Here is a 64,882-nt window from a genome sequence, read left to right as displayed (position 1 = left end):
TTCCTTCAGCTGTCTCTAAACTTCCACGGCTGAACACCTTTCCTGCAAAACATGATAAAAGTACATAAAAACCAATACAAAAAGGCCCTAGACACACACAACTTGTAAGTGAAATGTATTAGAAATACCGTAAACTCACGGTATATCAGACACTATAAAAAGCAATGCCCTTACTTTCAGGCTAAGATGAAAAACAAAGGTAACTCTTTTTTAAATGTAGTTGAAACCTGATTAGCGGCTGTTTCTACCCAATTATGGGCTGTAGATTCGGGAGCTACTGATCATATCTGCACTTCTTTGCAGGGGTTTCAGGAAACGCGGCGGCTAAATAAGGATGAAGTTAGTGTTTTTCAAGCGAATGGGCAGCCAGCACCAGACTTAGCTGTTGGAATAATTTCGTTTTCATTTAGTAGTTCCAGACATTTAGTTTTGAATAATGTTTTATATGTTCCTTCTATAAGAAGGAATTTATTGTCTGTTTCTAAACTAATGGATGATGGTTATGATATTCACTTTGCGAATAACTCTGCTGTTATTAAGTATAATAACTTTTTTATCCTTAGTGCCCCAAAATAAATGATTTATTTGTGTTTAAAATTTTCCACAACATACTTCAACAAACTACACTAAATAACATTGTTGTTTCGAATAAAAGAAAACATATTTCTCAATTGAGTCCAACTTATTTATGGCACTTACGTCTATGTCATATTAATATAAATAGGATTTCATGGTTGGTTACAGATGGACCTTTGAGTTCATTGAAAGTGGAGGCACTACCAACCTGTGAATCCTGTTTAGAAGGATAAAATGACAAAGAGACCTTTCCCTTCTAAAGGAAACAGAGCCAATAATAAGTTAGAATTAATTCATTCTGATTTGTGCGGCCCAATCAATATACAAGCAAGAGGTGATTTTGAGTATTTTGTGACTTTCACAGATGATTACTCCAAATATGGATACATTTATTTGTTGCATCATAAATTTGAAGGCTTTGAAAAATTCAAAGAATTTAAGATTGAAATGGAAAAGCGACATGATAAACATATCCAAATATTACGATCTGATAGTGGTAATGAATACCTTTCTGCAGGATTCATTAAGTACTTATCAGAATCAGGAATTACTTCTCAATATTCTGCCATAGGAACACCTCAACAAAATGGTGTGGCAGAACATAGAAATAGAACTCTTTTGAAAATGGTTAGATCAATGTTAAGTTATTCTGATTTGCCTTTTAGCTTTTGGGGATATGCCTTAGAAACTGCGAATTATATTCTGAATTTGGTTCCTTCAAAATCTGTACCTTTAACCCCATCCGAATTGTGGAATGGGCGAAAGCCTAGCCTACGGCATATTCGAGTTTGGGGTTGTCCAGCTCATGTACTAAAAGGAAAAACATATAAGTTGGAATCTAGAACAGAAGTAAGCATTTTTACTGGATATCCAAAAGGCACTAAATGAGGTTTATTTTACTATCCTAAGGATCAAAAGGTAATTGTCTCAACAAATGCCAAGTTTCTGGAACATGACTATTTAATGAACCATGTTCCTAGAAGTAAACTTGTATTACAAGAACTGTCCAAAAGAATAACGAGTAATGAATCGACAGAACAAATTCCACACACAGTTGTTGACATTCATTTACGACCACGTAGTGGGAGTCCATAGGCAAGCAATTGCACCTGAGGCTGCGCAGGAGGTTGCCCTAGAGCAAACTCAAGATATTTCACTACCTCAAAGTAGTGGGAGCAATGTCTAACACCCTGCGGCTGTGGAGGAAAATGTTCAGGATGTTCAGGATATTCAGAATTTAGTTCAAGAAGTAGCACATCATGTAGTGGCTATTCGTCATAGTGGGAGAGTTATTAGAAAGCATGAAAAGTTTACGCTCTTGGGAGAGTCATATCATAGAATCCCTGAAGAGCTTAATACAGAACCATTGAATTATGCCGAAGCAATACATGATAAAGATGTTGAAATGTGGATTGTTGCTATGAAATCTGAAATGGAGTCTATGTACAATAATCAAGTCTGGGATCTTGTAGAACCCCCTGTTGATGTCAAACCTATTGGTTGTAAGTGGATCTTCAAGAAAAAGAGAGGTATGGATGGAAGAGTGAAACCTTTTAAGGTTAGGCTTGTTGCGAAAGGGTTTACTCAAAAAGAAGGAATTGATTATGAGGAAACTTTTTCGCCGGTAGCTATGCTTAAATCCATTAGGATTCTCTTGTCCATTGCTGCTCATTACAATTATGAGATTTGGCAAATGGATGTCAAGACGGCTTTTCTAAACGAAAGTCTTGATGAATGCATCTATATGGCACAACCAGAAGGTTTCATAGAAAGTGGCAATGAACACATGTTGTGTAAACTTAAGAGATCCATTTATGGATTAAGCAAGCATCTAGAGCATGGAATATTTGTTTTGACAAGTCGATTAAGACTTTTGGTTTTGATCAATTTGGAAATGAATCATGCATCTATAAAAAAATGGGAAGGAAACAAAGTAGCAATTTTAATTCTGTATGTTGATGACATTTTGCTCATAGGAAATAATGTGAGCATGCTGAATTCAGTTAAGGAATGGTTGTCATCGCGTTTTGATATGAAAGACTTGGGAGAAGCGGCTCATATCCTTGGGATCAAGCTTATGCGAGATCGTAAACAAAGGATATTAGGCTTGTCTCAAGCACTTTACATTGATACTATTCTTGCAAGGTTTAACATGCAAAATTCCAAAACGGGATTTCTTCCTTTTAGACATGGAATTACTTTGTCAAAAGATCAGTCACCCAAAACGACTGATGAGATAGAGAGAATGAAGGCGGTCCCTTATGCATCTGTTGTAGGGAGTCTCATGTATGCTATGTTATGTACTAGACCGGATATCTGCTTTGCTGTTGGCATGGTTAGTAGATTCCAGTCTAATCCTGGGCAAGAACATTGGACAGCAGTTAAGCATATAATCAAGTACCTGAAAAGGACTAGCGATTGCATGCCTATTTTCCATCCTGGAAATCTTGTACCTATTGGGTATACCGATTCAGATTTCCAGTCAGATAGAGATTCAAGAAAGTCAACCTCTGGATATGTATTTACTCTGGGAGGTGGAGCCGTAATATGGAGGAGTATCAAGCAATCTTGTGTTGCTGATTCCACCATGAAAGCTGAATATGTAGCTGCCTCTGAAGCGGCTAAGGAGGTTGTTTGGCTCGGAAACTTCCTAAAAGAGCTTGGAGTGGTTCCTTCGGTTGAAGCACCAATCACACTTTATTGTGATAACAGTGGTGCAGTTGCTAACTCGAAAGAACCGTGAAGCCATAAAAGGAGAAAGCACATCCAAAGGAAATATCATTTGATTCGTGATATAACTCAAAGGGGTGATGTGAGAGTTTTGAAGATTGAATTTGGCGGACCCATTTACAAAAGGCTTACCTCAGAAGGCTTTTGATAAGCATGTGGAAGAAATGGGTGTTAAAATTGTGAATGCATGGTTCTAAGTCTAAGTGGGAGATTGTTGGGATATACTATTAACCATGTAATTGTGTTATAGTAATTTTTATGTAATCCCTTGTAAAGATTTTTATGTTATTTATTTAACATAATAATTTTTTTGTTTAAATAGATCATTGTGTATATATTTGTGTCCATTGCTTATATAATAGATAATTTTGTGTATGGAGTATTTTAACTCATACACGGAAGATTAAAATTGTTGGTGCATATAAGTTATAAATTTATGTTCACGATCAAAGATGAAGTACGACGAACATCTTGATGATCGTAGCACAAGATTAAATATAATTTGATCTTAATTATAAGAATGGTTTAATTCAACTTCTTGTGCTAGTACATTTTGTATGTATTGAACGGACCAATTAGAGACATTTGTTTATGTTCTGAATATTTATAAATAAATTCTCTAGTCCACTACATGTACTTATACTCTTAATCTTGATATAATTATTATGATCTACGTAATTTATTTTATTGTTTTAATCTATTAAAAGGTAAGACTTTTTGATGAGTCAATAAATTCCTAATAGATTAGATAATGACAAATTACATTAGTGAAATAATAATTAGTTGATAGAACCGTGTCTCGGACCCGAGTTGAAGACACCCCTTTATGGTTACTTATAAGTTTTCACGTGAAAAACCTGCAGGTGGATTTTAGATCCATCACGTGAAATAAGTTAAGTAAATATAATAAAGGATTAATTTATTCAATGAATTAAATTTTCAGAAAATTTTGATTTAATTGATTGGTGTCGGTAATTCTAACATCGGGGGTTAAATAAGTTGTAGTGGTAGATTTTGAAATTAAATCTAGGAGTGCACTTACAGAATTTTAGTGGAATAATTTGTAATTTCTTGCGATATGGTTAATTCGTTCATTTAAGAATTATTATCGTAATTGGAAGGCTCTATTAAATATATCTACGGTCCCTATTATGCCTGATTAATTGACCAAGTTTGAAAAGAAGGACAAATTAATTGTATTGTTGATCTTCTTTAAAGGATGAATTATTTGAGAGTTAAATATTGAGTTAGTGACAAAAACGTTTGGCCTTAAATGGATGACAACATTTTTTTTATACAAAAACGTTTGGCCTTAAATGGATGAAACGTTTTTTTTATTACAAAATGTTTGGCCTTAAATGGATGAAAACGTTTTTGTATTAATCTCAATTTATTTTCATGATCCTCTTGATTGCTCATTAAGCCTGAAATTTATTTGGACGTTTTCCTATTCATTCTTGAGTTGGAAAACTAGTATAAATAGGCTGGATGTGGCATGATAGAGATTATCCTTTTAAAACAAGTAATACTTGCCCACACAAGTAACTTGGTAGTAACAGTCAATCAGGAAATAGGAGAAGATCGTAGTTCTGGATCCTTGGCATTTGGACGACTTTTGTAGAAGTTTCAACAGGTTAGTCTTCTTCTAAATTAGTTTATGTTATATTGTTTAGTCTATATGTAAGATTTGTGATCCTGAATATAGCTTCCGTTGTGCATATTCTAACATGTTGGCCCATGAATATTTTGGTGATATGGCTTCTGAACGATTTCCTTGTGAAACCTTTACGGGACCCTCCGTAAGGAGTTGGACGAGCAGTAAGTATCAATAAGGATTGCCGAGTCCACTTGGCGAGTCGCTGAAGGGTCTTACTTCGCCTTTTGTTCCAGTGTGCTGAGCCCTAAAGGAAAGGATCAGGTCGGCAGAAAAAGGGAGCAGTTGGTGCATCGCCGAGAAGTTCCGCGAAGCAGTACTATGTCGCCCAATGACCCAGAGCACGACGATGCTGAAGGTTGGTGCAAGATGGCGATGAACTATACCAAAGGGTGAATCGCCGAGTTGATCAGCGATTCCGACTAACGACGCCGAATGATCCGCTCCAGCACAAATATGTGAAAAACTATAAATACTAGTTAGAGTTGTAGTTTTAAGAGTCGAACAATTATTATAATTTTCATATAGAATAGTACTTTTTGTTATTTTTGCTCTAAGTTTGAGAGGGTTTTGAAGACTTGAAGTTCCAAAGGGTTTCATCTGCAAGATTTGGGTTTGGGTCTCTTGGATTCTTCAATTTTGGCATGTATCAAGACTTAAATCTTCATACCCAGTTGAATGCAAGCTCCATTTGGTATAAATTTCTATCTCTTATACATGTGTTGTTAAAAACCCAATTCTTGGGGTGTGATCTAGCGAATATGGGTTAAGATAATTGTTGGGTCTTGCTTGGTGATAGTCTATTCGTAGTTTAAATGTGATTTCGTTTTGTGGTTGTGGATGAATTTAATGAATTTGTAGTTGCAAATACAAGTTATTTATGTGTTTTCGCCTTGCACAAGAGAGAGGTCGTAAAACTAAAACCACTAGATTAATGGCCATGTGAGTGGGTCAAGCTGAGGTTTAGCTCGAGAGAGTGAACCCTAGTCCCATGTCCACACATTTAGCTCGAGAGAGTTAGTGGGTTAAAGCGTAGGCTGGTCTTCATGCGGCAAGTGGGTGTCCGAAAGGAACACATTTGAAACATGGTAAGTTGCTCGAGAGAGAGTTTATCCCCCTTAAAGTTTAGCCTAGTCACAATTATTTTATGAATCTTCTATCGAAAGCATGTACCCAATAATCTAGCTTAACCTGTATTCCCGTCACATCCCAAGTATCCCCTCTCATTACTTAGAAATCCTTGTTTATTTTGCTATTTTTTTACTTACCAATGACAAAACCCCTCATTGTTAATTGACACTCTTGTGTCCCCCTTTAATTTACAATGTTTTTAATCGTTAATGTCTTTAGCTACGACTTGTTAGAACTGAATTTCATTTTTCTATTAATTCTCAAAACCACTCTCTTGGGAACGATCCCAACCCTTGGTTGGGTTACTAAACTATTGTACAATCGTAGACACTTGAATCTTGTCTTGAATACGCAAACATCAGCTTACACACTGCATCAAAAACATTGATGCAATATCCAGTAACTATCGTTGTTATAGAGATAAGACTCTTGTAACTTCCACAAACTCGGTGAAATTATCCTTCACCGGAACTCCAATTCTCAGTTTCTTTCCATTTATTGGTATCACCCAACCTTTAGGAACAGAAGTAGTGTCACCAGGCCATATAATAGATCCAAAGTTCTCCTTAGAAACAAAATATCCACGTCTCGAATGTAGTTTTCTAACAATGCCATTTCCTCTTGTCCAAAATCCAATTTATTTAGCACCATTACCAATAACATTGATGATCTGATAAGGTGGAGATTGCAATGTCCATCCACAATTTGAAAGTTTCCACTAAGGTCTTTGAAAATAGTGTTTAGTATAGCTTGAAGAAGCTTTGGACCATCCCTGGAAACTCCAAAAGCTTCAAGATCTGTTGCATTTCCTGAAAATTTTAGAGGTGTAAAAATTAAACGTATTTCACTACTGAGTTTCTGAGAGTCTCCAAAAATGTTGCCGCACTCATGTTGGAACCTTAAAAAATGCACTACTTTTGAAAGAGTTGACACGCATTTTGTGACATATTTTAAGAGTTCGAGCAACAAAACCCATGAGCTGAATTTTCCCTAGTTTAAACTGTTTGATTTACAGCATATTGACATTAATTATATATAAACATGACAGCCTTTCATCTTTGAGTGTGCACAAGTAGACACTTAAACTTGTATAAAATTGAACAAGTAGACACATTTGTCATACATGGCATAATACATGTAGAATGTCATGTAGGATACACAATTGTCATGTAGGACACAAAATTGTCATGTAGGGTCATAATTGTCAGCTGACGCCAAGTTAAGGGTCATATTTATGTATTATGTCCATCCTATCTGTTGACTTGATCAAGTTTCTTAAACTATTGGGTCAAAACAGGTCAAATAGTGCAACTAAACGAGTCAAATACAAACCAAACCCACATATACATAAATCAATTTTAAACATTTAGGTAGTAAAGTGAAATACACTTCCAAGATATTTTATAAAAAAATGCAAAATAGAAAAGGAGGTGACGTTGATAGTTTGTTTGGCCAAACTTTTAAAGTCAACTAATGTTGTACTAAACTTGTTTGTGTTTAATCTACTAATTTAAAAAGCACAATAATTAGTTTTTGGCCAATTCTTTTTCATGACTGTGGTGTCTGGATCAATTTTAGCACATCTAGATTAACAAGATATCTATTATCTCCCACCAGCAACAGATACCAGATTTTTAAAACATAGTAATTAGTATTCGACCAAGTTTCTAAGTATATTTTTTCAAAAGTTTATTAAAAAATATATTGAGGAAGAAGTTATTTATTTTAGTGTCATGACCCGAGCCTACACTCTGGACGTAGCCAGAATTCGGGAACCATTGCTGGTCCCCAAGCGAACCCTCATCTGGCCGGCTACAAGCGGAAGACTAACTCAAGCATACAAAAGCTTAAAACTGAAATAAATTCAATAAACTCAAATAATCAACCTTTTTAAAAGTCTATACAATACTCAAAATAAAAGTAAATACATAAACTCCTCAACTATGTTTATCTATGAGGCATCTACTATTACAGAAGGATATCGGGACAAGACTCACGACATATCAAAACTACTAACGGTAAGATAAAGGTGAAGTCCTCTGGAATATAAGATGACTCACCAAAGCTGACTGGAATATCACATGGCCTCAACGAAACACCTGTTAATGATCCTGAATACATGTATTTGCATCATGAAACAATGCAGGCCAAATGACTCAGTACATGGACCATACGAGCATGTAAGGGGAATTCTAAAGCATAAACATAAGCTTGAACTGATGGAAATGAAACATACTTACCTCTTCTCAACTCACTCAACTTAACTCAATGAAGTTCAACTCAACTCAGAGAAAAAAGGGCTCAACTCAATAGTAAGATACTCAACTTAGAGAAATATAATTCAACTAAACTCAAAGAAATATGACTCAACTCAACAATAAGATACTCAACTCTGTGAAACATAGTTCAACTCAACTCAGAGAAATAGGGCTCAACTCAACAATAAGATACTCAACTTTGGGAAACATAGTTCAACTCTGGATACTCAAGCAGCAATAAAAGATGCAATATCTAAAAAACTTTTTAAAAAGTAGATAATAACTCAATTTTATGCAAAAATACAATAGTAACTCAATTGTATGAAAACACAATAATTACTCCTATTTGTATGTAAAGATACAAAATAATTTTGTTGGGGAGATTCTCTAACTGACAACTATCATTATGAGCTATGTGATGATACAACGTCTAACCCACGCTGCCAGAAATGTCCTTTACTTTGTCAGGGTATAGAACCTACTACTAAGTGGATCCACTAGTCTATGCTAAAAAGCAATACGGAATCATCTAAAAAGTATGACCCTTTTTACCCACGTTGGCTACAATATGGTTTATAGGGGCTGTGAGTTGTATGAACTCTCCCCCATCAGTGCTCAATACTACTCCAAAAATATACTAGCTCATATGTTCTTAAGAAAACATAACACTTTCTGTGGTTTGAGATTATTACTCAAAAATCATTCTCTTAAAAGGAGATGGTACTAAGAACTGCTCATGAAAACTCTTTTGGAAATCGGTTTTTTCTCTCTGCTTAAATATATAAATATTTACTCTTGGGAATACTTAGTTCCCATATATCATTTTAAAGAAAATGAACTCAGCTCTACTCTTCCTCAAACTCATATGCTCAAGTCTTAAAACAAATTTTTAAAAGGTTTGCAGAAGAATTCTAAAAATAGGGTTCATGCAGAATTATGGAGATTAACTACTCAACTCAAGGACTCAATGATACTTCTTATCTCAAGACTGCTCGACTCATAGGGTTCATGTGGAATTAAGGTCATGAACCACTCAACTCAAATACATTCATGGATAACATCCCATGACTAGGAATATCATCTCAAAAGGCTTAGGAACTCAATACTCGAGGCATAGAACATGAAAATACTCCTCCTCTCAAAAGTACTCAATTTATGGAGTTCATGCGGAATTTATGGGCATGAACGACTCGACTCAAATATATCAATGATAATGTAGACTCATGAATATATTCTCCTCATTCTCATACTCACTTACTTGAGTCTTGAAACAATTTATAAGTAATTGTAGTCGAAAAGACTCAAACGGACTTTCTCAAAAGACTCGAAAGAACTCTCAAGACTTGACTCTTAGCTCTACCTTGAATTTAAATTATGAATTCAAGGTTATGATTCATGTTATTAATGATTTATAAACGTTTAGAAGTAGTTTAGAGTGTTTAGAATCAATAAGGATTGAAGGAACCCTTTTAAAGAACTCAGACGGGTAAAACGACGGAGAAAGGGTGGGGACAGGTGACCCTGGCACACTGTGTGGCACAGGGCGCCAGCCCTCTACCTACAGACACTCTTTGCTAGGGCAATGGTGGGGCGGCGCGCGATCCCATTCCCAAAAAATCCCGATGAATTTCTTTGCTCATTTTCTCACCCTAGTTCGCCTAAATTCGAATGGTTTCTTCCCCACTCACTTAGATTCAAATACCCAACCTAAGTATACACTACTCTACTCAAAACAACCCTCAAATCACTACTTTCATATCAAAAATTCCTCAAAACTTCAACAAAACAAGATTTAGAATGAAACTTCAAGATCACTTATCAAGAACTTAAATTGCTCAATATTTATGGATAGATTCACAAAAGAAACTCATGATTGGCGTGTGGATTAACGAACCCAACACTATGGAAGCTTACATACCTCAAAGAACTAGGTTCTTGATGATATCTTGAATTTCTTGAACGAACACTTGAAACTTTAAACTTTATCTCCTCTTGAATCTTCTCTCTAAAACCCTAAATGCTTTGGGGATGAATGAAATTAATTCTTATCAGTTTAGACCCTTAATTTGGTGTAATTTCTGTTTAGAATAAGTGGGGGTAAGGAAAAGACTAAAATACCCCTCCAATTTTAGGATAACTTTCCTTAAATGGACAGCCTAACTTCAAAAGGGCATATCTCCCTCATACGAGCTCAAAAATTATCAAAATTGGTGGCGTTGGAAAGAGGACTCAAAGATCTTTCATTTGATATCTTATAGGTCTCCTAACTCATCCTGAAAGTTATGGTTGTTTGAAGTTCACCCAGAACTTAAAAGAACTAAGGAATGACTTGAATGAATTCTCTTTAATTCTTTTTGGAACTCAAGGTGCTATATCTAGTGACCTGACCTTAAGACTTAAGAAATTTTAAATTCCTTGGTAAAATCCTACTCATACCTAAAAAGGTTCAAGTCTCAGTTCAAAAAAATTTCGGGGTGTTACATTATCTCCCCCTTAGGATCATTCGTCCTCGAATGACGCCTGGACTGGTTATGGAATGGGGTTAGTCTCACTATCTCTTCTGACTCATGAACTTGCCTACTAACACAGGCTAGACTGATTCGTACCAAGAGTTGGGACCTTTCTATAGCACCTAAGTCAAGAACGATACTATTGTGAACATAGTCACACTCTCTCTGAAGTTACCTTATCTCAAACAAAGGAAATCTGGGCATGCAGTAAGAATTGGAATACCATTCCTGGGGTAATATGACGGCTAAATATTTAAGCTTAGCAACACTCCTCAACTACGCTATTATTTCCTTATACCATACCTCATTGGCTACAACTCATAGTTCCCTCAAGGGTGCATGACTTCTCTTATTAAGGCCTGAGTCTAACGACACGCTCTTACTATATTCAAGCTTAACCCAAATCCTAAGGTTCGAGTTCTATACCTCTCTATAGGAAGTCTCATCCCAAGAACATTACTCTTTACCACCTCATTTACTCAACATTGGGCTCATATTAAGAACTACCTCGTGTTTAACAACACCACATTCAAGCCTAGTACTCTAACAACTCCAAGGACTCCTACTAACTAGCTCCTTAAGAATTTCTCATTCTCTCATCATCTCTGCCATACCAACTAGAATTTGTCGCATCACTACTCGGAACCAACTAAGTGTTCTCATTTAACTGTTTCTCACAGTAAAACCTCATCCTCCTCTTCCTCCACATTTATAACAGTAGGTGGAATTATCACACCATCATTATCACAATGAGAACATTAATCTTCTTCTTCAAACATCACTCCCCTACTAAAAGGACTTCTGAAAATATACCTCACATACTCTTTTGAACTCATTACTATCTTATTCTCAACACTTGACTTGATTTCTCATCACATCATCTCCCCATAAGGTCTAAAGCTGACACTTGAAAGCCATGGACCTATTCCCTCATCTCTAAAATGGTTTATATCCGCTTTACTCTAATACTCGGGAAAAGTTTACCTCATGACTAAGAACTCTCCCTAAGCAAGTACTAAGGCCTCATTTGTTAATCAGCTCCATAACCTTCTGAATATCATGACCCTCTCTAAATAAATCATATGCCTAGTTTTAGATCTATCACCTCATGAATACGTTGTGCTTCTATTCAACACATTTATTTAGCCTCCTCTAACACGATGGCACATCAACATCAACTCTATTTTGGTTAAAAGTATACTCTATCTCATGCGGACTAGTAACTATTCCTCTTCCTTCTATCAAGAACTCTCTACAACATTATTATTCCTTATTTCACTCATAAAAGAACTCAACACGTATAACTGACTGGTGCATGATTGCAATAACATAATCTGCCCCATCACTATCTCTTTTCCTTAGATTACTGAACCTCTGCATACCTTCCTCTAACTCTAGGCACTTTCACTACTACTGCTCATAATTTCGTAACTCATGCTACCTTATTGGGATGAAAATACTGCCCAAGCTCTAAACATACTTCCTCATAAGGATCTCAGTTGAAACAGGTCTTAGAGAAGACAGTGCAACTCGCTTTTATTTGAATGCACGATTCATATGAACATGAGCACATTCCTTTAAAACTCAATACTTAACTCACTCACAGGCTTCTCTCAATCCCCTCTGCAGTCTAATGACTTCCTCAAGATTTTTGCTAAGAGTAAATCATCAATAAAAGACTAACTTTTCTTTTCAACCACCAGTAGTATGGAGAGTATTCGAATGGATCTGATAACACACGAGTTATAATATGTCTATATGACATATCTCTATTGCATGATTAAGAGTACGAAAGAAGGAAAACTATTCCTAAATGTTTGTAGTCACTTATTTAGAGAAGTGGGTCCCTCAAAACCATAAATAACATCCTACTTGACAAGGCTTCATAAACACCCTAGGACACTTGAACACTGTGCTTTGATACCAAGTTTGTCACAGCCCGAGCCTACACCTAAGACGTGGTCGGCACTCGGGAACCATTGTTGTTCCCAAGTGAACCCTCATCTTGGCTGGCAACAAGCGGAAGACTAACTCAAGCATACAAAAGCTAAAAACTGAAATACATTCAATAAACTCAAATACTCAACATTTTTAAATATCTGTACAATACTCAAAATAAAAGTAAATACAAAAAGTCCTCAACTATGTCTATCTATGAAGCCTCTACTAGTAAAGAAGGATATAGGGACAAGACCCACGACATCTCAAAACTACTAACTATAAGATAAAGGTGAAGTCCGCCGTAAAATAAGATGGCTCACCAAAGCTGACTGGAATATCACATGACATCAACGAAACGCCTGTTGATGATCCTTAATACCTGTATCTGCATCATGAAACGATGCCGGCCAAATGGCTCAGTACATGGAATGTACGAGAATATAAGGGGAATTCTAAAGCATAAACATAAGCTTGAATTAATGGAAAAGAAACATACTTACCTCTTCTAAACTCACTCAACTCAACTCAATGAATCATAGTTCAACTCAACTCAGAGAAAATAGGGCTCAACTCAATAGTAAGATACTCAACTCAGAGAAATAGGGCTGAACTCAATAATAAGATACTCAATTTTGTGAAATATAGTTCAACTCAACTCAGAGAAATAGGGCTCCACCCAACAATAAGATATTCAACTGTGTGAAACTAGTACAATAAAAGATGCAATATCTGGAAAGCTTTTAAAACAATATATAATAACTCAGTTGTATGCAAAATTACTATAATAACTCAATCGTATGAAAATACAATAATAACTCTTATTTGAATGTAAAGATACAAAATCATTCTGTTTGGGAGATTCTCTAATCGACAACCATCACTATGAGCTATGTTATGATACAACATCTAGCCCATGCTGGCAGAACTGTCCTGTACTTTTCCAAGGTATAGAACCTACTACTAAGTGGATCCACTAATCTATGCTAAAAAGCAAGAAGGAATCATCTAAAAAGTATGACCATTTCCACCCACGTTGGCTACATGGTTTATGGGAGCTGTGAGTTGTATGAACTCTCCCCCATATCGGTGCTCAATATTACTCCCAAAATATACTAGCACATATGTTTTAAAGAAAACATAACTCTTTCCGTGGTTTGAGATTATTACTCAAAAATCTTTCTCTTAAAAGAGATAGTACTCAGAATTGCTCATGAAAACTCTTTTGGAAATCGGTGTAATATGTAGTAGTCCCATGACTAGGAATATAATCTCAAAAGGATTAGAAACTCAATACTCAAGACTTAGAACTTGAAGATACTACTACTTTCAAAAGTAACGAATTTATGGAGTTCATGCGGAATTTATGGGCATGAAAGACTAGACTCAAGGATATCAATGATAATCTAGACTCATGAATATATTCTCCTCATTCTCATACTCACATTCTTGAGTCTTGAATCAATTTATAAGTACTTGTAGAAGACTCTTTGAAAACACTCAAAGGGACTTTCTCGAAAGAACTGACTATTAACTTTACCTTGAATTTGAATTATGAATTCAAGGTTATGATTCATGTTATGAATGATTTCTATATGTTTAGAAGTAGTTTAGAGTGTTTAGAATCAATAGGGATTGAAGGAACCTTTTTAAGAACTCAGACGGGCAAAACGAAGAAGAAGGGGTGGGGGAAAGCGACCCTGGCTCACTAAGTGGCACACGGCGCCATCCCTCTACCTACATACAATCTCTACTGGCACAATGGTGGGGCGGCGTGCCAGCCCATTCCCAAAAATGCCCCGACGAATTTCTTTGCTCATTTTCTCACCCTAGTTCACCTATATTCGAATGGTTTCTTCCCCACTCACTTAGGTTCGAATACCCAACCTAAGTAACCACTAATCTACTCAAATCAGCCCTCAAATCACTACTTTCATCACAAGAATTCCTCAAAACCTCAACAAAACAAGATTTAGAATGAACCTTAAAGAACAGCTATCAAGAACTCATCAAGAACTTAAATTGCTCAATATTTATGGGTAGATTCGCAAAAGAAACTCATAATTGGCGTGTGGGTGAACCAACCCAAAACTTTGGAAGCTTACATACCTCAAAGAACTAGGTTCTTGGCGAAATCTTGAATTTCTTGAACGAACGCTAGAAACTTTGAACTTTTTCTCCTCTTGAATCTTCTCTCTAAAACCCTAAATGCTTTGGGGATGACTGAAACTGATTCTAATCAGTTTAGACCCTTAATTGGGTGTACTTTGTGTTTAGAATAATTGGAGGTAAGGAAAATACTAAAATACCCCTCCTATTTTTGGGTAACTTTCCTTAAATGGATAGCCTGACTTCAAAAAGGCATATCTCCCTCATACGCGATCGAAAATTAGCAAACTCAGTGGCGTTATAAAGAGGACTTAGAGATCTTTCATTTGATATCTTATATGTCTCCTATTGCATCATATACTGAAAGTTATGGTTGTTTGAAGTTGACACAAAACTTAAAAGAACTAAGGAATGACTTGAATGAATTCTCTTTGATTCTTTTTGGAACTCAAGGTGCTATATCTAGTGACCTGACCTTAACACTTAAGAAATTTTAAATTCCTTGGTAAAATCCTACTCAAAACGAAGCAGGGTTCGAGTCTTAGTTCAATTTTTTTTTTGGGGTGTTACATTTAGCTTATAAAAAATAATTTCGGTTATTTTCCATAAACACTTACTTTCTCCAAAAACTTGATCAAACACCTCACATTTTAAAATACACACTTTTTTCTTAGGCATAATACACAAACATGATCCTTAACTTGGCTTCAGTGGACAACTATGCCCTCCAATTTTGAGTGTGCACTAATAGACACTCAAACTTCTATAAAATTGAACAACTAGACACCTGTGTCCTACATGGAATAATATACAGAGGATGCAACGTAGGACACAAAATTACCATGCAGGACGAATTAGGTGTCAATTTTATGCAAATTTAAGTGTCTACTTGTGCACACCAATAGTTGTCATCTAAAGCCAATTTAAGGATCATGTTTATATATTATGCCGTTTTCTTAAGAAAATAAATTGTCTTGCAAAAACTTAGTCAAACATGCTACGAGTCATGTTAATATATAACCGGTTGTTTGATATATTTTGACCCAATTCAGACTGACCAAACCACACTTAGCATGAATGAATCATATGATCCTATTTTAACGTTCAAATTTAATCCAATCTATCTATTTGCCACTCTTACCTAAAACATTTGGTTTTCGAAAAGAGGCCCCACTGATTCTCGATTTCTCAACAGCCATGGCTAACGCAGTAGTAGAATCATAAGACGATAATCCATAGACATCCAATTCCACATCAACAATCCTCGAATTTTCTTCTCGAAACTTCATCTTCCATCTTCGAATAAAATCCTCAACTTTTTTAGTCTTTGTTACATAAGGTTTCACCCCAATAACACCTTCCATAGATTTAATAACCGAAACAGCCATCAAAATCAGTTGATTCGCCATTGCATCTGTAACAATCTAAACAAAACCTTCACTCATCATACCAATTTCTTTCGCCATTGCAAAAAGCTTCGAACCCAGTGAAGTCGGCATATGCACAATAAAAACCCTAGACTGCATATTCATCAATTTCAATAGCTCAGATTTGATCTCATATAAAGTGGAAAATTCAGAAATTACACTTCGATAAGGTATACGAGTGTTGATTTTGCCAATGCGTCTGCTAAAAAAAGGATTAATCCTTCTCCAAATTGATTGTCGATGTAAATTGGTACAATTTGACGCCATCCGAATGATTGGATAATTGAACTGATTGGTTTTACTTGAGATGAATCGTTATGAGTGGTACGAACAAAATATTGATTGCTGAATGATGAAAGAGATGGACTCGTTGCAGAGAAGGAGATGATCGGTACTTGTGTTTTTTGGCCTAAATTAATGAAAAAATTAGCTTGCATTGATAAAATTGGACCTATTATGGCTTCCACTTCAAGATTCTTCAGTAGGACAAGTGCTGCATGAGTAAATTACCATAGACACATGAGACAACATTTAAACAAAGGTTGGTTTGGTACCAGAGATAAAGAGATAATTAATATTAATCTTAGTTATATTAATTTTGGAATAGATTATTCCTGGTGTGGATGAAAATGATTCTGGACTCGGTAGGTTGAAGGTTCTAAGTCTCTTAGAAAGTAAATTAGAACACTATTGATCCTTTGATTAAAGTGGAGTAGGGGTAAAATGTAGTTGGTTAGTTAGAGTTATGAATGTATTATAGAGTAGTTGGAACTAGTTTGGAAGTGAATTATGTAGATATTAAATTCTGCATAAGTAATACCATGTTTGATAGCTGGTTAGGAGATAAATTTATTCATATACAAAAATAATATGGTATATGGTTTGAAATTTAAAAATTCACATAACTAGTACATGTATAAATTATCAGGGAAGGTATATATAAATTATTTTATGCAAGATAGAAGGTGGAATAATTAATACATGAATGATTAAATGTTACATAATTAATCTCTGCATAAAATAATTAATACATAGATTTTCTCATATAACCAATCCCTAATTACTAGAGCATGCGTAACTCTAATCTACTACCATACAACCCCTAATAATACATGAATTAGTTATTACAAAATCTATGAATTATTTTATGCATGAATAAATTATGTAAAGTTTAATAATTCGTATTAGTTATTACTTTCTATATATTCTATATAAAATAATGCATAGATTCTTTCGTAACTTATATACCAATCAGTTATACCTAGCAAAAAAATATTACAAAATATGGTACTATTACTTTAACTATTAATTGTAAATTATACGAAAAAGTTAGTTAACAAATAACAATAGAAAGTTGTAAACCTTATCTTATACTTTTTTTTTGTTTTAATAAATCTATAGGCTCAATTAACCTTAACACTAAAAAATATTAAGACGTGTTAATTTGTTTTAAATTTTTTAAATTACCTAATCTTATATTTTTACATCTTTGAAGAAGAAATCAAGATTAGAATACAAGTCAGATGAGTGAGTGCCATAAGTTCCCCAAGCATGCACCTATAATTAATTATGTTAATTTGCGATTATATTAATATATAAAAGGTTATATCAACATAATAAACTATATTAATCACAACTGTTAATTACTTGTTGTTTAAGTTAGGCATAATACATAAATGTGCCCTTCAACTTCACCTCATTTTATATTTATGTGCAATGACCCGAACCGTCGTTAATTAGGAAAGGAAAAACGTCGAGAAGACTGGACCCATCATCTCGACAGAGCAGGACAGGTCCCGCTAGGGCGGCGGGGCTCCTGCGGGTTAGGGATCCCCAGAGCGGGACATGTTCCACTACGGCGGCAGGGCTCCAGCGGGATAGGGAGCGCCAGAGCGGCAATGTCGGAGACAACTTAAATGACGCGAAGCCTTATTTTAATTTCTCCTTTTTCCCAAAACACCAAAAAGAGGTGAGGATCACCCCAGAAACCCTCAAAAGGCTGCTCTAGGCTTGGGAAAGAAGGAGGAAGAGATTTCTAGTGCAAGGGTGACGATAACTTGCGGATTCTCGGCCAAATCCACCGTCTCGAGGTCCGGAACCCAGGATCGGAGATATAATCCCATGCAGCTGCTTGGCACCCAGGTAGGGTGAACAGTATCCATAGTCTTACCATCTTTAGAGTCCATTTTGGGCATAGATGGTCCAATTTAAAGGAATTAAGCTAAAAAAAATTTAACTCTTTTGTGTGTTATCCCATGAATTTTTTTGGTGATACGACCTCCGGATGAATTATTTGCGAAACTTTTACAGAACCCTCCATAGGGAGTTGGGTAAGAAGTATGCATAGTCTTACCATTTTCAGAGTTCATTTTGGGCATTTAGGGGTCAATTTACAAGAAGTAGGCAATTTTTTTAGTTTTTTGTGTGTGTTGGCCCATGAATATTTTGGTGATACGGCTTCTGGACGGTTTCCTTGTGAAACCTTTACGGGACCCTCCGTAAGGAGTTGGACAAGCAGTAAGTATAGCCTCACCATTTTCATAGTCCATTTTGGGCATTTAGGGGCCAATTTACATGAATTAGGCGATTTTCTCTTCTTCTTTTTTCCGTGTGTGTTAGCCCATGAGTATTTTAGCTATACGACATCCAAATGATTTCTTTGCGAAACATTTATGGAACCCTCCGTAGGGAGTTGGGGGAGTAGGAAATACAGTCTTACCATTTTCAAAGTCTATTTTGGGCATTTAGGGGTCAATTTACAAGAATCAGGTGGTTTTCTATGTTTTTCGTATGTGTTAGCCCATAAATACTGTGGTGATACAACTTCCACTTAGAGTCTATTTGGGGAATTTAGGGGTGATTTCACAAGAATTAAGCGATTTTTTCAGTTTTTCGTGTGTTAGATAATGAATTTTTTTGGTTATACGACTTCCGGATGATTTCTTTCCGAAATCTATATTTCATGATTTAGCGTAAATACGGGTAAAAATAATTATTCAAGCTCAATTAGTTACTTACAAATTATTTTAATCTTCGGTAAAAAAGTTTCCTTCAAACCAATAAGAAACTATAAAATGACATAGTATAATTTTATGTTGAATGAAAATGTTCTTTTGGGGGAACTTCCGACTCACCATTTTTCTAGAGTTAGTTTCATTACATAATATTTATCTTGGAGGAGTTACATGCTGAAATATTAATTATAACTCAATGGACTTGAATTTTTTTTAGTGAAAATGAGATATACATGTCTCAATTTAAATATTTATTTATTCATTTTATTTTTCAACCGTAATTGATAATGTTTTCACCGAATACTTTTTATATATCCAAGTTGAGGTGCCTAGTTAGTTTGAAATCCATGATTATAAGAGGCAGCTAATACAATTTATTTACTCACCTTGTTAAGAGGAAATAGCTTATATATTCAATAATATTCTTTCCATCTATCTACAATTACGCTATAGTTGACAACTTGACACTTCTGTTCAAATTTATTTACACATCTTGTTTTATATGTTTCATTAGAATTTAAAATTTCAAAGACATTTTGTAGATTTACTTTTTAGGAAAATAATTTAATAATTTAGCAATATTGTTATGCTAATTCATCAAGCGTCTACAAATCTTTGACTAGGGCAAAATGATCTCTGAAAGGCCTTTTTATATTGTTTTTCATGTATTTACTTTTAAAAAAATAATTTGTCATTTTTGGAGAAGAGAAAAGAAAAATTATAATATAAAATACAATTAGTAAGAAATTCTATTCAAAGTGACCAGATTAATTGTATTTTTTTAAACAATAAGACTAAATTAAGTAGAATATATATATAAGATAAATAAAATAAATTGCATTGACTAGATTTTTTTAGAAAAATAATCTATGTTATCTTGAAGAAAGAAAAGGAAAATTATAAAATAAAAAGATTTTTTAGTAAGAAATTGACCAGATTCATTGTATTTTCTAGACCATAAGAATAAATTAAGTAGAATATATTAATAATGGAAAGAAAATTAATTGCATTGACCAGATTTCTTTAATTCAGATGATACTTGACTAGCTATAAATAGGACCTTCTAAGTAAATAGGGTACACCCAAATGAAGGAAGTGATAGGTGAATAGATCGGTAGGGTGAATGTAGAGAAGCTGAGTTGCTTTTCAAAGAATTGAAACTTTGAAATGAAAATTCACACTTCTAGAGCCACTGTCGGAATTATCGATAAAGCACCTCATTCTTTGAAGGAAAAGTTTTCCTCGGGGAACGGTTCATAATAATATTTATCAATATTTCCTATAGTGGCTCCAGTGGTGCGAAGTTTCATTTTGAAGTTCCAATTCTTTGGCAACCAGTTCGGCCTCTCTACATTCATATCTTTGCCTATTTATTCATCTGTCGCATATGCATAAAGATATTGACATTAATAGAAGGTGCTAAGTATCTTCAAAACTATCTGTTTGCTAAAGTAAAAAAGGAGTACTAACTTTCTTTATTTTTGAATTGCTCATTTTATTATATTGTCAATTTTTATTTATGCTCGTTAAGTAAAATTTTATACATAAATCAATGAGCTATTTTATATATGCTAGCCTTTTAACTTGTATTATGAACTAGACACCTCATCCCAAACAAAAAATAATTTTTAAATGTGTTTGATGCTGATTATGCCATCAAGAGTCATGACGTTTGTCTGAAATATACAATATTCATGTTCTTGCAATTATTAGAATCATTAATTAGGTGAAATAATCTCTCCAACAACTAAACAAAGTAACAATTAAATTTTTTTCATCGAACGTTAAAATAAGTGCATGCAATAACCATAAAGAGATTTGATTATACACAATGATTTGTTTCTATCTTTGGTGAGTTTATTATGTACTAATTATTGTCACCTATATATGATCGAAGCAACATCCAATGTTAGCTTGACAATGACAATAATATTGATGTTCATGAACATTTCACAATAAAAAGGGAGCTAGAATTTGAACTTTATAGATTCTTCCTGGCCAAGATTCTGCTTCTTTCGCGCAATGAAAGATTAAATCGTCTTATGATGTGCCAATGCTCATGTATGAATTTCGTTAGAAAGATGATGAGAGCCAAAACTGCAGCAATTACAGCCATGACAAAGAGTCCCCAGAAGCTATCTAGGCCAAGACTGTTGGAGGAGAGTGATGTACTAGAATCGGAACAAGTAGATTCTCCAAACCATGCTCTCTCTATTTGTACCATCTTTTCACCTTCTGTCACATTCAAAACTGCTCTCGAAACATCAGGTACTAGAGGAGATCCTATCGGGAAGGCCTGGATGAAAATCACAAGAACGGTGAATATAATTCATAACTTTACTGTTACCAAAAGAAACTTTCTTGATCGAAAAAGGTGAGGTGATAGAGTATAAAGCTAATACGTTCTACTGAATCTAACATTTTCAACATCGTACATATATATATGTGGAGTACTATACATTGACATTTTAAATTTGCCTCTGCTTGTGATTCTTGTACTAAAAAAAGGAAAGAATATCGAGAAAAAAGAAGAGTTACTTACAAATCCAAAGCCATGAGTCTTATACGTAGGTCCAATCGTGGCAAATTTCAAGCAATAATTTGCAAGGAAAAGCTTCACATAAGGAATCTCATCGAAAACAGCAGCAATACCACCATTTGAACTTCCTTTAGCGAGTAAATCAACGCATTCCTCTGGAGTGTTATATGCCTTAAGCCTGTCCTCATCAAAGTTCATTTTTCTTAATAGTCCTACTACAAAAAGAACCTGGTCGGTAGCCCACATAGTCCTTGCTCTTTAGAAGTTCTTTTACATCTTTAACAGTTGGCTGGAGTTTTTCAACTGTTAACATTGATGTAAGATTTGCTGTGTAGCTTGAAGTCAATATGAGTACTACTAGGAACCAGACGATCAACACAAACCTCGCCAAATTGCTTACTATCCCCTCCTCTGGCGATATCAAGAATCAAAACAAAGCATACGTTATATATAACAAAAGGTAATTCAAATTGAAGAGTGTGTGTATGTGTGTGTGAGTGTATGTGTATACTCCGTGTAACGACTCATTTGGTCGTTTTGAGTACTAGAGCTTTTTATTTCATGAAATACTTTCTCATAGATTCTAAATGGGTATTTTGGACTATTCGTAACGACAATTATGAAATTAGTGGGGTAGTTTTAATAATTAATCTAGTTGGTGCTTAAAGAAGATACCATTTAAAATTAATAGTGGGTCGCTTTTACACTTTCATAATTAGTCATATAATAATTAGGGTAATAATTAATCTGTAGAACAAAAGAAAAGAGGAGAAGAGGGGAATAACGGAAAGTGGTGTTGAACGAAGGAAAATTACGGGGGACTTCAGGTGAGAATTCTCTTCATTTTTTTCTAGTTACACGTATTAATTATATGTAGGTGATTGAATTGTGATTAGTTTTCTGATTGGTGATGTAAGGAAATTATGTAGTGCAAGTGTAGGGATAGAGGTGTGAATTATTATTCATAGGTTAGTGGGGGAGGTTTTTGGAGAACAAAGTAGAAGTGTTAATCAATTTGAGTTCATTATATTAAATAGAAGTGTGTTCACGGTTTGGTTTCGTAACCAAGTGCTTGGAAATTCTCATATTACTAAATTGTTATTAGAGAATTGAATTTTCCTAAATTCTATTTGTAATCTGTACTGCTAATGATGGGAAATTAATTCAAGGATGGGGTTGAGATTAGTAGTCTTGTGAAGTTGTAGCGATGGGTAGAGTAGGTGTTGGGTTGACATATGTGTATTAATTAATATATGTAATGCTTATTTTTTCCATATATGAAAATAAATTGCAATTTGAAAGATGCTCCTGGGTAGCGTGATTTATACAATATGATGGGTTAGGTAACTAAATAAGGGTGTTGTATTATATAAAATGCACTAGAGTTATGTTATTTTGAGGAATTAAGACTTAACCCTAGACTTGAAATTTAGGAAATACGAAGTTGACATATTAGTTGACATAAAAATTTAAGAAAGTGATTATAGTAATATGGATACCTATAGACTTGTTTACTTATGAATTATGCATGTTTAATAGATTGTAAACGTTCGGAGGCATTGAGGAAAGGGAACGCTTTGGAAAATTAGTTTGCTCGACTTTGATTCCTTGGTGGAGGTAGGTTATGGTTTATTCTATGTGATAGATAGACTCTTAATAGTGATTGATAGTCATGGACTGATAATGAGAATTTTTCTATGTATTTGGTTGTTGTGATTGGTCTGCAATCCCAAGACCGTGAATCCATAATCTTGAACCTTCTCTATCGAAGTGATGCCTTGAATAAAGAAGCCTTGATGAAATATTGTTAATGAAGTGAAAAGTGGTGATAATAAATGATAAATTAACAATATTATTGGATCGGGTGTCATGTTTCGACATGGTATTATTAGATTAGGTGTCACGTTCCGAAACGGTAGTATTGGATCGGGTGTCACGTTCCGACACAGTATTATTGGATAGGGTGTCACATTCCAACACGGTAACATTAAAGAGGAAAACATATTGAATTAACTGAATGTACTCAATCTCAAAGAACCCATTTCCCAAATGAGCATGGTGTGGAGGCATGAGTCCTCGTCTGTGTGCTTGATATTGTGATTGATTACGTACTTGCTTCAGTTGTCACTTGTTCATGTTGTTTGTTGCTTATCACCTACTAAGTTCTATAGTTGATTTTATACTATTACTTTATGCATATTAGTTACTATTTTGAGTCGGCCGATGATATCTACTCAGTACATATTCCCCTGTACTGAGCCCTACTTGTGTTTTTCTTTGTTTTCATTTTGTGGAGTGTAGAGAGTGTACCAATGACTTCGACTCGCCCTCATCTCTAGCCAGTCTCCAGCACATCAGGTTTCAGGGTAAGCTATTCATTCGAGCTCATGTTGGATTCTCTCGTTCATGGCATGATATCCTTAGTTTTCAGACAAAAACTATTTTATTCATTTATTTTGGTGTCTTTGATACTCTTAGACTTAGTATTGGAAGATTAGATATCCTTGATGTGATGACTTTCAGGTTTTGGGGATAATATGTAATAGACTTTAGAGGTTTATTTTATTGGTTACTTTAATAAGTTTTGAGCTTCCGCATTATGGTTGTTATCTATGGTTGAAGAATCGATATAAGTTGGGGTTGAATTGGTTGGTTCGCCCACCTAGGAGGTTAAGTGCGGGTTCCATTCATGACTCGTTTTGGGTCGTGACACTCCCTCTGTCTCATTTTAAATGGCTATGCTTGACTAGACATGAAGTTTAAGAAAGAAAGACTTCTGGTACATACCAAAAGTGATAAATTATGCTCTTAGAAGCATATCATGACATTTCTTATGTCGATGAGAACATTGTCATTAAAGGCAATATGGGAAGTACCAATGAGTGTTATCAAAAGCAAAAAGCTCTAAGGTGCGTAGGGCTTTAAGTTTGAGCCTCACTTCAGGGCTTAAGCGTGCCTTTGATAAGATTGATACTAATTCAAGAGGAGGAAAGGGAAATTACTCTGTGCAAAGACCATAGTTGAGAAGGAGAACCAAAAGATCATTCCAACTTGATGCCAAAAAGGTCCTCTAAAGTTTTCATTTACTCTATGTTCGAGTAGACAAATGACGAAGCCTATGAAAACAAAAGAACAAAAGTTTGTTAACCAAAGCTCTCAAGTCAATGGCTTCAAAAATACCCATGCACTATCTCTATTATCATCTTTGATTGGCACCATCATCGTAACTCCAGACTCTGTGTATGGTAATGTAAAGTCAACAAATTGTGACCTATTCGAGACAATGGTAGTATCCCCTACAATAACATCAAAGTTATGTTCATCTGTTAATCTTTGTAACATGTAAGAATCATCGAAGTATACAAGTGCAATAGATATTTCCCTATAAGATTCGTCCAATTTTTTTTAGTTCAGTATATGGAGCTCAATCGTTTTTCCTTCTATAGGCGTGTTGCTATGTAGTATAACATTTACATTATCAAGTCACCTAAATAGTAATAACCTGAAAAATAAGGTGAGTTACCTTTACAACATGTTTAAAAGACACTGTTAACGGTAACATCTCTTCGTATTGTCAGTATATATAACTTAAAAGTCGATATTAGAGGCGTCAGAGAAATTTACCCCAACAAATACTTGATAAACTAGTTCATTATAATCACCGAAACTTTTTCCATCAGGAGCAGCAAAAGGAACATATTCATAAGGAACAAAATATGCTAATGCTTCCATCACTGCATCAAAAACATTGATGCAATATCCAGTAACTATCGTTGTGTTAGTTGTAAGACTCTTGTAACTTTCCCAAACTTGGTGAAACCATCCTTCACCGGAACTCCAATTCTCTATTTCTTTCCATTTGTTGGTAACACCCAACCTTTAGGAACAGAAGTGGTGTCACCAGTGCTGGAATTGATACATTCACACCTTGATGTTTAGTCTTTCAATATTGTCTCTTAGTTTTTCAAGAAGTTTTTTAGGATTTTATAATACATGTATCTAGTAAGTTGTGATACATGTATCTAGTTAATTGGGCAAGAATTTTTATTTTCTATTTTGAGTAGTATAAATAGTGATGTAGTTGATGATTGTAATCATCTCAAGTGGCCTTAAGTAGCCTATATAAAACTTGAGCATTCTCTAAAGATAGTATTCTCCTTCTATATTTCCTACAAATTGGTATCAAGAGCAGGTTTTCGTTCTTAATCTGGGGTTAGGTGAAGAAACAAAATATGGCATCCAAAACAAATGAAGGTGTTAATTCTTCAGTTGTTCTTACTCCATTTTTTTATGGAACTGATTTTGAATACTGGAAGATAAGAATGAGAACATATCTAAAAGCTGAATGTTTGTGGACTATTGTTGTAAATGGCTATGAAGAGCCAAAAAACGATGGTGAGCTTTCAGTAACAGAGATGAAAAATCTTGAGGCTAAGTATCGTCAAGATACAAAAGCCTTGAGCAAAATCCAAATGGGAGTCTCAAGAGCATATTTTGCGAAAATTGCTACTTGTGAGACTACAAAGGAAGCTTGGGAGTCTCTAGAAATGGAGGTGTATGGTGATGAAAAGGTACGCACTATAAATCTTCAAACTCTTAGAAGAGAGTTTCAAAACATGAAGATGATAGAATTTGAAAAAATAGATGAATATTGCACAAGAGTCATGAATATTGTTAATGAAATGAGAAATCACGGTGATACAATTTCTGACCAACAAGTTGTGGAAAAGATTCTAATTAGTATCACAGAAAAGTATGAGTACATTGTTCCTATCACTGAGGAGACAAAAAATCTTTCTAAGCTTTCCATCAAAGAGCCTAGTTGGATCATTTCGTGCACACGAGAAGCAAAGATTTTTTCGTGAAGATCAACCCAAAGAGATAGCTTTCCAGTCCAGAACGAATGAGAATTCTCAAAATTTCTCAAAAAATCAACAAAAGAAGAAATACAATCCAAAAAACAAGCAGGATCATGATGATTCTTCTAAGAAGATTGAAGAAAAAGGTGAGAAAAGTACTAGTCTTTTTTGTAAAATTTGCAAAAGGACTAATCACAATGCAGAAAAATATTGGTACAAAGGAAAGCCCCAATGTAACTTTTGTAAAAAAATTGGCCACATTGAGAATGATTGTTGGCACAAGCAACAGGAGCAAACAAATTTATGTGAAGAACATGAGGGAGAAATGGAAGAAAATCTTTTCTTTGCTTCTCAATGTGATGTTTCAGCAAAAACCAATGAATGGTATATTGATAGTGGTTGTAGCAATCACATGACTGGAGATGAAAACGTTTTCCTCTCAATTAATAGTAGCATCACTACTAAAGTGAGAATGGGGAATGGAGCCTTAGTTGATGCAAAAGGTAAAGGTACCATTTCGATTAGCATAAAAGGGAGCGGTAAACAAATTTATGATGTACTTTATGTTCCTGACTTGGAAGAAAATTTGCTTAGTATTGGTCAATTCATGGAAAATGGTTAATCTCTTTTGTTTAGAGATAATTATTGCAAGATTTATGATATAATTGAGCCAAATCAAGTCATCGTTGAAGTAGAGATGACAAAAAGAAAATTTCATTTACAAGTTCAGTACATTGCATTCAAAAATGAAGTTGTAGATGATTCATGGTTTTGGCACAAAAGATTTTGTTACTTAAATTTTCATGATTTGAAGCTTCTTAAGAAAAAAGACATGGTGCAAGGCCTTCCTGAGATACATACTGAGATTAAGGTAGAGAATACTTCTATCATATCTTTAGATGTGTCAAATCAAGAAGAGGATGAGAAAGAGGAAGATATCCCTCAAGGGGGAGAAATCTTAGATTCAGATGATGAAGAACCACCTCCAAGAGGAAAACAATGTTGAGTGACATTTATCAAAGATGCAACTTTACTGGTGTTGAGAAATAAAATTATTAGGAGGCAATAAAGCATGATGATTGGAAGAAAGCCTTGGCAGAAAAAATTCGGAAGATTGAGAAAAATAATACTTGGGAGTGTGTGACTATACCCAAAGAAAGAGAAGTTGTAAGTCTAAAGTGGATTTACAAAACCAAACTCAATCAAGGAGGAGATATTCAAAAGCACAAGAGAAAGGCGAAATTCAGTTGTAATTATTGTCGAACAGGAGAACAACTTGCTGACATCTTCACCACAACACTTCCAAGTGAAAAGTTTTGCCATCTTCGAGAAGACATTAGAGTTCTCAAGCAGACGCATTAAGGGGGTGTGTTGGAATTTATGCATTCACACCTTGATGTTTAGTCTTTCAATATTATTTCTTAGTTTTTGAAGAAGTCTTTTAGGATTTTGTAATACATGTATCTAGTAATTTGTGATACATGTATCTAGTTAATTGTGCAAGACTTTTTATTTTCTATTTTGAGTAGTATAAATAGTGATGTAGTTGATGATTGTAATCATCTCAAGTGGCCTTAAGTAGCCTATATAAAACTTGAGCATTCTCTAAAGATAGTATTCTCCTTCTATATTTCCTACAACTAGTCCATATAATAGATCTAAAATTCTCCTTAGAAACAGAATATCCACGTCTCGAATTCGGTTTTCTAACAATGACATTTTGTCTTGTCCAAAATCCAATTTCTTTAGCACCATTAGAAATAACTCTGATGATCTGATAAGGTGGAGATTGCGATTGTCCATCCACAATTTGAAAGTTTCCACTAAGGCCTTTGAAAGTAATGTTTAGTATAGCTTGAAGAAGGTTTGGACAATCCGTGGAAACTCCAAAATCTTCAAGATCTGTTTCAGTTCTTGAAATTTTTAGAGGTGTCAAAAATAAACTTATTTCACTACTGAGTTGCTCAGAGTCTCCAAAAATGTTGCTACACTCATGTTGAATTCTTAAAAAATGCACTACTTTTGAAGGAGCTGACACGCATTTTTTGACATTTTTTAAGAGTCCGAGCAACATCGCCCACGAGCTAAATTTTCCCAAGTTAAAACTACTTGCATTACAACCTATTGACATTAATTATATATAAGCATGACCCTTATCTTGGCTTTAGAGGATAACTTTGCCGTCCAACTTTGAGTGTGCACAAGTAGACACTTAAACTTGTATAAAATTGAACAAGTAGACACATTTGTCATACATGGCATAATACACAGATGTAATAACCTGTACTTTCCAAACACGTATATGACTAAGTTAACTTCGTATAAAGTGTTTACACTCGAGCTTGTAAGGTAGTATTTTAGCTTAAATATCTAATTGACCAAGTGTATATAAGTGTAAAGTAACGGAATTAAGATTTGGAAATGAAATAAAATAAGTGAGATACTTGCTTCACTTTATTATACTACCAGGTGCATCACCTACTTAGAATGTATGGATCAAATTAGAAGACCAAGCAGGTGCATCACCTACTTAGAATGTATGATCAAATTAGAAGACCAAACAGGTGCATCACCTACTTAGAATATATGGATCAAATTAGAAGATCAAGTAGGTGCATCACCTACCTAAAATACATGGATCAAATTAAAATACCAAGCAGGTGCATCACCTACTTGGACTTTTTGACCAACTTAAAATGGCCAAGTAAGTGCATCACCTGCTTGACCAAATTGTGGTCCAAATGATCAGCAAGAGTCTGCCAAATAGGAACCTTGTAAGATCAAGTTTAGCTGATATTCTTCTTTATTTTAACTTACAAAATAAATATTCTAGCAATTCTATCTCTCAAGCTCTCTCTTAACCTTCAAAAAGCCACCCTTATATCCATCTAGGGTTCTTAAAGTTGTCTTTTTAATAAGCCAAGGTAAGTAAAATAATTTATGTGTTGAACTTTATTTTGCCATGGAAGGTTCTGAAAATCATGTTCTTTATATTTGAAGTGGAGGACAGCCCCATCCAAGCTTGGAAATCCCACTTTCCTAGTATAAGAATTTTCGCCAACAAGGTAAGGTCACTTCCCCAGTTTTGTCGGTTGGGATGGAGAATTATTTAGGTATAAAAGTAAAGAATTCACGGGACAAGGATCAGAAGGTATAAGTTCAATAATTTTCTGTTGCGTTGAAGGATTTTGTGACAGTTTAACGGCTGTTTTATATGTATATTACTTTGGAGCAGTTGGGTGACCTTATATGATGATTGTATGCAATGTATTTAGGTGGAAATGTAGGGTGTGGTGATACACCATCTGTTTAAGAACTATATGAGCTTACTGCCCATTACGTATTTCACTACTGTTTCACAAGGACCACATTCTTATTAGTTGTTACTATTAGCTTCATTATGCACTTATATTGTGATTAAGACCTTCATTAAAAGGCTGAGTTGTTGTAGTCATATTGGCCCAAAAAGTATGTATGGCTAAAAGAATCTTTTTACGCCTCTAAGGTACAGATCTCTGTCACCTGTCTCTTTTATATGAGTCAACAAGATCCTAGGTTACACATGTTAAAAGTGTTCAATTATTGGATACACAATTTGTTCATAAACTGCCAAATGGCTTCATTTGTTTATTTAATCATATACTTCATTTGCTCACATGTTCTTTTCATTGGATATCACTCCCATTGTTTTAGTGTATAATGTTACTCTACATAATCCTTACTTGTTCTACTTAGTATAAAATTTATATGTTCTAACTTGAAATGTGCACTTGTCCCTATCTTGAATTTTTCCACGTGTCTAATTAGTTTCCATGTTCATGACCCCTATTATTTGATATCGTTTACTGAATATGATTTAGCCCACAATAAGATTAATTGTGTCATATAAGTACCACAGTTAATATTACTACATTAAGGTTACAACTGTTTCTTATGTCATTGTTGCTGCCTCAAATATTTTATTCACATGTCTACATCACTATTATATAGTCCCAAAGTTCAAAAGAGTTATGAACAATCTCAAATATTAAGGGAATGACATAAATTGAATCTTTATAATTATAGGTGGCAGCTCATGGGGGTTGAAATCCTAGCATGGGTCTATCCCGAAAGCAAAGTTGCATAATTATGGGTGGCAGCCCAGGAGTTGAAAGCCTAGCATGGGTCGATCCCAAAAGCAAAGCTGTATAATTATGGGTGGCAGCCCATGGGCTGAAAGCCTAGCATGGGTCGATCCCAAAAACAAAGCTATAAATTTATGGGTGGCAGCTCAGGGATAAGATACCTAGCATGGGCCGATCCAAATAGATGTATTTGCGGGTGACAGCTCAGGGGTTATAATACCTAGCATGGGACGATCCTAATTTGTATATGTATGAGGAAACCATCCCAGGGGTTAAAATGCCTAGCATGGGTCATCTTCTTCTACCACAGATCAGTTGGTCATTTGTATGCCTTAAAAAGATTATAAATCAAAGAATAGTAAAGAAAAGAATGCAATGTATAGGATTCCACAAGTGTAAGCAAAGATGCTCTTTTGTCCTTATTATTCATCTGTTCCCGGTAAATGATGTAAAGAACAAAATCCCAAGTGTATAATGTGTTACGTTACCACACGATAATGAACAACCATAAGACACTTGGAAAATAATTATATGGTGCTAATGCATGACTTGTAGTTCTATAAGATACTTACTTCTCAATACAGGTGTATATGTTAAGTACCTTATTAATTCCTTATCTTCTGTTATCAATTGGCCATTTGTTATTTTGCTTTCTTTACATACCAATATATGTCGTATATGTATTGACGTCCCCATGAATGAGGGCACTGCATTTCTATAAATGCAGGAGATGTGTGATCATCTAAGGCATCTTTTTGTGTATCCAACCGAGGAATTGGTGAGCTCCACTCTTAACTGGACCTATCATGTGTCTAGTGCTCTTTTGGTTATATTTACAACTATAATTTGGGTATGTCGGGACCCTCTCCCGGCCACTTGATAGTTGTACGGGCATAGATCCTCTACTAGAGGCTTCATAGACATGGTATAGTAGTTATATGTATTTATAATTTCATTTTTCATTTGTATGAGTTTGGCTAGTTGGAGCTTTAGTATACTAGTTTCTTAGAAACAGTTCTATTTTGCATAGTGATTCATCTTCTCATTGTAGGTCAGTTGTATAGATAGTTCATATGCTACTTGTCTACCTCACCCTAGCTTGGGGCATGACAAAATGTGGTATCATAGCACTAGGTTCAAGTGTCCGAAGGAGTATATGATGCCGTGTCTAGTAGAACTCTACTTATGAATGTGTTGCGCACCACATTTATAATTAGGGGGCTGCTTGGAGATTTAGGAAATGTGACCTTTCGTAATTCAAATCATTCAATAGATCTATGTTATAAGAAGTTCATTCCTACTAATACTCTATTTTATGCCATCCAGAGTATGCCTACCATAGGTAATGCCCGAGGAAAATGGTAGCAACCTTTAAGGAAAGGTGTTACAGATTAGGGCTTAGTAGAGCTCGTTTAGGCTTACCCTTTGGGTGTGCTGTTAGCCACAAATAAGGGGGCTTGTAAAGGTTTATGTGTTACTTGCATCTACAGCTGGGTTTGCACCACTTGTATCATCACCTGGTTCGCGTAAATTGGATATGAAGGGAGATATTTATATTCTTACATGAAGATTGGTTTCCCAATTCAACTAATATGGCTGCAACAATTTCTAGTGCAACATTTTTGAAGGATACAATTGGTTATGGAATTTCAAATGTCCTCCATATGACTCATGCAATGGTTATAGGATCTAATCTTATAAATGACATTCAGTACCTCCTCGGTAATATGCCTATAACCTTCAAGGTTACATAGATTAGAGATAAAAGTTGAGGAATGACCTAGTTTTTATCAGTAACAAGATGTGGCAGTAGCATGATATGATATGAAAATATACCACAATAGTATTGATTAGAGATACCTCTAGTTAGCCGATACGGCCTAATTCTTCTATATATCCTTCCGAGTATGTTGGTAGTTGGGTTTACAAGATATGTACATATGAGTATGACCACCTAGAATAGGAAAACATATAGATCCCTTTTATGGTTAGAAAACTTTGTGGTAAGTTTTTCAATTGTTTTTTATAAAATTATACGCATAACATCTTCTCATTGTGATCTATCTTTTGGTTATATAGGCTTACTATGTGATCAATTATTAAGGCTGAAAATGTTGAATAACTAACATAAGTTATGATCGGATAGAATATTCAAAGTAGAAGAAATCATAGGATCGGTTAATCAGTAGCAGGAGAGTGATCAGTTACATATGAATAAAGGAGAACAACATTTGAATACCATCGAACAAGTGTTTGTATAAACCAGGGGTCCTAGCTACGGAGAGATGACTAGAGTAAGTTTTGTGATAGTAAGAAATAAAGATGACATATATGTATGAGAAGATGTTACGGAAGGAGACATAGGTTGTACCCTTACTATAAGAAATGCATGCTAAAAATGTGACAAAAGAAATCGTCAACCTTAACCAGTTGTAAAGATATACCCAAAAATATTCCCCCAAGAACATTTTGAACTTTTGTCAGATAGAGAAAACATTTTAGTATTAAATTGAATTCCAGACAAGAGGGAAATTGAAGGATTAGTTTGATAGAAAATACATTGATCCTAATGTGCTAAACTAGGATGCACCAGTATCATGTGTACAAAAGAACGATCGTTCATTATGCATATGTATAGACTCTCAAGATTTTAATAAAGCGACTACCAAATCAATTTTATTTATGCCCACAGTATTGATCAAATCCTGACTAAGAGAGAGGATGATTAATCATGTGACACTTGTTCTTATTTGGTCACTTGAATGGGAAATGGGTCAGAGCACCCTCATTTATTATGTCATTATGGAAAATCTATCAGCATGACTGTACCTGTCTAGCTAAGCCCAGAGTGGCTAACCCTCAGAATCTATAAAATCACAAATTTACATATACTTGACATGTATGTGTGCCTGCCCGTAGGTAAGAGTTTATATACCATAGTGCCTTCAAGTTCAACTATTCATTTGCTTATTACCTTCATAAGGTTACCATACATCGAGAAAAAGTTGACCTTTACCTCTTACTCCTACACACAAATTGTAAAGAATTTCTCCTCTATTGTGGCCTCAGTGTTTAGACTGACACTGAAGATGACCAAGTTCCAATAGTTGGAATACTTAAATGAAGAATTCTCAGGATCTAAAAAGGAGAACATGAAGGAATCAATTGTGTGAGCTTTGATGTGAGTATAGAAACACGAGCAAAACTATCTCAGCCACGATTTAGAATCAGCAGCAGTATGCTTGCACTTAAGGTATGGCTAAGAGGTTCTATGTCTTGTAGCTTACAAAGGCTTAAGCTGCTTATATAATCATGCATGCTACATGTCCTATAACTCATTTATCTATATGTCATAAGCCCTTTATGGATTGTTTTCTAACATATTACATAAGTCATTTACCAATTACCTTTGGGTGTTATACACTTCATAGAGCCCTCACTTATTGCTATATGTTTCATAGTGCCTTGGCATGTATGATATATTTCACCGATTACTTGCAACAAATCATTTGTCTATATTTTATGTGCATAGTACATTAGTTTCGCATATGCTATAGTCATCTTAAATTACTTCCTCTTGGGTTATATGTATAATAGATCACTTGTCTGGATGTTATATGCTTCATAGACCATTTGTCTATATGTTACATGCCTCATGGCTTACATTCTTAATAGGCCCCACTTATCATTTGCACATGTGTCATATGCTCACTTCTCCTATTTCATATGTATACTTGTTCACGTGTACCACATGTCCATGTGATATAGTTAGCCTAATTCATGTTTCATGGCACTTTCTTTTATGAATGTGTCTTATAGTATGCTTGTTTATATGTTACATGTTCTCATAGCTTTAGTACTCACGCTTTATGTGTTCATCTAGTCCATTTTCTCAAACGTGTCTCATGCTTTATAATTCATCAACCCATATAGTACATATCTATGTTCTCATTGTCCATATGTCATATGTCTATTAGGTTCACTTGTAGCGCCTTTTCGTGCTGATTTTCTTACATGTCATAGACTTTGTGAATTTTTTTCATATGTCTATGCCTTTTTGTTTATTATTTACATAAGTATTAAACATGTTAGGGTAAAGTTTCACTATATTATGGTGAGGTAGGGATCAAACTTAAAGGGCGGGGCATATGAATTTTAGCACAACATTTACCCATGGATAGATGGCTAAGCAAAGTTCCCTACTCAGATAAAATCATAGAAAATTTAGAGTTTACATTAACTGTGTGTTCTTACAAAATTCACATGTGAAAGACATCATTAGATTCGAAAAGAAAAGGATAGTGGAGCCCTCGATATGTTGCACATTAATAATTTTGGTGCAGAATTGGCTAAGTTGCTTATGAAGTGGACTTACATCAATAATTAGATTCAGTACACCTAGTATTTCATGTGTACATGCTATCAAAATGTGTGAGAGATGTATCCTTTGTTGTGCCATTTGGAGATATTGAAGTCAAAGAGGATCTATCATCTGAAGAGGTACCCATATCCATTCTAGACCATAATGTTAGGAAGTCAAGGACTGAGAGATGTAGACTCTGTTAGAATAATATGTAGGAGTCATAGGGTTGAAAAAGTCACTTAGAATCAAGGACTTTTTTAAGTCCAGGTATCCATAATTGTTACAAGAACCGAATATCATCTTTTATCATATTTGTCTCCTCACTTGTTCATTGGCTTATTTATTATTGGCTCACTTGTTATTTTTCTTACGTGTCATATGCCCTGATGGGTAATTAATATATACGATTCCCGAATTCCAAGTGTTTCACTTCAAGTTGGTGGAAAAAAAAGGGAAAAGGTATTTCACATTGTACATAATTGTTTCACTTGATTATATTTGACCAACAGGAGCCTTACTTACAATTTTATTGTTTCATGTGTTATACTTGATGAACCGCCTTGTGACGCTTGCATATATTCTGGTCAGTCAATAGAATTGGAATAGTCTTGCCTTCAAAGGAAACATAGGCAATACTTTTGAAAATTTTTATGGTCAACATTTCCTCGAGCTACACCTCTCATTCGAGGACGAATGATCCTAAAGGGAGGATGATGTAATAACCTGTACTTTCCAAACATGTATATGACTAAGTGATGCTTATCGTGACCAATGACACTAATCTATGGTACGAGTGTCTACGATTGTCGATAATATAGTAACCCAACCAAGGGTTGGGGTCGTGTCTCAAGGGAGTGGTTTTGAGAACTAATAGAAAAAATAAAATTAAGTTCTAATTAGTCATAGCTAAAGACATTAACGAGTAAAAACATAGTAAATTAAAGGGGTGACACAAAAGTGTCAAATACCAAATGGGGGTTTGTAACAAGTGTAATAAAAACAACAAAATTTAAAGAGGAAGCAAGTATGGGGAGAAGTTCTTGGGGATGTGACCGCAATATAAATTGATATAAATCGTTGAGTACATGTTTTCGATAGGAAATTTGCAAGCCACTAGTGACTAGGCTAAGCTTTAGATGGAAATAAGTTCCCTCTCGGGGCAACTTACCCCGTTTCAAATGGGTTCCTCTCGGACACCCATATGCCGCATGAAGGCCAGCCCACGCCTTACCCCACTCACTCTCTCGAGCTGAGTGTTAGGATATGGGACTAGGGCTCACTCTCTCGGGCTGAAGCTCATGTCGACCCACTCGTTGGGCCATCAGTCTAGCGGTCTTGGTTTCGCGACCTCTCTCCCTCACAAGCCGAAAACACATGGGTGGTTTTGTATTTGCAACTACAAACCCATTAAATTAAACCACAACCACTAGCTGAAATCACCATTAAAATACATATAACCTATCAACAAACAAGACCCAACAATAATCTCAACACATATTTGCTAAATCACACCCCAAGAATGGGGGTTTTAGATAGACATGAACAAGAGATAGAAATTTATACCTAAATGAGTTTGCATTCAAATGGGTATGAAGATTTAAGTCTTGTTATAGGCCAAGAATGAGGAATCCAAGAGACCCAACTCCAAATCTTGAAGATGAAAACCCTCTTCTCCTTCAAGTCTCCAAAACCCTCTCAAGCTTAGAGTAAAAAATATCCAAAAAGTACTATTCTATTGTGTAAAATTATAATAATGCTTAGACTCTCTAAAATTAATAAAGAGTTTAGTAATTATAGACTTCAGAAAATAGTGTTGGCGGATCGTTCGGCGAGGTTAGTCGGAATCGCCGATTAACTTAGCGATTCACCGTTTGGTGTAGTTCATCGCCTTCTTGCACTAGCCTTCAGCATCGTCGTGTTCTGTGTCATTCGGCGACATAGTACTGCTTCGCAGAACTATTCGGTGAAACGTCGACTGCTTCTTTCATTGCCTTTTTAATCCTGCTCCTTCAGGAATTCGCGTACTGGAACAAAGGGAGGAGTGCGTCCCTTCGGCGGATCGCCAAGCGTACTTGGCGATGATTAGGCTTTAGCTTCTTCGTTCTTTTCAGCCTTTTTGTTCCTTTTTGCGCCTAAGTGTCCATACTTCCACTAAAACTTCAAATACCTGAAACTTAAGTGTTTTCATCAGATATTTTAGAATAAATAAGCATTTGAGGACACTATTTCTATTAAAATAAAGCCCTAAATGAGTCCAATTTGTGGACTCATCAACACCCCCAACTTAAACTTTTGTTTGTCCTTAAGTAAAACTCAAGTTCAGCAGTTCAAATAGGATGTTTCAAATAGTACTACACAAGACTAAATCATGAACATACACAACGAAACTCAAATTACTTCTGCAAAGATCAACTGTGTACTTAAAGATTCAAGTTGTGACACACCATTACCAAAGATTCTCATGCTCGCAATACTTGCTACTTGTGCAAGTTCAAGCTCAACAAAAAGTATCTAAATACCCTCACATAAAGAATGATTCCTTATTCACACAAAGAGGTTAATCAATTAAAGATCAGGAATCAAATGCAACGCTCACACTCAAAAAGAGGAACACAATGCATGTTTTCATCAATAGACTTGCCCTTATTTTACAATTGATCTTCGGTTCAGCTCACTCAAGATCAAAAAGGTCTTTCTAAGGCTTGTAATGGGGCTGAGTGCCAAGGTATGGTCATTTAGGCCGAGTGACTTTTCATCCTCGTGAGATGTGGTGTTCTCAAGGCATTCCCTTCTTTTTCTTTATCAATTATTTTTCTAGTGCTTCTAAGTCATCTTTTTATTCACCTCCATGGATTGCTTGGAAACCCGATTTTATTTGTACTTTATTCCACATTTTGGTTCCGAAGGGTTTCCATTGTTCTACAACACCATGGGTTAAGGGGGACTTTTCTTGCACTTCTTGACTTCTTCTTTTCCTTTCACCACACCCCAACTTAGGCTTTTGGCCTATGTTGGCTATTTGCTAAACCACAAATCAAGAAGATTATAGGTAGTGGGTCAAGTAAGGTCTAGGGTGCATCAAGGTTCTTCCAAAGAAAGGTAAGGCTCAAAGGGTGTTCAAGAGAGTTTCACACGCTCACGTGTAGGCCACAAAAGAGGTAAATGTCAAATTTGGCTCACACTCTTCAAAAGTTGCCTAAGATCATTTCAAGAGTACACCTTACTAAATCAATTAGACTAACAGGGTAAATTCTAGGTTTATTCATGCAAAGTTCAAAGTGAGATCATCACACAAGGCATCGACACTTGAGTCAAACAAGACCACACACTTTCGCTAGTGTGCAACGATCATTACAAGAGAATCAATTTGATAAATGGCTAATCACAGCGAGATGCAAATATTTTACATATTGTCTATACAACTTCATTTGGCCTCATCGTAGCCGTATGTTCATGTTTGTTCTATTGAGAGCACTATTCAAGTCATCGGTATTGATCGAAATCGAGAATCAATTTTTTGCAAAAGAATAGCCACATTCAACTCACGAAGGGTGGAAAAAATGTGTGAAAATTTCAAAAAAATTTGGAAGGGTCAAAATTATTTTGAACTTTTAAAATAAAGGAAGCCATGAGCTCAAACATCCACAAAAAGCAGTGTAAAAACAATTTTAAACAAAACACCCCAAATATATACACAAAACACAACTATCAACACAAAAAGTGTGGGCCTCACCCCACCACAAAAAAAATTATTTGTCCTCAAATGCAAATAAAAGTAGCAAAAGTAAAAAAAAATATAATAAGACAGAGAGGGGTTGAAGAAAGGTCCTGTCTATGTAGTCTCTCTCTCTCGGGGTCACAGTGGCTGATGGAGCAGTCTGTATATGGGCATCAATGCCCGGAGTAGCCTCAGACTGAATAGTAGTGTTAGATCCGCTAGGAGCTACTGTGGACATCTCAGTCGGCAATGTCTGGATCACCGGTTGCACAACCGTCTCTATAAGATCTGGCAAGTCTCTGAATATTCCCTCATCTTTGCTCTCCTGTGTCTCCTTAGCATACATTGATATCGACTCCTCATTGGTCTCTGCATCTGACTCTGCATGTGTTGCGCCATCCCCCTGCACATCTCTGGTGGTCTCAGAAGCATCCTCATCATCTGCCCTCTCTATTAGTGAAATAAAGTCAGTAGACTTAAGGTAGTCTACGTCCTTCTTCAAACTCACAATCTCGACTTTTAAAGACGCCACCTCAGAGGCTTCCCCCTGTTTGCTCTCGCAAGCAATGACTCTCACTGTCAAGGCATCAACAAAGGTTTGAAGTAGGGTAAGTGTTGCTAGTATGGCCCTGTCGATCATCCTTAGAACAGACATTTCCAGTCGGGTAGCTCTCACATCAGTTGAATAGGCCAACTGCCCCGTCTTCAGAATCATGGCCTGAGTGATCTTGGAAGGCTGGGAGGATGAAGAAGCACCTGGAACCTGTGAGGAAGAAGAAGAGGGAGCTTGTATACCTGAGCGCTCAGAGGCCGGGGTGGACAAAGGTGTCTCTGCTGATAATGAGTCAACATTGACCTCTGGAGAAGTATCTGTTAGGGCTTCTCTTCTCCTGTCATCCTCCTCTCATGTGAATTCGGCCTCTATACACCAGATTAGTAAAGATTTTAGTATTTATAGACTTCAGAAAATAGTGTTGATGGATTGCTCGGCAAGGTTAGTCGGAATCGCCGATTAACTCGGCGATTCACCGTTTGGTGTAGTTCATCGCCTTCTTGCACTAGCCTTCAACATCGTCGTGTTCTGTGTCATTCGGTGACAAAGTACTGCTTCGCGAAACTATTTGGTGAAATGTCGACTGCTCCTTTCATCGCCTTTTTTATCTTGCTCCTTCAGGGCTTCGCATACTGGAACAAAGGGCGGAGTGCGTCCCTTCGGCAGATCTCCAAGCATGCTTGGCGATGCTCATGCTTTTGCTTCTTCATTCTTTTCAGCCTTTTTCTTCCTTTTTGCGCCTAAGTGTCCATGCTTCCACTAAAACTTCATATACCTGAAACTTAAGTGTTTTCATGAGATATTTAGAATAAAATAAGCATTTGAGAACACTATTTCTATTAAAATAAATCCTAAATGAGTCCAATTTGTGGACTCATCACTAAGTTAACTTTGTAGAAAGTGTTTACACTCGGCTAGTAAGGTAGTATTTTAGCTTAAATATCTATGTGACCAAGTGTATATAAGTGTAAAGTAAAGGAATTAAGAGTTGGGAATGAAATAAAATAAGTGAGTTGCTTGCTTGACTTTATTATAATACCAGGTGCATCACCTACTTAGAATGTATCGATCAAATTAGAACACCAAGCAGGTGCATCACCTACTTAGAATATATGGATCGAATTATAAGACCAAGCAGGTGCATCACCTACCTAAAATACATGGATCAAATTAAAAGACCAAGCAGGTGCATCACTTATTGGACATTTTGACCAACTTAAAATGGCCAAGTAGGTGCATCACCTGCTTGACCAAATTATGGTCCAAAATGATCAGCAAGAGTCGGCCAAAGAGGAACTTTATAAGATCAAGATTAACATATATTCTTCTTCATTTTAACTTACAAAATAAATGTTCTAGCAATTCTCTCTCAAGCTCTCTCTTAACCTTCAAACATCCACCCTTATATCAATCTAGGGTTCTTAAAGTTGTCTTTTTAATAAGCCAAGGGAAGTAAAATAATTTATGTTTTTAACTTGATTTTGCGATGGAAGGTTCTGGAAATCATGTTCTCTATATTTGAAATGTAGGACAACCCTATCCAAACTTGGAAGTCCCCCTTTCCTAGTATAAGAATTTTCACCAACAAGGTAAGGCCACTTCCCTAGTTTTATCTGTTGGAATGGAGAATTATTTAGGTATAAAAGTAAAGAATTCACGGGACAAGGATCAGAAGGCATAAGTTCAATAATTTTCTATTGCGTTGAAGGATTTTGTGACAGTTTAACGGCTATTTTATATGTATATTACTTTGGAGCAGTTGGGTGACCTTATATGATGATTGTATGCAATGTATTTAGGTGGAAATGTAGGGTGTGGTGATACACCGTCTATTTAAGGACTATACGAACTTACTACCCATTACGCATTTCACTATTGTTTCACAAGGACCACATTCTGATTAGTTGTTACTATTATCTTCATTATGTACTTATATTGTGATTAAGACCTTCAAGGAAAGACTGAGTTGTTGTAGTCATATTGGCCCAAAAAGTACGTATGGCTAAAAGAACCTTTTTTCGCCTCTAAGGTACGGATCTCTGTCACCTGTTGCTTTTATATGAGTCAAAAAGATCCTAGGTTACACATGTTAAAAGTGTTCAATTCTTGGATACACAATCTGTTCATAAACTGCCAAATGGCTTCATTTGTTTATTTAATTATATACTTCATTTGCTCACATGTTCTTTTCATTGGATATCACTCAATTTGTTTTAGTGTATAATGTTACCCTACATAATCCTTACTTGTTCTAGTTAGTATACAATTTATATGTTCTAATTTGAAATGTGCACTTGTCCCTATATTGAATTTGCCCACGTGTCTAATTAGTTCCCATGTTCATGACCCCTATTATTTGATATCGTTTACTGAATATGTTTTAGCCCACAATAAGATTCCTTGTGTCACATAAGTTCCAAAGTTTATATTTTTACATTAAGGTTACAACTGTTTCTTATGTCATTGTTGCTGCCTCAAATATTTTATTCACATGTCTACATCACTAGCATATAGTCCCAAAGTTCAAAAGAGTTATGAACAATCTCAAAGATTAAAGGAATGACATAAACTAAATCTATATAATTATGGGTGCATGGCAGCCCAGGGGCTGAAAGCCTAGCATGGGTCGATCCCGAAAGCAAAGCTGTATAATTATGGGCAGCCCAGGGGCTAAAAGCCTAGCATGGGTCGATCCTGAAAGCAAAGTTGTATATTTATGGGTGGCAGCTCAGGGGTTAAGATATCTAGCATAGGCCGATCCCAATAGATGTATTAGCGGGTGGCAGCTCAGGGGTTATAATACATATCATGGGCCGATCCTAATTTGTATATGTATGAGGAAAGCACCCCAGGGGTTAAAATGCCTAGCATGGGTCATCCTCTTCTACCACTGATCAGTTGGTCATTTGTATGCCTTAAAAAGATTATAAATCAAAGAATAGTAAAGAAAAGAATGCAATGTACAGGATTCCACAAGTGTAAGCAAAGATGCTCTTTTATCCTTATTTATTCATCTGTTCACGGTAAATGATGTAAAGAACAAAATCCCAAGTGTATAATGTGTTACTTTACCACACGATAATGAACAACCATAAGACACTTGGAAAATAATTATCTAGTGTTAATGCATGACTTATAGTTCTATAAGATACTTACTTCTCAATACATGTGTATAGGTTAAGTACCTTATTAATTCTCTATCTTCTGTTATCAATTGGCCATTTGTTATTTTGCCTTCTTTACATACCAATTTATGTTGTATATGTACTAACATCCCCATGAATGGAGGCACTGCATTTCTATAAGTGCAGGACATGTGTGATCATCGCAGGCATCTTTTTGTGTATCCAACCAAGGAATTGTTGAGCTCCACTCTTAATTGGACCTATCATGTATCTAGTGCTCTTTTGGTTATATTTACAACTATAATTTGGGTATGTCGGGGCCCTGCCCCGGCCACTTGATAGTTGTACGGACATAGATCCTCTACTAGAGGCTTCATAGACATGGTAAAGCTGTTATATGCATTTATAATTTCATTTTTCATTTGTATTAGTTTGGCCAGTTGGAGGTTTAGTATACAAGTTTCTTAGAAACAGTTCTATTTTCCATAGTGATTCATCTGCTCATTGTAGGTCATTTGTATATATAGTTCATATGCTACTTGTCTGCCTCACCCTAGCTTGGGGCATGACAACACATTTGGCACAAGTACGCCAAATCTGTCTATTTATTCAATTTTATACAAATTTAATTGTCTACTTGTGAACACCAATAGTTGTCGTCTGAAGGCAATTTAAGAGTCATGTTTATATATTATGCCGTTTTCTTAAGAAAATACCTTTTGTCTTGCAAAAACGTAGTCAAACACACTACGAGTCATGTTTAATTATAACCGGTTGTTTGATATATTTTGACCCAATTCAATCTGACCAAATCACACTTAGCGTGAATCAAATCATATGATCCCATTTTAACGTTCAAATATAATCCAATCCATCTATTTGCCACTCTTACCTTAAACGTTTGATTTTCGAAAAGATGCGCCACTGATTCTCGATTTCTCCACAGCCATGTCTAACGCAGTAGCAGAATCATAAGCCCATAATCCATAGACATCCAATTACACATCAACAATCCTCGGATTTTCTTTTCGAAACTTCATCTTCCATCTCTGAATAAAATCCTCAACTTTATTACTCTTTGGTACATAAGGTTTCACTTCCATAGATTCAATAACCGAAACATCCATCAAATTCAGTTGATTCGCCATTGCATCTGTAACAATCCAAACAAAACCTTCACTCATCATACCAATTTCTTTCGCCAATGCAAAAAGCTTTGAACCCAGTGAAATCGACATATGAACAATAAAAACCCTAGCCTGCATATTCATCAATTTTAATAGCTCAGATTTGATCTGATCTAAAGTGGTGAATTCAAAAATTACACTTCGATAAGGTATACGAGTGTTGATTTCTCCAATGCGTCTACTAAAAAAGGGATTATTCCTTCGCCGAATTGATTGTCGATGTAAATTGGTACCATATGACGCCATCCGAATTATTGGATATTTGAACTGATTGGTTTTACTTGAGATGAATCGTTATGAATGGTACGAACAAAATATTGATTGCAGAGTGATGAAAGAGATGGACCCGTTGCAGAGAAGGAGATGATCGGTACTTGTGATTTTTGGCCTAAATTGATGAGAAAATCAGCTTGCATTGATGAAATTGGACCTATTATGGCTTCCACTTCAACATTCTTCAATAGGTCAAGTGTTGCATGAGTAAATTACCATAGACACATGAGACAACATTTAAACCAGGGTTGGTTTGGTACAATAGATAAAGAGATAATTAATACTAATCTTAGTTATATTATTTTGGGATAAATTTTTCCTGGTATTGATGAAAATGATTCTGAACTCGGTAGGTTGAAGGTTCTAAGTCTCTTAGAAAGTAAATCAGAACACTATTGATCCTCTGATTCAAGTGGAGTAGCCGAGTAGGATAAAAGGTAGTTGGTTATTTAGAGTTATGAATGTATTAAAGAGTAGTTGGAACTAGTTTGAAAGTGAATTATGTAGATACTAAATTCTGCATAAGTAATACCATGTTTGATAGTTGGTTAGGAGATAAATTTATTCATATATAAAAATAACATGGTATATGATTTGAAATTTTGAAACTCACGTAACTAGTAAATGTATAAATTATCAGGGTAGGTATATATGAATTATTTTATGCAAGATAGAAGGTGGAGTAATTAAAACATGAATGATTAAATGTTACATAATTAATCTCTGCATAAAATAATTAATACATAGATTTTCTAACTCATCCCTGATTACTAGTGCATGCGTAACTCTAATCTACAACCATACAACCCCTATTAATACATGAATTAGCTATTACAAATTCTATGAATTATTTTATGCATGAATAAATTATGTAAAGTTTAATAATTCGCTATTAGTTATTACTTTCTATATATTCTATATAAAATAATGCATAGATTCTTTCATAACTTATATACCTAACGAAAAAAATTGTTACAAATTATGGTACTATTACTTTAACTATTAATTGTAAATTATAGGAAAATTGAAAGTTGTAAACCTTATCTTATACTCTTTTTTTTGTTTTAATAATTCTATAGGCTCAATTAGCCTAACACTAAAAATTATTAAGACGTGTTAATTTGTTTTAAATTTTTTAAATTACCTAATCTTATATTTTTACATCTTTGAAGAAGAAATCAAGATTAGAATACAAGTCAGATGAGTGAGTGCCATATGTTCCCCAAGCATGCTCCTATAATTAATTATGTTAATTTGCGATTATATTAATATATAAAAGGTTATATCAAGATAATAAACTATATTAATCACAACTGTTAATTACTTATTGTTTAAGTTAGGCATAATACATAAATGTGCCCTTTAACTTCACCTCATTTTATATTTATGTGTAACGACCTGAACCGTCGTTAATTACGAAAGGAAAAGCGTCGGGAGGACTGAACCCATCATCTCGCCAGAGCGGGACAGGTGCAGCTAGGGCGGCGGGGCTCCAACGGGATAAGGAGCGCCAGAGCAGGACGTTCGGAGACAGAACTTAAATGACGTGAAGCCTTATTTTCTACTTTTTCCCAAAACATCAAAAAGAGGCGAGGATCACCCCAGAAACCCTCAAAAAGATGGTCTAGGCTTGGGAAAGAAGGATTAAGAGATTTCTGGCACAAGGGTGACGATAACTTGCGGATTCTCGGTCAAATCCACCATTTGGAGGTCCGAAAACCAGGATCGTAGCTATAATCCCGTGCAACTACTTGGCACCCAGGTAGGGGGAGCAGTACCTATAGTCTTACCATCTTTAGAGTCCATTTTGGACATTTTTAGTCCAATTTAAAGGAATTAAGCTATTTTTTTTATCTTTCTTTGTGTGTTCCCCATGAATTTTTTGGTGATATGACCTTCAGATGAATTCTTTGCGAAACCTTTACAGAACCCTCCATAGGGAGTTGGGGAAGAAGTACGCACAGTCTTACCATTTTCAGAGTTCATTTTGGCCATTTAGGGGTCAATTTACAAGAACTAGGCAATTTTCTTAGTTATTTGTGTGTGTGTTGGCTCATGAATATTTTGGTGATACGGCTTGTGGACGGTTTCCTTGTGAAACCTTTACGGGACTCTCCGTAAGGAGTTGGACGAGCAATAAGTATAGCCTCACCATTTTCATAGTCCATTTTGAGCATTTAGCGGTCAATTTACATTAATTAGGTGATTTTGTCATTTTTTTCATGTATGTTAGCCCATGAGTATTTTGGCTATACGACATCCAGATGATTTCTTTACGAAATATTTATGGAACCCTCCGTAGGGAGTTGGGGGAGTAGGATATACAGTCTTACCATTTTCAGAGTCTATTTTGGGCATGTTGTGGTCAATTTACAAGAATTAGGTGATTTTCTAAGTTTTTCATGTGTGTTAGCCCATAAATATTGTGGTGATACAACTTCCATACGATTTCTTTGCGAAACCTTTATAGAACCATCGATAAGGAGTTGAGAGAGCAGTACGTAAATTATAACCATTTTTAGAGTCTATTTGGGGAATTTAGGGGTGATTTCGCAGGAATTAAGTGATTTTTTCAATTTTTCGTGTGTCAGATAATGAATTTTTTTTGTTATACGACTTCTAGATGATTTCTTTCCAAAATCTATATTTCATGATTTGCGTAAATACGGGTCAAAAATATTTATTCAAGCTCAATTAGTTACTTACAAATTATTTTAATCTTTGGCAAAAAAGTTTCCTTCAAACCAATAAGAAACTATAAAATGACATAGTATAATTTTATGTTGAATGAAAATGTTCTTTTGGGGAAACTTTTGACTCAACATTTTTCTAGAGTTTGTTTAGTTACATAATATTCATCTTGGAGAAGTTACTTGCTGAAATATTAGTGAAGATTTTAATTCAATGGACTTGAATTTCTTTAGTGAAAATGAGATATACACGCCTCAATTTAAATATTTATTTATTCATTTTATTTTTCAACTGTAATTTATAATGTTTTCACCTAATACTTTTTATATAACCAAATTGAGGTGCTTAGCTAGTTCGAAATCCATGCTTATAAGAGGAAATAACTTATTTATTTAGTAATATTCTTTCCATCTATCTAAAATGACGCTATAGTTGACAACTTGACACTTCTGTTCAAATATGTTTACACATCTTGTTTTATATATTTGATTAGAATTTAAAATTTCAAATACAGTTTGTAGATTTACTTTTTAGGAAAATAATTTAATAATTTAGCAATATTGTTATGCTAATTCATCAAGCGTCTACAAATCTTTGACTATGGCAAAATGATCTCTAAAAGGCATTTTTAGATTGTTTTTCATTTATTTACTTTTTAAAAAATAATTTATGATTTTTGGAGAAGAGAAAAGAAAAATTATATACTAAAATAAAATTAGTAAGAAATTCTATTCGAAGTGACCAGATTAATTGTATTTTCTAAACAATAAGACTAAATTAAGTATAATATATCAGATTCATTGTATTAAAAAAAAATCTATGTTTTCTAGAAGAAAGAAAAGGAAAATTATAAAATAAAAAGAATTTTTAGTAAGAAATTGACCAGATTCATTGTATTAAAAAAATCTATGTTTTCTAGAAGAAAGAAAAGGAAAATTATAAAATAAAAAGAATTTTTAGTAAGAAATTGACGAGATTCATTGTATTTTCTAGACCATACAAATAAATTAAGTAGAATATATATATACACTAAATAATGGAAAGAAAATTAATTGCATTGACCAGATTCAGTTGATACTTGGCTAGCTATAAATAGGACATTCTAAGTAAATAGGGTACACCCAAATGAAGGAAGTGATAGGTGAATAGATCGGTAAGGTGAATGTAGAGAGGTTGAGCTGCTTTTCAGAGAATTGAAACTTTGAAATGAAAATTCGCATTTCTAGAGCCACTATCGGAATTATCGATAAAGCACCTCATTCTTTGAAGAACTTTTTTTTCTTGGAGAACGGTTCATAATAATATTTATCAATATTTATTATAGTGGCTCCAGAGGTGCGAAGTTTCGTTTTGACGTTTCAATTCTTTGGCAACCAGTTCGGCATCTCTGCATTCATCTTTGCCTATCTATTCATCTGTCGCACATGCGTAAAGATATTGCCATTAATAGAAGGTGCTAAGTATCTTCAAAACTATATGTTTCCTAAAGTTAAAAAGGAGTACTAGCTTTCTTTATTTTTGAATCGCTCATTTTATTATATTGTCAATTTTTATTTATGCTCGTTAAGTAAAATTTTACACATAAATCGATGCTCTATTTTATATAAGCTAGCCTTTTAACGTGTATTATGAACTAGACACCTCATCTCAAACAAAAAATAACTTTTAAATGTCTTCGATGTTGATTATGCCAACATGGGTCATGACGTTGGTCTGAAATATACAATATTCATGTTCTTGAAATCATTAGAATCATTAATTAGGTGAAATAATCTCTCAAACAACTAAAAAAACGTAACAATTAAACTATTTTCATCAAACGTTAAAGTAAGCGCGCGCAATAACCATAATTAGAGTTGATTATACACAATGATTTATTTCAATCTTTGGTTGGGATATGAGGGTTCTCCTACTTAGGTATTAGGGTAGGTGCCCGCACGGCCCGGTGGGTTGGGTCGTAACAGATAACATCACCGTTATTGTAGTTGATTTGATGAGAAATCAGGATGGAGGAGAAAGTCTATAACACATTCTATGATGTTTCAGATGGTCATGTAAAACTGCTACTTATTTTTTTGACCATATTATTTGTTTACCTTTGACTATTTTCTTAATGTTAGATTACCTACATCTCCTTTAATTTGTTTTAGATTTTATTTTAATTTTTTTAATAAAATATATTTAAAGATGATTTAATTTCAAAAACATTTTATTTTTATCCGGATTATAATTCTAGGACGCGAGCATCAAAAACAATTCTTAGTTCTTACATCACATTAATTATTTTTCAAGTACTTCATTTGCTTCAATGTTACATACTCTACATTGTCAATAATATTTTATCTTAAGGTAAAGCATTCCTCCGAAATCTTAAAGCGTTATATTAATAACATAAGCATAAACTAATGACCGTAAAACACATACCCAGATCTGTAACAATAGAATGAAATAGAAAGAAAAAAATTGAGCCCACTGAATGCACAATGTCTCCTTAAGGAAATTGTTCCCCTCTAGTAACCGAGGTTTAAAGGAATAGATCCTCTCAGGATAGAACGATTATATTCACCGTATCTTAGGCATGACTTGGTTATCCCCGTATTATGTTGTGCTTAATTGTAATACTAAGTCTGTGACTCTAGATATTCTGAGAAGGGAAAAATTAGAGTGGGAAGGTGTGTGCAAGCCTAACCAAGCTAAGATTATATCCTCCATTCGGGCTAAGAAACTGGTATGGCAGGATTGTTTGGCTTATTTCGCTCATATTAGGGATGTTGAAGTTGAGACTCCATCTATTGAGTCTATTCCTGTGGTGTCAGAATTTATTGAAGTGTTTCCTAATGATTTGTCTGGTATGCCTCCGGATAGAGATATCGATTTTTGCATTGATTTAGAACCTGGTACTCGTCCCATTTCTATCCCTCCATATCACTTGGCTCCAGCAGAATTAAGAGAGCTTAAGGCTCCAATCCAAGAACTTGTTGATAAGGGATTTATTAGTCCTAGTGCTTCCCCGTGGGGTGCTCCAGTTTTTTTGTTAAGAAAAATGATGGTAGTATCAGAATGTGTATGGATTATCAGTAATTGAATAGGGTCACTGTTCGAAACAAGTACCCTTGGCCTCAAATAGATGATCTTTTTACCAATTGCAAGGTGCATCAGTTTTGTCTAAGATTGATCCAAGATTCGGTTACCATCAATTAAAAATTAGGCCTGAGGATGTGCCCAAGATGGCGTTGAGAACTCGCTATGGGCGCTATGAGATTTTGGTTATGTCTTTTGGTTTGACCAATGCGCCTGCAGTTTTCATGAGTTTGATGAATGGGTGTTCAAACCATTCCTTGATTAGTTTGTTGTAGTGTTTATTGACGATATTTTGGTCTATTCAAAAAGTGAGAAACAACATGCCGACCATATTCATAGTGTTTTGGATGTTCTTGGGAGGTAAAAGTTATATGCTAAATTTTCTAAGAGTGAATTTTGGTTGACTTCGGTAGCATTTTTGGGACATGTATTTACAAAAGAAGGGGTAATGGTAGATCCCCAAACGATTGCGGCGGTTAAGAATTGGATTAGGCGTAGCTTTGTGACGGAAGTTAGGAGTTTCGTGAGGCTCGCTAACTACTATCGTCGATTCGTGAAGAATTTTGTTTCCATCGCCACTCACTTGACTAACTTGACCAAAAAGGAGGTACCATTTGAATGTACTGAAAAGTGTGATGAGAGGTTTCACAAGCTCAAGACCCTCTTGACCACTGCACCCATTCTAGTAGTTTTGGTTGAAAGTAAGGATTTTATTATTTATTATGACGCTTCACATTCTTGTTTGGGTGTTGTGTTGATGCAGGATAAGAGTGTTATAGGTTATGCCTCGCGTCAATTGAAGGTGTATGAGAAGAATTATCCAACACATGATTTGGGGTTGACAACGGTAGTGTTTGCTCTTAAGATCTGGCGGCATTACCTTTATGGTGTTAATTGTGAGGTATTTACTGATCATCATAGTTTGCAGCATGTGTTCACTTAAAAGGATCTGAATTTGAGACAACGAAGGTAGATGGAGTTACTTAAAGATCATGATGTGACCATTCAATACCATCCGGGCAAGGCTAATGTAGTGGCAGACGCTTTGAGTCGAAAAACGGTGAGTATGGGTAGTTTAGCTTGGTTGAGTGTAACCAAGCGACCTTTGGCTAAGGAAATTCAGACCTTAGAATCTAAGTTCATGCAGTTGGGCATCACAGAAAGAGGTGGGGTGTTAGCTAGTATTGAAGTAAGGGCCACTTTCATTGAGGAGATTAAGGCCAAAAAAATTGAGGATGAGAATTTGGAAGAACTTAGCAAGAAGACTGCGATTGGTAAGGCACAAGAGACCACTCTTGATGTCGATGGTGTGCTCAATTTTAAAGGGAGACTATGTGTTCCTAGAGTAGATGACTTGATTGAGAAATTGTTGGCAGAGTCTCATGGTTTGCGATATTCTATTCATCCGGGTGTGACCAAGATGTATAGAGATCTGAAACGAATTTATTGGTGGCCGGGTATGAAGAAAGACATAGCGAAGTTTGTGGCGAAGTGTCAAAATTGTCAGCAAGTGAAGTATAAATATCAAAGGCCTGCGGGTTTACTTCAAAGAATGCCAATTTCAGAACGAAAGTGGGAAAGAATAGCCATGGATTTTATGGTTGGTCTTCCCCAGACTTTGGGGAAGTTTGATTCTATTTGGGTGGGGTTTGATAGATTGACTAAGTCAGTCCATTTTATTTCGGTAAGAATAGATTATAATGCTGAATAATTGGCTAAACTTTATGTGAAAGGGATAGTAAGGTTGCATGGGGTGCCCCTTTCTATCATCTCAGATCGTGCTACCCAATTCACATCCATTTTTTGGAGGAAATTGCATGATGAATTGGGCACACAACTCAATTTTAGTACCTCTTTCCATCCACAGAAGGACGGGCAATCGGAGAGGACTATTTAAGTATTAGAAGACACGTTGAGGGCATGTGTAATTGATTTTGGAGGGCATTGGGATAAGTTCTTACCCTTGCATGAATTTTCTTATAATAATAGTTATCATTCCAGCATAGATATGACACCATTTGAGGCATTATATAGGAGGGGATGTAGATCACTCATAGGATAGTTTGAGGCTGGAGATGTGAAACCGTTGGGGGTTGATTTAGTCAAGGATGCTCAAGATAAGGTGTGGAGTATTCAAGCTAAACTTTTAGCAACCCAGAGTAGACAGAAGAAGTATGCGGACCACAAGGTAAGAGATATGACTTTTCAAACCGGTGAAAATGTTCTTCTTAAGGTATCACCCATGAAAGAGGTTATGAGATTCGGTAAGATAGGTAAGCTAAGTCCTAGATACATTGGTCCATTTGAGATTCTTGAATATGTGGGACCGGTGGCATATATATTGGATACCACCTAATTTATCAGGAGTTCATCCGGTATTTTATGTGTCCATGTTGAAGAGATATCATGGTGACGGGGATTATATCATAAAGTGGGACACAATTGTGTTAGACAAGGACCTCCAATATGAGGAGGAGTTGATTGCAATTCTTGATCGTGATGTGCGTAACTTGAGGACCAAGGAGATTAAATCCGTGAAAGTACAATAGAAGAATTTTCCAATTGAGAAAGCTACTTGGGAAACTGAGAGGGACATGCGAGACCAGTATCCCCAATTATTCATCGATTCAGGTACTACTTCATTTCTTCCTTAGCCTATTTTTCCCTAAATTTTGTCAATCGGGGATGAGTGATGGGTAAATTGGTATCTATTGTAACGACCTGCTCCCGTCATTATAGAAAAGCCAATGAGTGAAAATTTGGGGCCAGAAAACTTTTTCATAGTATCTTGGAATTTCCCAACCTAGTCCTGATTTGAACGAAATCGGAGCCGTTAAGGTGTAGGGAAATATGGTAATAATCGGTTGAATCATTTCTGATTTTGATTACATGAGTAGTTAGACAACTCATTAAAGAACCCGTACGACTTGACATAATTGAATTCGGGCGAGTAGAACTCTCGAAATCAATTCTAGTGTAAAGGTATTTTTCTGAGAGTCGTTGGTTAGAGGTGTGTTGTGAAATTGGGGGTCTTGGATTTAATTAAATAGCTCACTTGTTCCGTGCAAGTAGCTTTAGAGGGAATTGTGTTGCTCTGGCAGGGCCGCTGCAGCGGGGTGAGGGTCGTTGTGGCGGGCTGGACATGACTTAAGGTCCTTAATAAACCCCTAAATGACTATATTTGGCATATTTCGAACCTTAGGCGACTCCTATTCGTTTTTCACCATTCTTGAGCCTAAATGTAAGGTTTTCACTCCCTGAATTCGTTTCTTGATCCGTTGAACTTAATAGAATGGGTAAATATTGATGGGGGAGGGTTTTGATATATATTTTATGGTGGAAACAACCCTAATTGGATAATTGGGATCATGTGTTTGATCTAGGGTTCATAGAATTGTTAGTAATTCGGGTAATTAGTGATTGCTTATTGATTCCCATATTATATTGATTGTTTGTAGACCAAGAACAAGCGGAACGAATCCGAAAAGGGAATGATCAAGTTTCTTAGGGTTTCAAGCTTGTTTCGAGCTAGCTGATGGTTGATGAGTCCACCATTTGGACTCATTTAGGGCTAGATTTTGATGAAATTAAAGTCCTCAAATGCATGTTTTATCTCGGTAACTGATGAAAACATTTAAGTTTCAGGTATTTGAAGTTTGAGGGAAAGCATGGACACTATCGAGCTAAAAGGAGCAAAAGAAGCTAAAAGAACGAACAAATGAAGATCTGCGAATCGCCTAACCCATTCGGAGAATTGCCAATAGATCGCATATTCACCTTTTGTTCAGTGTGCTGAGCCCTGAAGAAAAGGAGCAAATCGGCGGTGAAAATGAGCAGTCGGTGTATCACCGAGCGACTCCGCGAAGCAGTACTACATCTCCCAATGATCCAGGACACAAAGATGCTGAAGGAAAATGATGAAGGGTGACAAAGTAGACCAAAGGGCGGATCACCGAGTGCATCTGCGATCCCAACTAGTGTCGCCGAAAGATCCTTCAGAGCACATTTTCTGAAAACTATAAATACTAGTTCAGTTTTTATTCTTAGGAGAGAATTTTACCTTGTTTTACCTAGTTTTTATACTATTAAGTTTTAGACAAAGTGTTATAGATATTCTCTTGATGTTTTGGAGAGGGTTTTGAAAAACTTGGAGCTTTCAAAGGGTTTCATCTTCAAGAAATTGGACTTGGGTCTCTTGGATTCTACACATTTGGCTTGTTTTAAGACTTAATCTTGCATACCCATTGATGGAAATTGATATTGGTATTCGTCTTTATCTATTTTACTTGCATAGCTAAAACCCCAATTCTTGGGGTGTGATTTTTTGAATATGGGGTAGTTTTGTTGTTGGGTTTTGCTTGCTGATAGTCTATTCGTAGTTTAAATGTTATTTCGTTTAGTGGTTGTGGATGAACTTAATGAGGGTGTAGTTGTAAATATAATCTCATATATGTGTTTTCGGCTTGCTCGAGAGAGAGGTCATAAAAATAAGACCACTATATTGTTGGCCAGTCCGAGTGGGTCGACATGAGGTTCAGCTCGAGAGAGTGAACCCTAGTCCCATGTCCACACACTCAACTCGAGAGTGAGTGGGTTAAGGCGGAGACTGTTTTTCATGCGGCAAGTGGGTGTCCGAGAGGAACCCGCTTGAAATGGGATAAGTTGCTCGAGAGAGAGGTTATCCCTCTTAAAGTCTAGCCTAGTCATAATTACTCTACGAGTTCTCTATCGAAAGCATGTACCCAATGATTTAGTCTATCCCGTATTCCATTCACATCCCAAGAACCCCGCCACTATACTTGCATTTTTCCTTATTTTTCACTGCTTTAGTTGCTTCTTGCTTACAAATCCCCATTTGATACGTGACGTTTGCGTCACCCTTTTTAATTTGTTATGTTTTCATTTGCCAAAGTCTTTAGCTAGGATTAGCTTTAGCACTTTCGCACCTAAACACTAATTCTCACGCCCACTCCCTTGGGACTGTACCCCAACCCTTGGTTGGATTACTATACTATTTCACGATCGTAGACATTTGCATCGGAAGTTGTGTCTTGATTACGCAAACATCAAAATGGTGCCGCTGCCGGGGAGTGGTGTTACTTGAGAATTTTGACTTGAGTCGAATTTCGCTTTTGTTAGTCATAGTTTACTTACTTAATTTTTAGTTTTGTTTTGCTTGTTTATGTACTTAAACAGGAAAGATGAGCATGAATGGTAACTTTGGGTACCAAATGGACCAAGTGCTATCTTCTCTCTACCCAGAGTCAAAAGAGGGGTGGCCTCATGAAAATGAGGCAAACCTCAGTAATGGAACTTGAGTGAGGAGTTTCCTCGTGCCACGACGTTAAATAAGGCGCTTCTTGGGAGGCAACCCAAGGTTTTACCGCTTTATTTTTTTCTTTAAGAAATAATGGTGTATTGTTTATGTAGGTCGAAGTATGGAAAGTTAGTGAAAGGTGCAAATGGGCAAGCCAAAGGTCTAGTCGGTGCATCGCCGAAGAAGTCAGCGACCCAGACTTAGACCATCGTTGGACTAAAGACAACTTCAAAGTGGATTCTGTAAAACTCGGCGTGCCCAAGAAATTATTGGCGAATCGCCAACCTGGTCGGAGAATGCGATCTAGTCCGCCATTTGGACCCCCAGTTTAAATGGAGGTCCAGTAAAATTTGGCGAGGTAACTATCCACTCAGTGAGTCGCCGAATGCATCGGCGACCACGACAAATGTCGCCGAATTGGCGAGAACAGGACGGTTTCTGAACAGGCCAAAGGTTTAAACTTCCAACTCTTTCACTTTTCCTCGCTTTTAATGTTCCAAATGTCGCACTTAGTTGGTATTTTAAATATTTTTGCATTCCATAAGTATTTTGGTTGTTGATTTGTGCTCGGAGTTGGATTTCATTGCCGCCTAGCATTTCAAAGTACATTAATCGGCACAAAGGTTTGTTTTCGGAACCCCGAGTTTACTTTCAAAACTTTGGTACTCATTTACAATGATCATATCGTATTGTCGTGTGTTGGTCCTTCTGAGGTGACTTCGGGCACTGTTGCCCAAATCACGGGCACTAAACAGGGCACTAATGCCCAGACAGATGGAGCGATTGCATAGACATGATCCCCTCTTTACCTCCCTCTCTGTCTTTATTTATTTTGACCTTTGGATATCTTTATTTGCATTTGAGGACAAATATTTTTTTATTTGTGGTGGGGTAAGGTCCACCTTTGTGTGCTGATTATGAATCTTGTTTTGTTTATCTATTTGGTTTTTGTGCTTAAATTATGTTGACACTGCTTTTTGTGGAAGGTTTGAGCTTGTGGCTCCTTGATCTTAAATTGAAAATGATTTTTGACCCTTCCGAATTTTCTTTGCAAATTGTTGTCACCCCTTCTGTGTTGAATGTGGCTGTTCTTTTGCAAATTTGAGCATCCGTCCTGATCAATACTGATGACTTGAATAGAGCTCATAATCGAACAAACATGAATGTGCGGCTACGATTAAGCCAAATGAAGTTGCATAGACAATATGTGAACTCTTTGCATCTCATTGTGACTAGCCAATTATCGAATTGAGTCTCCTATGATGAACATTGCACACTAGCGAAAGTGTGGAGTTTTGTTTGACTTTGGTGTCAATGCCTTGTGTGATGAGCTTACTGTGAACCATGCATGATAACACCTAGAATTTACCCCGTTGGTCCGGTCAACTAAGTAAGGCAATCTATTGTTATGATCTTAGGTAACTTCGAAGAGTGTGAGCCAATTTGACATATACCTCTTTTGTGGCCTACCTTGTGAGTGTGTGAACCTCTTTTGAACACCCCTTGAGCATTACCTTTCTTAGGAAGAAACTTGATGAAAACATAACCTTTCTTAAATCCACTACCCGTAATCCTCTTGATTTGTGGTTGATTGAATAGCCAACTTAGGCCAAAAGCCTAAGTTAGGGGTGCGGTGAAAAGAGAAGGCGAGTTAAGAAGTGTAAGAAACGTCTCCTTTAACCTATGGTTTTGAGAAAAATGGAACCCCTCCATACAAACAAAAAATAAAGGGAAAGAAAAGAAAGAAAAATAAAAAGAATAAAAAAGTATTGGAATAAAATACAAAAGAAAGGGTGTTCCCGAACAATCCATGGGAAGTGAATAATGGGATGACTTATGAGCACTAGCAAAAATGATGAACGAAAAGGAAAGGAAGTGTTATGAATACCACATCTGATGAGGATAAACGTCACTGAGTCTAAATGACCATACCTTTGCATTCTACCCTATTACAAGCCTTAAAAAAACCTTTTTGATCTTGAGTGAGCTGAAACAAATGTCGATTGGAAAATATGGGCAAACCAATGGGTGAAAGCATGCATTGTTTTCATCTTTGTGAGTGTGAGTTTTGCATCTGATTCCTGAACTTTAAATGATTAAAACATTATATGTGAATATGGGATCATTCTTTCTGTGAGGGCATTCGAACACTCTAGTTGAGCCTGAACTTGCATTTGAGGCAAGTATTGTGAGCATGAGATTCTTTGATATTGGTGAGTCACTACCTGAATCTTTGAGTGCACAATTGATCTTTGCATAAGTAAATTGAGTCTTGTTGTGTGCATTCATGATCGAGTCCTGTGTAGCACTGTTCAAGACACCCTTTTTGAATGGCTGAACTTGAGTTTGCTTGAGGACAAGAAAAAGTTTAAGTTGGGGGTGTTGATAAGTCCACGATTTGGACTCATTTAGGGCTAGATTTTTTATGAAATTAGTGTCCTCAAATGCATGTTTTATCTCAATATCTAATGAAAACCTTTCAGGTATTTGAATTTTGGAGGGAAAGCATGAACACTATCGAGCAAAAAGGAGAAAAATAAGCTAAAAGAACGAATAAATGAAGATCTGTGAATCGCCGAACCCATTCGGTGAATCGCCAATAGATCGCATATTCGCCTTTTGTTCCAATGTGCTGAGCCCTGAAGGAAAGGAGCAAATCGGCAGTGAAAAAGAGCAGTCAGCATATCGCCGAGCGACTCCGCGAAGCAGTACTACATCTCCAAATGATCTAGGACACAAAGATGCTGAAGGAAAATGATGAAGGGCGACAAAGTAGACCAAATGGTGGATCGCCGAGTGGATCGGCGATCCCGACTAACGTCATCGAATGATCCTTCGGAGCACATTTTGTAAAAACTATAAATACTAGTTTAGTTTTTATTCTTAGGAACAAATTTTACCTTGTTTTAATTAGTTTTTAGATTATTAAGTTTTAGACAGAGTTTTGGAGATATTCTATCTAAGTTTTTGAGAGGGTTTTGAAGAAGTTGGAGTTTTCAAAGGGTTTCATCTTCAAGAAATTAGACTTGGATCTCTTGGATTCTTCACTTTTGGCTTGTTTTAAGACCTAATCTTGCATACCCATTGATGGAAACTGATATTGGTATACATCTTTATCTCTTTTACATGCGTAGCTAAAACCCCAATTCTTGGGGTTTGATTTTGTGAATATGGGGTAGCTTTATTGTTGGGTCTTGCTTGCTGATAGTCTATTCGTAGTTTAAATGTGATTTCTTTTAGTGGTTATGGATGAACTTAATGAGGTTGTAGTTGCAAATATAATCTCATGTATGTCTTTTCGACTTGCTCGAGAGAGAGGTCGTAAAACTAAGACCACTACATTGATGGCCAGTACGAGTGGGTCGACATGAGGTTCAGCTCGAGAGAGTGAACCCTAGTCCCATGTCCACACACTCAGCTCAAGAAAGTGAGTGGGTGAAGGAGGAGGTTGTTCTTCATGCTGCAAGTGGGTGTCCAAGAGAAACCCGCTTGAAACGGGGTAAGTTGCTCGAGAGAGAGGTTATTCCCTTTAAAGTCTAGCCTAGTCATAATTACTCTACGAGTTCTCTATCGAAAGCATGTACCCAATGGTTTAGTCTATGCTGTATTCCATTCACATCCCAAGAATTTTGTCTCTATACTTGTATTTTTCCTTATTTTTCACTGCTTTAGTTGTTTCTTGCTTACAAACCCCCATTTCATACTTGACGTTTGCGCCACCCTTTTTAATCTTTTATGTTTTCATTCGCCAAAGTCTTTAGCTACGATTAGCTTTAGCACTTATGCACTTAACCACTAATTCTCACGCCCACTCCCTTGGGACTTGACCCCAACCCTTGGTTGGGTTACTATACATTGCACGATCGTAGACACTTGCATAGGAAGTTGTGTCTTGATTACGCAAACGTCAATGGTTGTGATTCTATGATTGTGTGATGTATTTTTGTCTTGCTTCATTATGATACATGTTTGTATATAAATGTTGCATTATTGATCACACTTGTTGTAAATGAGATGGATGAATTATGATTGCCATGAAATCATGACTTAAATGTATGATCTTGAGGATATACTTCTGTTTGTGATTGTTGTGTGTTTGAATGGATCGGTTGCCACATTCTGGCATAACTAACTTTGATCGGTTGCCACGTTCCGGCATAATTATGGGATAGATTGCCATGTCCAACATAAACATTGGATCGGGTACCACGTTTCGGTATGCTAACTGTTTGGGTTTGGGTTCCATGAGAGGACCAATGATGTGATATAAGATGTGAAGTTGTTCGTTGTTCATAAATGTTGATAATATTATATATGTTGATATATATATATATATATGCATGTGATTATACTGTTGTTGGACTTATGTATGTTGCATTAGTGGGATAGCCGCGTGATCCTACCAGTACACTATGGTTGTGTACTGATTCTGCACTTGCTCTTTCTTTGTTGAGTACAAGGGATCTTCAAGCGGCTATTGACAGATCTCGCTTAGAAGATCAGTGACCGTTCGAATTCAAGGGTGAGCCAATTCTACCGGGCTTCCATGAGATTCTCTTTCGTCTATGTCCACCCTTTCTGGAATTATCTATTTGTTATAGTTACTTGATTGCTTCATTAGTTTGGGGTTGTATCCCTTCTTATTTAGACTTGTTGAACTTTAGATGTTTTGGTACATTGACTTTCAGGTTCTAGGTTATTCTTCCGCATTGTTAGTTTATTATTGCTAGACTTTTGTTAGAGTTTATGGGAACTTTAGTTTCTTTCCTTAGTATTTGACTTAAATGCCTTAGTTATTGCTTTAGTGGCTTGGTTTGGGTTGTAGTAGTGGTTCTCCCACTGGAGTGTTAGTGTGGGTACCAATCACGACGGTCTGGGTCGTGACACAATCTAGTTGTCTGTGGTCAAATGTTCACCACTTTTCATTAATATTACTTTGTTACTCTAACAAAATTTATATAAAGAGAATAGTAAATTTGAAACAAAAACAAAATAATATTGTTGACTCTTATAGAAATTCATTCTTCATTAACTTGCTGAAGGCCATTCTAGATGCTTCACCAATGCAACTTTACGACTTTTTCCGAAATATGTATGTATAATTGTTGCATTATGAAAGTACACAGATCAAAATGTTGGATTCTAGACTCATGTTGAAGAAATATTCTCACACATTAAAAAATTAAAAATGAGTCTAACCTAGATAACTCAAATGCTCTGAGATGACTTGGGACATGAAGGACAACAAATCTATGTTAATAGACATATCTTTTGTAGCTTAAGATATTACTTTTATTTAGAATAGGTTTTTTTTTATTCTTCAAATTAAGCTTGCCGAAAATAGTCATAACTCACACAAAAAATATTTAGAAGAGCCGAATGAGCTAAAAAAACATTAAAAGGACGAAAAGTTTTGTCCAAATGAGATCATATACATACCAAGCAAAAAGTAATCAATACAATTTTAAAGAGACAACAAAAGCGAGAAAAAACATACATTGAAGGGAGTAAACTATGAGATATCCAATGATGATAACAAATCATTCTAACCAGAAAAGTTCCTATTTTTTGAAATAAGATACCTAAAAAAATTAGCCAGCACTTCAATCAACTTTCAATCCATAAAGTACTCATAATATCCACTGATAATATTTAGTAAAAATAGTTAACAAGAACATAAAAACAAAAAATATGGGCATGCAAAGTTATTAACTCTCAGAGGATTTCCTAAAGAACAAAAAATCGCATCCTTGTATGTTAAGGAATAACGTTGTTGATGAAGAAATTAGAGATTTGTAAAGGCTTTTTTTTTATTGTACCTTTAACAATTTCAGTAGAGAAAACTTGTTTGAATACTCAATTAACATTTGTTATATAATATGTACTAAGAAATACTTATAACAATAACTTTGCATAAACATAAACAACAAAATTTAAAGCATATACTCAAAAACAACAATTAATAATATAAGCATAAATTAATGAGTGTAAAAAACATACCAGGATATGCAACAATAGAATGAAACAAAATGGAAAAAATTGAGCCCACTGAATGTACAGTGTAGTCCTCTATTTATAGAAAACAAAGGGTAGTTAGTGTGAAAAAATTATTATTGTGTCTGATTGGAAATGTCACAACTCTTTGGAAAAGTTACAACCCTTCGGAAAGGTCACAACATTTTATAAAAGTCGCAACTCTTCATAAAAGTCACAACTTTTCATGAAAGGGGAAGGCTAGTTTTGGAAATAAAATAAATTAAAAGAGAATCCTGGCTTGTGGTGGCGCCACGTAAGCGGGCGTAATGTTTTCTTTTATATATATGATATGATATATGATTTCCATTTCATTTTTATTTCCCTATTTCATAATATAAATAATTTTATTTTTTTTGCAAATAATCACCCTATAATCTATATAATCTTCGTATAATATAAATTTTTATTCTTTTCAAAATCCTCATCTAATAAAAAAATATTTTATTCAAAATTTCTAAGTAACATAAATGCGACAAATATTATATATAATTAATACATATTGAAGAACAATTCAAATCAAAGTGAATTTTATTATGAAATACAATTATATCGTGAATATTGCATTATCGTAAAAAGTATTTAAAACTTTACATAAATATTCAACTTTCAAGACTGTTACATTTCACCAATAAATTCTCTGATGCATTACAGAGTTCAAATGAGCAATTTGTGTACTTGTTTTTTTTATGTGTAGCTAAAAATTATTTAAATTAATAACTTCATCTTGTTTTCAATTATTTTGTATACTAATTTATTCCACTGTTCCATTTTAAACTTTGCAACATGTATTTTCATGCTCATTAATAAATGTAGTTTAATTATTTATCAGTATAACATAAAAGTGGATTGTTTGAATTATAATGTAATTTTGTGCATTCTTCATAGTGAAAAATAATTATAGTTTTAAATTACATATTTAAAGTGAAAAAAACTTTTTTAAAAAAACAAACTAGAAAAATTGTTAATTCAAGATGAAAGTGGTATACTTATCAATAATATGTTGTTAAATATTATATTACTTAGGAAATAATTGCAAATATTATAGAGTCTTGTATAATATAAATAATAGTAAAAATAATTTTAAAATACATATTTAAAGTGCTAATATTTTTTTAAAAATAAAATAGAAAAACTATTATTTTTAGATGTTATATTGCATTTGAAAATAATTACAAACAATAAAAACTTAATTAACGATATCATAAAAATAATATGAAAATAATCAAAAGTGAAATAGAGAGGTGACTAGTAGTTCTCCAAATTTGGAGAACTACTATTCACATCTTTATAAATGGAGTATAGAGATTAATATGGAGAGGGGTTGGAGAGGTCATTTTCTATTTTACTCTCCAAATATAGAGAATGAAGAGTAAAACACAAATGGGTTGGAGATGGTCTTATCGAAAATCTTATCCACTAGCACCAACTTAATGACCAAGAAATTGGGTGTGAATATATGATACCCAAAGGTATTTCTAAAATAAATCTTATCCAATAGCACCAACTTTGAAATAGTCTTTCTAAAATAAATATATGATTATTCGTAAAGCAATTATATCCTTAAAAGTTTGTCTTTTACCAATCTTTTTATACCTGATCATTGATTTTGTGATCCATTACAAATTCTTTTACTTTCTTTCTAATCTGTACTACTACTAGCATAATTTTTCTGGGCTGTATTCCATTTGCCAGAATAGAATTGGATGATATTTATGATATTCATGTTGACAAACTGTGTTGAACTGTAACACATATTGCTACTATAAGTCCAGGACTCTGATACCAAAGTAAAAACGGATCGCCCAATCAGATTATGAGGAACATAATGCTTTGTAATAGCTCCAATACCTTGTCATTATCAATGACATTTATACTTAATTCTTTAAATTGAGAATACATCTTATAAAGATCATCTTCATCATTATCCTTTTCACATGCCATTCCTTGTTGGCAAGGTGCACATTATTATTATTATTATTATTATTATTATTATTATACGACATAGATCGGAGAAAGAGAAGATAAGAGAGGGAACGTAAAGAGAGGTGTGTATTTTCGAACCTGCTCTATCTAACTAAAACTAAACTTATTTATAGAAGAAAAAAGAATCTAAGTACAGTAGATGTGGGTCCCTTATCAGTGGGTCTCATATGTACAGTAACAGTTTATCTACTGTTGATCAACAATGTATTTACTGTTGATAATGGCTTTTGGTATAGAGATAAACTTTACCAACTTCCAGGATCTCCGAAGACGGGTGGTAGTCCGCGCGGTCATCTTCAATCTAGCTTGCTAACATCTAGATTCAAGGAATAAATTCGAATCGAAATATATATAAATTTTCATATAGTTTTATGACTGTATGGAAGGATCTAATCCTTTTACCCGGAGCAAAGGGTCTGTCAAGATTCAATACGTATTGTTATTGAGCTCATGTGTCTAGCAGTTCTAACCAGGTATAGAGCGCCCTTTTCAACTCATTAACGGGCATAGAACCAGGTCTGGCTAGACAGAGTCACAAAGACAAAACCAATAACTTGTTGTATTAAATCTGACTGTACCACCATCTCGGAACCAAGTCAAGAAACCATATATAAATTTATTTATATTTAGATAAAGTCTAGATCTTTCATGATGTATATAAAAGCGAAGTTAGATATCCGACATAGATATGATTCTTTTAGCCGGACATAGTAACGGCTTTAGATCGGAGAAAGAGAAGATAAGGGAAGGACGAATTAAAGTACCTTGTAACTGTGGCCAACACCAGGGCCTATGAAAGAACTATCCATAATTTATTTACTTCCGGCAAAACTCCGGTAAACTCAACACTTTACAAACTGAGAGAGATTTACAATAGAGAGAGAAAGTTGAGAGAGGTGTGTATTTTTGAACCTGCCTCTATCTAACTAAAACTGAACTTATTTATAGAAAAAAAAGGAATATAAGTACAGTAGCTGTGGGTCCCTTATAAGTGGGTCCCATTTGTACAGTAACAGTTTATCTACTGTTGATCAACATTGTATTTACTATTGATAATGGCTTTTGCTGTAGAGATAAACTTTCCATCTTATCCTTTTTCTTTAATTCGTGGAGGAAATCTCCTGCCTTTTGCAGAGTATCTTCTGAGATAAGTTTATTTGACTCACATGGTTGAGCCTCTTGAATATCTTCTGTGGCGACGTCATCACTTGTCTCACTCCTCATAGACGTGTCTAATTTCTCGTATTAAGTTATGTTGAGAAGTAGATTTTTTCTGACTTCTTTGAAATAATTATTAATCATCTCTTCTTTATTCCCATGTTGGATAGAGATTTTTCGGGCAATATGCCTCACCGAGCTATCTTGAATTATTCCCTTCTGAGGGGTAATACAATATTCTTAGATCTTTTTTTCAATAAGATCCAACAGTTCTTGTCCATATAGAGACTTGGTTTTGGGATCTCTTTTCGTCAATTTGTCCCAGAAATTATTATAGAAGGTCCTATATAAACAAGGAATTTGCTCCTCGGTGAAACCCACTTATGGAGTCCATTTATGAATCCAAGGAATAGAAAATTCAATAAAAAGTATATTTTTTCAACTTTTTCAATGTAACAGATATGATCTCATGTGTGATATAGTTCATTAAGATCCGGAGAAACTTTAACCATTCTTTATATAACTTAA

General features: G+C 35.3%; 1 protein-coding gene and 1 pseudogene across 1 annotated transcript; both read right to left on the bottom strand.

Moving 5' to 3' along the window:
- Positions 1–4,150: 4,150 nt before the first annotated feature.
- LOC102592046 (glutamate receptor 2.3-like) lies at positions 4,151–18,882 on the bottom strand (annotated as a pseudogene).
- Positions 18,883–21,328: 2,446 nt separating this feature from the next.
- Positions 21,329–22,103, bottom strand: LOC102591706 (glutamate receptor 2.5-like). The gene is made up of 2 exons (XM_006337957.2): positions 21,890–22,103; positions 21,329–21,643 (listed from the first exon to the last, which is right to left on the bottom strand). The coding sequence occupies exons 1-2, from the start codon at positions 22,082–22,084 to the stop codon at positions 21,329–21,331; spliced, it is 510 nt and encodes a 169-aa protein (XP_006338019.1). The 5' UTR covers positions 22,085–22,103.
- Between the last annotated feature and the right edge of the window lie 42,779 nt (positions 22,104–64,882).

Source organism: Solanum tuberosum, unplaced genomic scaffold, assembly GCF_000226075.1.
Source record: "Solanum tuberosum cultivar DM 1-3 516 R44 unplaced genomic scaffold, SolTub_3.0 scf00001, whole genome shotgun sequence".
Lineage (NCBI taxonomy): Eukaryota > Viridiplantae > Streptophyta > Magnoliopsida > Solanales > Solanaceae > Solanum > Solanum tuberosum.
This window is presented reverse-complemented; position numbering and strand designations above follow the sequence as displayed.

What these genes read in the sequence shown, in the direction of transcription:
- LOC102591706 (XM_006337957.2), bottom strand. Translation starts at nt 22,084, where the DNA reads ATGAACTTTGATGAGGACAGGCTTAAGGCATATAACACTCCAGAGGAA. An exon ending in AGACTCATGGCTTTGGATTT is followed by an intron (nt 21,644 to 21,889) that starts GTAAGTAACTCT and finishes ATTTTCATCCAG; the next exon opens with GCCTTCCCGATAGGATCTCC.